The sequence below is a fragment of the Lemur catta genome, chromosome 19, assembly GCF_020740605.2.
Source record: "Lemur catta isolate mLemCat1 chromosome 19, mLemCat1.pri, whole genome shotgun sequence".
Classification (NCBI taxonomy): Eukaryota; Metazoa; Chordata; class Mammalia; order Primates; family Lemuridae; genus Lemur; species Lemur catta.
The window spans coordinates 12450743-12511690 of NC_059146.1; the positions used below are offsets into that span (position 1 = coordinate 12450743).

Sequence of the window (60948 nt, forward strand, 5' to 3'; positions counted from 1 at the left end):
TTTAAAATGAGCCCAGCCTTATCAGCAAAGGACACTATACTAGATTCTCTCTCAGTAAGTAGGCAGGGAATGGACAGGCCATCGGTCACCAGATGGCAGAAAAGCAGCTATATGTTAACCTTCCCTTGAAACACTAGGTAACGCTGACCACCTACTATCAACCAAAAGTAGAGGTGCTCTCTGAATACCAAGCTCTTTTCCATAAAGGCACTAATCCCATTCTTAGTGCTCCGCCCTCATAACCCAAAAGGCCCCACCCACCTCCTACCCCATCACATTGGTGATTAGGTTTCAAGATAGGAATTTCAGGAGGACATAAACATTCAAACAATAACAGAAAGAATCCCTCGCATACGTTATAACCAATTGTTCCCAAGATTTCTTCCCAGCACTGACCCCACTGACTTTAGAATTCTATATTAGTTTATAATTTTGAAGCCAAATGGGGAAAAAAGGAAATACCATCACTAAAAACATGGAAATGTAAAAACAGCACATACTTCCGTATTCAAAACATCTAAAAGCAGAACTGTGTAAGTCTGGGAACTAAGCATTACAGCAGACTTTTTTTTTCTTGTCATTATAGAATGTAGGAGTCATTCATTCATTTATCCATTTATTCCACAAATATTCCCACAGCGTCTGTTCTATTCCAGACACCGTGTGGCAGGCATTGACAATCGTCTCAACAGTTAACTTAGAAGTGCTTTATTTTTTATTTTGAGCTTCTCAGACCTCGGGTTCCTGAGATTCAGAGTTAACAGAAAGGAAAACATACCTGTCCCCAAGTACACGTGCACTCCTGATGGGCAAAGCCCATGAGTTCCTCTTGTGGTCTCTAAACAAGGCACAGATTTCATATTCTCCCTTATCAATATCCAACTAAAATTATACATAGTTATATCTCTAAGAATTCTGATGAAGGCAAGTAAGCATCTATACAAACAAAGACAAATGCGATTGAAAGACATAGACACCCAGCAGGTACTATGGAACTAAGGGCCCATTCATCCCCAGTGATTTAAGAGGGAAAAAATGCTGTGAAAATGACCAGTCTCTGTAAATAGCGCCTAGATCTAAGTCTGCTTTTACCCCTTGGGGACAGAGTGTTTTGATGGTGACGGCATCTTTCTCCCACCTCAAATGCAGGGAGATCTCTTGGTGAGATCTGCATCTTCATTACAGGAGCACACTTTGTAATGGAGTCATTATCTTGCTGAGGCCCAAGTGAGAGAAAGTGTTCCTCCTTTCCCGTATTAAAGTGCCTGCTCTTTGGCTCAGTTATTAAAATGAGGGCGCAAATAGCTCCTTGTTCTAACTTTCCTTATCAGCCTCCGCAAGGCCCATTTCGAGCTGTCTGGGAAGTGTTAGGATGCAATTGTGTGCCTGAATAAAAAGGAGACGCTGAATTAGAGCCTCTTAAGACCATTATATTGTCTTATTTAGCGGCACTGTTTGCCTCACCATTGCTAAGCAAGGAGCTAAGTGTTCTTCCTGAGTAATAATAATAATGCCCACATTTAACCAGCACTGTACACTTTTCAAAGCACTTGCACGCACGTTATCCTCCTGTGAAGCACGCAGCCAGGCTGGGGCGGATCAGATGGAGTCATGATCATCAGTTTGCAAAGGAGAGGACTGAACTGTAGGTAAGTTATAGCTTTACAACTTCAAAGTCAGGACGTGAAAGCCAATGAGCCTGGAATTAGAGCAAAGCTTGCCCTGGCTTTGGCCTTCCAGGGACCCCATCACGGACTCAACCGCGGGCCTTCCCTGCTGCCTCTGCCTAGAAGCCTCCACATCCTAACTTAAACGATTAGTCTTGGAGAGGACAGAATTGCAGCAAATCAGAAGAGCTTCCTATTAAGCAGGCATAAACATGAATATTTGTTATTAATTTTTATTACAAATTAACTACAAATAAATTTATTACAAATTAACTAATCTGTTATTAATCCATAAATTATGGAGGACAGGTCATTTTTAAAGGACTTAAACTTTTGAACAACTCTTTTAATGATGTGGATTCATGGGACTATTTTCATAATCTGTTTAGATATTCTGCCATATGGCAAGAAAATCCCCACTTTATAGAATATTACAATGGTGTCATCAATTATCTTTGTGAAAGACTCTGGCAAGTATATATGGGTTTGCTTCTTTCAGAAATAAATATAATCCTGGAAATATTTGTATAAACCGATTTTTGGACAAACTCAATGTTATGATCTCCATGACAGAGTTCAGGACACGCTATCCCAAAATATGGCACTTGGGCATACTGAATATTTTAAGCTGAAGGAATTTGAGACACAGCGTGTGCAGGAAAGACCTTCGGCCCTTCCCCTGAAGCAGGTTAGAAAACCCTATACCCAGGAAAGGGGCATCCTTACATTTGAAGATGAAGGGACACAGAGAGGCATCTCAATGAACCGGCCTTGCTCAGTTTCCCCCAGGTCACCACTCTTAGCTCATAGCTTTCTGTCCTGTCATGTCTCTCTGTGACTTTCCACGCTTCCTCAAACCTGGTGTAAAAACACTTAGGCTTCACCACTTCTTCTCGTCTTTATTTCTTTTTGAAGGTTTCCATGTCATGTAAAATTTGTATTAAATACATTTGTATGTTTTTATCTTGTTAATCCATCTTTTGTTACAGAGGCCCAATCAAGTAAACTAAGATGGGTAGAAGGAAAAGATAATTTTCTCCCCGACACCCACTTGACTAACTTCACTGATCAATTTGTATTTTGAATAAGTATAAGGCTTTCTTCAAGCGGAATGCACATGTATGACTTTTGCATATTTCAGTTGTCCAGTTTGTCAGTTATATTATTTATTGGAACCCTGCAGTTGGCCAGGACTCTGTTAGAGGTTGGGAGTTCAAAGGCAAAAATACAAACCCTTGTGTTCAGGTTGCTCATAATCCTAGGAGGGAAAGAAACTAACTAGGTGGGAAAGTGTTCTAATTCTCCATTTGATGGTAATGGAGTTCAGAAAATGCCACCCCCCCCCCCCCAAATACACTGTTCTGATATACAGGTGGAGTATTCCTTATCCAAAATGCTTGGGACCAGAAGTGTTTCAGATTTTGCATTTTCTCAAATTTTGGAATATTAGGACTATACTATGCTTAACATCTCAAATCCAAAAATCCCAAATCCAAAATGCTCCAACAAGCATTTCCTTTGAGCATCATGTTGGTGCTCAAAAAGTTTCAGATTTTGGAGCATTCTGCATTTCGGGTTTTCAGATTTGGGATGTTCAGTCTGTACTGATTACTTCAAGCTGACGGCACTTGGAGAACAGCAAATGCAGGGAGGGGCTTTCTCTGAACTCCCCTCATCTACTTAAAGACAGATCCTCCAAAAGGAGCTGCCTTGTCATCAATCTTCTTCTTGGACTTTCATCAACCTGGGAAGATTAACTTTTATCACAGCACCCTGCCTGCACACACTTCTTCTCCAGCTATCATCTATCCTTCTAAGGGCCCATTCATCTTTCTCCAAAATCATTTGCTCTTTCCTAACTTAGCTACATCCTCCCTCCCTCTCCTAGATGGAGAGGGTATATAAGCTTCAAGACCTCACTGGGTTTTCTTTCATGTGATATACCATGCATGTGATAAACATGTATACCTTTTCTCCTGGTAATCTGCCTGTTGCTGATAATTTTATAGACTCAGTTATTGAACATTCCGAGAGTAGAGAGAATGTCAACTCTCCCCTACAGTGGTCTGCAAATCCCAGAGGTTTATAAAAATATTTGTGTCATTACCCAAAATGAGTTGCATTGTTACCAAAAATAGCATTTTATCGTATCCTCTAGAGAGTGGAGCGTTGGCAAGAATCAAAATGGTACCACTCTGGTTAGGAGTTGAAATGCCAAGGCAGAGGACAGTGGGAAGGAAAGCGAGAGAAGATGTGATACGATACAAGTTCAAGCATGGAAGGAATACCTGACAAGCATGAGGCACCAATCAAGAGAGAGAAATAGAGAGAGAAAAGGAAAGGAGGGAAGGAAGGGCGGGAGGGACAGATGGGGAGGGAGGAAGAGAGGGAACCATGGCAGGACTTTGATCTTTGATCCCAATACAGTGTCTCTTCCATTTCTATGTTTTAGACTCAATACATAAAATAATTCCATAATATTTTCCCTGAACACACTAAGTGGAGATTACAGACAAGGTTGCTTTTTTTACATGGTCTTGAATCATGTTTCTCTCCTCCTGTAGAACACTTTCCAGTTTATAGTCATTGGTGTTATTTGATTAATAACCCTAGCTTCCACTAAATAGTAAGTTTTTCATAACAAAGATCACGTCTGATTTTTATCTCCATTGGATTCCCTGTAGCTGGCACTTAGCAGGAGCTCAGCAAATACTTGTTTAGTGGTTAAATGAATAGATGAGAGGAGCGTGCTCAAGACCCCGTCACTGAGTCATTAACACTCGGCTACATCTAGGATGGCTTCTCTGGTGGTGCTGAGTGAGACACAGATTAAAAATATTTTTATTCTTTGTCATTTTTTGGTCAACATGGTATATAAACATGAAATGGTTTTTTCTTGTCTATTCTTTAACATTTCTGCCCCTTCCTCTCTTTCTAGCTCCTGGTTTGTTTGGACAAGGAAAAGGATTAGAGAAAAAGGGCATCTTTTTTATTTGTAGATGCTGCTGTGTCTTTTTAAGACATTGATACCCTCTGACTCGGGGGGATGGGCGGGACATGGACAATGTATATGACCTGAACTTATGTATCCCTATGATGAGCTGAAATAAAAAAAAAAAAAAGACATTGATACCCTTTGGGTGGCAGGTGTCCAAATGCCGGCTCTCTTGTGGGTACGTGTGTGCATCCTCGGAGGGAGGGAAGTTCCTGCAGAGGCCCCTGTCTGCAGAGTTCTTTGATGTGGGAAATCTGCTCCCACTCACCTTCTCCCAACACGCCCTTAGCTCCCTTTTCTGGGGCCCACTTCTCAGGCTCTTGCCCCTGGGGTCCCCTCACCGGGCAAACCAGCCTTCTTAGGCAGGTGAGGGGAAAGTATTAGCAAGATGGCCCGAGCCAAGCTACTTTCCAGAGTATCCACTTGTCAAGGAGGATTTTCAGTTATGGCAAGTGTGAAGGGGTCAGTGGTTCCTCTTCTCAAAAAGAAAGAAAAGAAAAAGTCTAAAACTAGACAAAATTAGCCAAAACAACCATTTCAAGGCACCACACATCCTCACTCCAGGCTATCCATCTCTTGAACCCTCTCCACCGTCTGGTTTTCTGACCTTTGTCCTTTGCACTCAGATCACTGCCAGGTGATCAGATGACTAAGGCTAATTTCATTCCCGTGGTAGTCTTGCTAAGTATGAATGACATCATTGCTTAGCCCATCCAGATGAAATATCTGCAATTCACGGGGTCTTTCAAAGTCTTACCCATAAGGAAGAAGAAATAATGAACATTTTTTGCATTCCTGCAAATCAATGAGGGAGATATTTTAGATAAAAAAGGGAATGATCCTCTCAGTTCTTCTTAAGTCTGTCAGGTATCTAAGTTGCTGCCTCCTCTCCCTCCTTCCCTCAAAGCTTTGAAATCTATATTTATAGTTAAGTTAAAGAGAATTAAATAACTTTATAAGATTTTTGCAACACATTTTGAGATAATTGGAGACCTCCTGATGTGCCATAAAACCAGGGATTGAAATTTCCTGCTCTAAATGATTTAGTAGTTTGTGGAAAGCTCACACATTCAAGCTACTTCCGAAACAAGACCAAATACCCAAATCTTCCCTCCAGAGCTTTGGCTCTAATCCTTAAATTATTTTGATCCACTTTCACTAAAGCGTCTTGTGAAAATTGAGCTATAATTGCTAGAGGTACTATAAATTAGCTGGTATGTTGTGTCTTTTTCTTTCCTAAAGTTAAACCCTTAACATTAGCCAGAGAATGATTTTGAGTTGTTTAAAGAGATTGAAGGATTCAGAGCGCCACCTACTGGTGCAATGTGTGAACTCATGCAACTTCCCTGGATTGTACCTGATAATCTAGAGTCGGATTTCTAGTACCAAAAACAAAAACCAAAAAACTTTACTTTTTTAACAAAGGTAATTAACACATATGCAATATGTGTATTCCTTTCTTGAAATAATTTAAACACTTTTAAGGAAAAAAAATCACTGTCCTTGGTATTAGAAAATCTGGTGTGGGTCTGCCAGCTTCCAGCCATGTCTGACCATGAGCAAGTTCTTAACATCACTGAGCCTCAGTTTCCCAATCTGTAAAATTTGGATTAAAATAATAAAACCTTTCTTGAAGGAGTAAGATGCCATAATGTGCTGGGAAGGATGGAACAGTGCTGAAGGTGACGGAGTTAGGCAAAATATGACACCTTGGCATTTGAAAAAAATGGCAGAAGCAGAAAAGTCACCCTCACTGCCCCCTTGCTTCTTTTCCCCTGAAGCAGGTCATAAAACTTAGCTGACCTTCTAAAGTGGGTCACAAGGCCCTCATATGCCTTATATCCAGAGGAAGGGGATGTCACACAGGGACACAGATAAGAACCTGAACAAACAGGTCTTGCTAAATCTCCCCGGTTTCTTACCATTAGATTGTATCCTTTTGCTCCCCCAATCATATTTCTGCATGACTACCCACAAAAAAACACAGTTTTCCCTGCTTCTTTGGATCTTCATTTCTGGAGATTTCCATGTCACATAAAACTTACATCAAATAAATCCGTGTGCTATTCTCTTGATCTGTCTTTTGGTGTAGGGGCCTCAGCCACCAACCTCGTGATGGGAGAGAAATCCGTCTCCCCTACAAAGGCTGAGAAATGGATGCAGAGTGAGGAATTTACTTACATTAATGCAAGTCCCCCAGGATGAGTTTTGCAGTCTGATGGAAAAATAAGATAATAAGGTGCTGGTAAGAGAATAAGAGACATTGTATACGAACGTAGCCTGGCAAGAGAAAAGGTAAAACCTGGACATGCGGAGGGAAAGGAAAGGGAAAGAAACTAGAGATTACAATGAGGTGAGAGCTGGTAAACTGTAAATAAGGATAAGAGAGATCCAGAAGGACAGGAAATAGCAGTTAGAGATTCATCCCAGAGCTTACCAGCTGATAACGACGTCACCGGTGTGCCCAGAGGTGAATGTCACAGGGGTAAAGGTACCATGAGGCTGCGTGTCAGGTGAGTTGTCCGACAGACCTTGAATCGTCAATGCAGGAGAGAAAAGCCTTTAATAACTATGAGAAAGAGACCGATACATAAGAAGATCACGATAAGAAAGAGGAATAGAAGCCATCTTCTATTCTGTTGGGCAGATGGCATCAGTCCCAAAGCAGGTGGAAATTTTGCTTGAGAATATCAGTCTCCTCAATCATTCACTCAGCCTCTCAGTCCCTCTGTGTGTGTATGTCTGTCTCTCTCTCTCCTATAAATAGTGTCTTCTCAACGTTTTTATGTAGTTTTAAGCTTTAATAACTTCAAAAGTATAAATGCTACCAACAGACATATATGTTCACATATGTACATGCACATGCTGAGACCAATTCAAAAGCCTTGAACTTGGGAAAGCTTCCAAGTTTGTTCCTGGAGGTGCACAAAACAGCTGGTCAACTATTAAGATACACCACCATTTCCATTTCAGAAAATAAAATCACACTCCTGGGAAATGCTTGCTAAATGGCCCAGGTAATAGCTTAGATTTCCTGGCTTTTAACTTGTCCTTGCCCCCTTGTAAAAAGAAGTCAACTACATTAAAAACATATTTTAATAAAACCACAGTCAATGTTATGTTATACGACAAGGTTCAGGACACGCTATCCCAAAATATGGCACCTTGGCATACTGAAAACTTTAAGTTGAAGGAATTTGAGGAATGGAGAGTGTAGGAAAAACTCGCTGATCTTCCCTGTGCCCTCCCTAAACCTAGAGAGGAGCATCCTTAGTTCAGAAGATGGAGGGTCAGGTGAGAGGAATCAGAACAATCAGGCCCTTGCTAAATTTCCTCCCATTTACTGCTTTTAGCTCGTATCCTTTTTGTCCTTTCATATTTTTCCATGACTTTCCACCCATCATGAAACCTAGTATAAGAATGCTCAAGTGTAACCAGTTCTTTGAGTCTTCATTTCCTTAAGAGGATTCCATGTCACATAGAGCTTATATTAAATGAATCTATATGTTTTTCTCATTAGTCTCTTTTTTTTTTTGAGACAGAGTCTCCCTCTGTTGCCCAGGCTAGAGTGAGTGCCGTGGCGTCAGCCTAGCTCACAGCAACCTCAAAACTCCTGGGCTTAAGCGATCCTTCTGCCTCAGCCTCCCGAGTAGCTGGGACTACAGGCATGCACCACCATGCCCGGCTAATTTTTTCTATATATATTTTTAGTTGGCCAGATAATTTCTATTTTTAGTAGAGATGGGGTCTCGCTCTTGCTCAGGCTGGTCTCGAACTCCTGAGCTCCAGCGATCCACCCGCCTCGGCCTCCCAGAGTGCTAGGATTACAGGCGTGAGCCACGGCGCCCGGCCTCATTAGTCTCTTTTTAATTATTTTGGAGACCCAGTAGGGAACCTAGAAGGAAAAAGACGTTTCCTCCCCTACATATACATGGTAGTATATGTTATATATTATATCAGCATGTTGTTAATTATATGTTGTACTGCATAGGAGACATATTTTCTTATAAAAGTACAAACACTGAGGGTATGCTATTTCTAGCATGTGTTCAGGGATGGTGGAGTATAACAGCTAAAAGCAAGGAGTCTGGACTTTGACTACCTGGGTTGAAAATTTAATTCTACTAACTCGCTAGGTAATCTTTGGTTACTTAACCACTTTGAGGCTCAATTTTTTTCTACTACAAAGTGAGGGTTGTAGTAATACTACTTACCTCATAGCATCATGTGAAGTGTTTAAAGATACAACATATGGAACACCACAGTGATGCATCAGAAAGATCCTTTTAATTAGCTCAACCTTCTTTCCATCACCTCTCTCCTTTCCCTTTCTTCTTTCACATAGTATCCTGGCCTGCCTTGGCAATAATCTGAAATGGGAAGTTGAACCTAACTTGGTCCTGAATCTACTTTTTCCAATTCACTCTAGAAAAAAAGTGCTTCCTTTTCCCTAGTCTCTTCTCCCCATATAAGAATTTGGGACCAAAATGTAAGACAACTTCATTTGAATTCCGGGGCGATCTTAGCATATTTGAGCTCTGTGTCTACTGACTGTAATAGATTTTAAATGTTAGGTTATAGTCCTTAAACCAAAAAGAAATGTAGATTTATTCTTGGCAAGCCAAATTCTCATTTCTTGCTGTTCCCTGGATACGGATGAAATGGAGATTATTAAAAGGTTAAAATATTTTTGGAAACCGTAACTATTGTGCTTAGCTTTAACTAATTAACCCTTCCATTGAATTAATGACAGGGTTAATTAGCTCAAATGGGATACAGCTTTTAGTTTGGAAAAAATAAAGCCTTGGAGATTAGAGTCATTCTTTTGCCATCTTGTGGTTTTGCTGCCACACTGCAATGTGTTAAATAGATCTTGTCTATAAAAGCTGGATAGATACATTGTTTATGTAATTTTAGTATATCTTGGCATGCACTTAAAGCTGCCACTTAAAACTATCGTATGATTGCATTTTGGTTTTTTGTTTTTCCAAAATGCCAGATACTCGAATTTTCAGTCTTGATATCCCTCTAAAAAGAAAGAATGTTTTCATATACATTTGGGGATAAATGAGACAAAATGTTGAGAGGAACAGCTGAGTTTACAAAGGAAGGCTGACACTTGTATCGTTCTGTGGATTTCTTATAAGCTACATTCTCTGTCAGTGTATCATTCATAGTTTTTATCAGGACAACTAATGATACCCTTGGAAGACTCAACCCACACAATTGAGAGCACTTAACTTGAAGACAAAGTGTTATTATTCCGTTGTTGGCATTCTTTTTTTTTTTTTTTTTTTTTTTTACTTTTTCATTCATGTGTCTGGATGGCTGTTTCCTTCACCTCCCTCACTTCATTCAAACTCTCACAAAGAGGGGGCCCAAAAGCTACCCTCATCGGCAGAGCCTTCTGCATTGGCTGGGTAAACACTGACTCGGGGTATCAGGGCCAGGTCAAGAAGAACCTTAAATTTTCTCATTCCTCATCCACTTTTATTTCCATCACAGGCTTAAAACATAATCTTATTTATATAGCACATATAAAACAAAAGTTTTCCCATGTTTCTGTGATTCCAAAAAAGAACTACCAGAGATAACCTTTGAAGCCAAAATGAAAACCACAGTCAAAACAAGTCTATAATTTTCCAGCTAAAATTATAACTGAATGCTGGACGACAGACACGTCTCCATTCTTAAATAATGCCCTGCTTTGTCTCACACACATTATGAATGAATTCACTAGAAAATATTTCCTGTTCTGTACCGGTTAGCTATTGTAACACATAGTTAGCTGCGCATTCTCTACTAGGAAGCCACATAAGAAACTATCCCAAGACTTAGTGGCTTAAAACGGTAGTTCTGCAGGTCAACAATGTTGGCTGTGTGCAGATGGGTGATGCTTCTGGTCTTCACTGGGCTCCCCCCATATGCATCTGTGGTCATTTGCTAGGCTGGCCACAAGGTGGCTAGTCCAGGAAGGCCTCAGCTGCATAACTTGTCTCCACTATTCATGGTCTCTCATCCTCCAGCAGGTTAGCGAAGGCTTGTTCTCATAATATCTGGGCAGGTTTCCAAGTCTCATTAAGGCCTAAACTTGGAAGTGGCCTGAAAAGCATTCAAGGACTCTTGAGTCCTCGGCTCAGATTTGGCACACTGTCATTTCTGTTGCATTCCACGGGCCAGCAGGGTCACATTGCAAAGGGCATATGTATAGGGAGGAGGGAAAGATTGTGGCTATTTTTTGTAATCTGCCATATTATACCCAACATATATAATTATTTCACTTTTATTTGAATACTTTTATATTCATTGCCATTCAACTTAGGACAGTGATGTATTAACAATAGAGCAAACTCCCCACGTTACCAAGAAGCTAGTAATACTTCCATAGAAACTTATTCAGGTCATTTGTACCCATTTTCTACACAATCCCAATCCTGTTTTAACCTGACCATATTGCATATTAATTCCATAAATTGCAACTGGGAATTGATAAACAACCTCAATGCCATACACAAAAATAATGCATTCTTGTGAAAACAGTAGTGAACTAGTGATCAGATAAAACAGCTGCATTTTCATGCCACTACCGACACCCCATGATGGTGTCTTCATGATGAAACCATGTCGTTATCTGAATTCATAAGATCCACTCCGTCAAAACAAAAGGAACAAATGAAGAGAGGACAGACAGAGGTGTTACTTGAAAGGAAAAAGGAAAATTATTTTCCTGAAATATCCTTATTGGAAGGAAGCCTGGTAGACTAGAAAGAGCACCGGGTTGAGAAATAAAAACCTGGGTTCTATTTCCACCTCTACCACTTATTTATGGGTGACTTTGAGAAAGAGCTTCATAGGCCGGCATTTGCTTATTTCCATAAATTAAGGCAATGGATTAAAGTGATTTAAAAAAAATCACTGTCAGCTCTTAAAAAAAAAGTGTGGCGACTGTGGAGGTTCCTGAATCACTATGCCTAACTCCATCCTTGCTCATCCTCCACTTCCTCTATTTGCCACCCTGCTTTGGAAAAAAAAAAATCCAAAAATATGTAAGTTGAATGGCCTTAATCCAGTTGGGCTAAGAGTAGTTGCAATGTAAATGATAGAATTCAATATGCTAACATTTGTAGTGAGTGACAACTTGTTTGACAATCAGATTACATGACAGACGAGACAAGACGGGCTGCCAGCAGCATCCTGGATGTGTGGCCGGCGGTGGGGGTGTGAGGAATGACAGTGACAGGAAGGAAATAAAGGCTTTTTTCAGAAAACAGATTATTCAACAGAGTAAAAATGAAACTGTTCTGAAGGTGGATAAGACTTCCAGACAAATTGCTTAATACAGAGACTGGCAATTAGAAAAAGTTTGAAAGCCAAAGCTCAGAGTAAGAGTAGAGCTCAGGGGAGTTAGTGAAGGAATGTGCCAGGAAAGAGGAAATTCAGAGCAATTCCTAGGGTTGGAGCTTCAGGAGAGAACCAGCACTCAATTCAACTGAACACATTCAACAAATGTGGACTGAGAGCTTACTTTATGCCAAGCCCTGTTTTTGCAGTAAAATAAATTTTTATAAACCATACCCTTGTCCTCATGGAGCATTTTAGAAAGGAAAAACACAATAATTTCTATGGGAATAAATACAGCAGTGTAGAGTTCCTGGGTATGGTCAGGGAGGTTGCAACTGTACAAAGGTTAGTCAGGGAAGGCTTCAAGGAGAAGGTGGCATTTGAGCAAAGACTAGAAGGAGGTGAGCGCAAAGGCCCCCTACCGCTTGCATGAGCCTGGTGAGGCAGAACACACACAAAAGTCAGGCAAAGCGGATTTATTACTCACAGATAGGCAGCAAGAAGAAACAGAAGCCTAGAATCCACAGCAAGCTAGTGCCTCAAGGCTCAGGAAAGCTCCCCAGGGCAGATGGAGTTCTGTCTGCATGTGCCCCATGTCACACTACAGCTGAGGGACCCCAAAAGCACTCCACCCTGGGTTTTATACCATGGGTGTCACTGGGATCACTGAGTTCAAGCACTATAGGACATCCTGTTCTAGGAGGAACAAGGACCATTACTACGCTGATGAACCATATTGACGTTCAGATACTGATCAGATGTAAGTTTTATGAGGATTGGTAAGATCATTAATTTTAGGTGTCAATAAATGCAGAAAAAGCATTTGACAAAATTCAGCACCCTTTTATCATAAGAACGCCTAACAAAGTAGGCATTATCTCACAATGATAAAATCCATATATGACAAACCCACAGCCAACATCATACTGAACAGGGAAAACTGAAAGCATTCTCACTTAGAATTAGACGGTTGCTCACTACCACCACTTCTATTCAACATAGTGCTGGAAGTCCTAGCCAGGGCTATCAGACAAGAGAAGGAAATCCAGGGCATCCAAACGGGGACAGAAGAGGTCAAACTATCGCTCTTGCTGACGATATTATTTTTTATCTAGAAAACCCCAAAGATTCTGCCAAGACTCCTGGAATTGACAAATAAATTCAGCAAAGTCTCAGGTTACAAAATCAATGTACACAAATCAGCAGCATTCCTATATGCCAACAACAGCCAAGCTGAGAACCAAATCAAAGACAGAATGCCTTTCACGATAACAACAAAGAAAATAAAATACCTAAGAAGGTGAAAGACTTGTAACAGGGAGAACTATGAAGTACTGAGGAAGAAAATAGCAGAGGATGTAAACAGAGAGAAAAACATGCCATGCTCATTGATCGACAAAATCAATATTGTTAAAATATCTATACTACCCAAAGTGATTTACAGATTCAATGTAATCCCTATTAAAATACCAACATCATTTTTTGCATATCTACAGAAAATAATTCTGTGCTTTGTATGGAACCAGAGAAGACCCCAAAGCTACCTTAAGCAAAAAGAACAAATTGGGAGGCATTAATTTACCAGACTTCAGAAAGTGGGGAAAAGAATCCCTATTCAATAAATGGTACTGGGAAAATTATCCCCACTAATGATAATAGTGTTAAGAACATCACAAGATAGGTATCTGATCAAGGATTCAATAATTATTAGAAGAAATATTTTAAGCATTTTTATTTAAACTTAACTTTGACGAACCTTTATGATTTAAGAGAAATTGCAAAACAACTACACATAGATAAAATACACTAAAACTTTAGGTAAGTTAAAAGATTGAAATAAATTACTAAAATCAAAGCATACAACAAATGTTTAAGGTTTTCCCATTAAAGTAGTACTCCAAATTTTACTTGTAATATAGTAGTAATATTATTTCTCTTTATAGAGAACTAATAATAATGTTACTGGACTATTCAATAAAGAAAATGTCTAGCTGAAATTTGTTTTTCTATTAAAACTGTTTATATATATGTATTTATAATCAGACCATAAAATACATGAACAGAAATCGTATCAATTATATTTATTTCTATGGAACTCATTATTAACAACAAATTGGTCACAATGTAAAGAGAAATAATCCTTCATTTTCATGACAGTGGAAATTAAAAAAGCAAAGCACTGGAAAAAAACCTTATCATACCTCATTTCTCCTAAGCCCCACCTCCTAAAACTGTTTTGAATGTATGTATTTAAATGTCAAATAACAAACCTGAAAAAGGGGCTGGCCTAAAGACCATGAAACATCAAATTCTTCAGAGTTAATGATAATTATAAAATGTTATCTATATCAAAAAAACTTTGATTAGACTCTTTAGCTTATTTATTGATGCATTTCATTTTGATATTAAAAGGGGGAAGGGGAATACACAGAAAGCAGTAGCAAAGGACATTGCCTCCAGCAGAAAATATGAACAAAAACATGATAGAAAAAAGCTTCTAAGTAATAGTTAAATTAGATGTCATGTGAAGACAAAGACTACAGAGGTGAAAACACCATGTGACAATGGAGGTAGAGACTGAAGTGCTACAGCTGTAAGCCAAGCAATGCCAAACAAAGATTGCCGGCAAACCACCAGAAGTTAGGAAAAGGGAAGGAAGGATTCTCACCAATAGGTTTCAGAGACATCATAGACCTGACAGCACTTCAATTTCAGACTGCGAGTCTCCAGGACTAAGACAATAAATTTCTGTTGTTTTAAATCATTCAGTTTGTGGCACTTACTTACAACAACCCTAGGAAACTAAGACAAATTGATACCGTTCACCACAGTTCTCTACTATTGGATTATTTAATGATTAATGATTTAAAACTAACATTTAGAACAGTTTTTTTAAATGAATAGACATATTGGTCAGATCTCTTCTGACAAAGAGATGTACTATATTTTTTTGTATTCTTTTCATATTATTAAAGTAATATCATAAATATGAGTATCACTATAGGCCATGTGTATAGTCATGGAAAAATTATAAGATATAAGTGGGAGTTTGAAATGTTAATCAAATACAAATTTACACAAAACTAAATAAAATTTTTATTTTAAAACATCACAAGTAATTACAACAATAAATGTCCCAACTGTACAGTTATATATATATGTATATATATACACACGCGCATACATTTAAACTTGCTTCATCTTTCATCTTTTTATCTGAGTAAAAAGAAGAACACTTTCCTCATTCAGGAGATTTTTGATGTTGTAATAATTACCTAAAAGTAAAGTGATAAGAAAATAAAAGTTATTTCCACAGGAATCATTTCCTTTTGATTAAATATTTAGTCATCGCCTGGCAGTCATAGTATGTAACATAAAATAAAAACAATTTACCTAACCCAAAGTAACTCATTTAATTCCATGAACTGAAAGGCTTTAGAGTTAATCATCATATGTGACCACAAAAAGGCTTGAAAGAACAAAAATTTCCCATCATTACGGTAACGAAGGCAGAGATGAGTTAGACAAAGGTGCAGGAAGGGAAAAATCTCTTTCTGAAACCAATCTTTAATACGTCTCTAGAACTGCTACGGATTCCCCTAAACCAGACATAATGCATATACACAAGGTAAGAATAAAAGGTACAGCGTTAAGTAAAATAAAATCTCACAATTTAAAAAGGCAAATGAGGTAATAAATAATAGCAAAAGTGAACTATAGACGACAGCAAGCATCACACATGGCATGTCGATTAACATTGTGTACTATTACTGAGACTTTCTACATATTAGAAATTGATACATAGTAAGATTAACCAAGTTAATAAATATAAATAAAGTATTCAAAACAGTACTGGCTGGCACATACTAAGGACTATATAAACACAGCTATTATTATTGTCTCCTTCCATTAGAATACAAGCTCCACGAGCGTGGGGATTTTTGCCTGTTTTGTTCGCTTACGTATCCTAAACTTTTAGAATAGATTAAAATACCTATTTCTAATGACTTGTGCTCTTTGATAACTGGAAGCAGCACACTGTTATGTGTGTTTAAAATAACCCACTAAAAATTGTTTCAGCACATAATTTCTTAGAGATAACATGGCGGAAACAATTTTCCTTCTACCCTGAAATACAACATATCCTCTAAATAAATATTTTTATATTCAGCAATAAACAACTCTTGTTCAATTTTCATGTACCAAAACACTAATACACTTACCTAATGATAAGATTAAAGGACAATATATATCAAACTGCTTCGGCATCAGTCATATCACACTTCATTTTGATCACTGTGGCTTCAATTTTCATAGTGCCCATGAACAACTACATAGATATTGCCTATGTAAAATAAAATGTCTTTAATTATGCTTACCTGAAGGAATATAGAAAGAATCCCCAGTAGTTACTATATAAGATGTTTCATGTAAGGTACACAAAAGGTCACCAAAGTTAACATAAAAAATCTGTAAAATTAAAAATAAAAATCTTATTCCAAAGTGAACCATGACAACACCACTCCAAAGAACCTTAAAGAAAATGTGGTAGGTAGAGTAAGAATTCCCTACAAATGCCTATGCTCTAATCTACAGAACTTGTAAATATGTTACATGGCAAAAGGGAACCTGAGAGAAGGAAATTACCCTTGATGATGTAGGTGGGCCCAATCTAATTGTATGAGCCCTTAAAAATGGAGAACTTTTGACTGCTGGAAGCAGAGAAGCAATGAAGCAGGAGTCAGAGAAACTCAAAGCACAGAAAGGATTTGCACTGTTGCTGGCACTGAAGACATGGTGGCCATGAGCCAAGGAACGTGGACTATATTTCTAGAAGCTGAGAATGACACCCTGGCCAACAGCCCGTGAGGAAAAGGGAACCTCAGTCCCACAACCACATGAAAATGAATCTGCCAACAATCTGAGTAGGAGTGGAAGCTGAATGAAAGCAGATTCATCCTCATAACCTACAGAAAGGAATACAGACCTGTCAACATCTTGATTCCAGCTAATACCAGCCAAGCCTGCCAGACTTCTAACCTACATAACTGAGATAACAAAAGGGTATTGTTTCAAACCACTATATTTGTGGTATAGTCATGGGCCACACGATGTTTTGGTCAACAACGAATTACATAAAACAATAGCAGTTATAATAAATAAATAAATAGTTAAAATAAATAGTTAAAAGGTTATAATGGAAAGCTTTTGAAATACACAAAAATAGAATGATGAACTCCCAGAATACCTCGTATTAACAACCAGCCCAGTGAAGAGTCTACTCTCCTTGTTCCACATTATTTTGAAATGCCCATAATTCATTTGCAAATATTTCAGTGTGTACTGAAAGATCAAGTGTTTTAATAATGTAACTGCAATACTGTTATCACATCTAAAAATAAATATTTAATATCAAATATCCAGTCAATATTCACATTTCCAAATCATCTCTTAAACATAGTATCTTCAGGGATTTATTTAAATCAGCATCTAATTAAGAGCCACACACATTGCCTGCTTGATCTGTTCCTTAAATCTGTCAATCAATATTAGTGGCTCTCAATCAAAGGTGATTTCGCCCCTCAGGGGACCACTGGCAATTTCTGGAGACATATGTCACAACTAGAGTGGTGCTACTGGAATCTGATGGATAGAGGCATCTATAGCAAAACTTATAAATAGTAATCAAAAATAATGTTTTATATTTCCATAGTGTCCGTTGTGACCTTTCCTTTTTCATTTCTAACTGAGTTTAGTGGAGTCCTTTCCCTTTGAATTCTTGTCACCTGGCAAGACGGCTGTCAATTTTGTTTATCTTTTCGAAAAACCAGCTTTTGGTTTTGTTGATCTTCCGTATAATTTTCTTGTTCTCGATTTCATTTAGTTTTGCTTTGATCTTAGTAATTTCTTCTCTTCTACTAGGTTTGGAATTTGTTTGCTCTTCCTTTTCCAATTCCTTGAGACTATTTATTAGATGGTCGATTTTTGAGCTTTCTGTTTTTTGGATGTGAGCATTTATTGCTATTAGTTTTCCTCTCAAGTATGCTTTTGCTGTATCACACAGGTTTTGATAACTTATGTCTCTGTTATCATTTCGTTCGAAGAAACTATTGATTTTCTTCTGTATTTCCTCCTTGACCCAATAGTTATTCAACAATAGATTGTTTAATTTCCATGACTTTGTGAGGTGGTGAGTATTTCTGTTGGAATTGAACTCTAATTTTATACCACTATGATCAGAGAAGATACACAGTATAATTTCTATTTTTTGAATTTGTTGAGGTCTGATTTGTGGCCTAGTATATGATCGATTTTGGAGAAAGTTCCATGGACTGATGAGAAGAATGTATATTTGGCTTTATTTGGGTGGAATGTTCTGTAGAGATCTGTCGGACCCTTTTGTTCTAGAGCTCTGTTTAAGTCCATTATTTCTTTGCTTATTTTCTGTTTGGAAGATCTGTCCAGTTCATTCAGTGGGGTGTTCAAATCCCCTGCTACTATGGCATTACTGTTTATCATACTATTTAGATGAGACAAGGTTTACTTTATGTAACTGGGTGCTCCTGAGTTGGGTGCATAAATATTAAGAATTGTTAATTCTTATTGGATCTTCCCTTTCACCATTATATAGTGGCCATCTTTGTCCTTTTTTACTTTTGCTATTTTAAAGCTTATGTTATCGGAAAATAGTATAGCTACCCCTGCTTTCTTTTGACTTTCATCTTCTTGGATGATAGTTTTTCATCCCTTGACCTTGAGCCTGAAGGCATCTTTGTGGATTAGATGTGCTTCCTGTAGACAGCAGATAGTAGGCTTGTGGATTTTTATCCACTCTGCCAGTCTATATCTCTTCAGAAGACAGTTTAAGCCATTCACATTTATTGAGAGGATTAAAATTTGAGGTAGATTTCCTTTCATATTGTTGGGTGAAATCCTGTTGTTTTGGTTTACTCCTTGAGCCATCATGAAGTCCAAGTTCTAGCCTTTAACTCTTGAATGATTTTATTCTGAAGAGTGTCTACTGCACTGTTTGGTGTGTAATGCAGGTCTGAGTACTTCCTGTAGGGCTGGTCTGGTCTTTGCAAATTCCATCAGTGACTGCTTGTCTGGGAAGGACTTTATTTCTCCCTCATAGATGAAACTTAATTTTGCCAGATAAAGAATTCTAGGTTGGGCATTATTATGTTTTAGATGATTAAGGATAGGCACCCAATCCCTTCTTGCTTGTAAAGTTTCAGTTGAGAAATCTGCAGTTAGTCTGATAGGCTTTCGGCCGAGGCAAAGAATTTTTGAAGAAGACCCCCAAGGCAATCACCGCAGCAACAAAAATAAATAAATGGGATCTGATCAAATTAAAAAGCTTTTGCGCAGCCAAGGAAACTATCATTAGAGCGAACAGACAGCCTACAGAATGGAAGAAAATATTTGCTCTCTAAACATCCGATAAAGGGCTGATAACAACAATCTATCTAGAACTTAAAAAAATCAACAATAAAAAATCAAACCCCATCAATAAATGGGCAAAGGACATTAACAGAAACTTTTCAAAAGAAAACAGAATAATGGCCATTAAACATATAAAGAAATGCTCAACATCTCTAATATTAGAGAAATGCAAATCAAAACCACAATGAGATATCACCTAACCCTAGTGAGACTGACCTCTATCAAAAAAATCCCAAAACAACAAATGCTGGCAAAGATGTGGAAAGATGGGAACACTCTTACACTGCTGGTGGGACTGCAAATTAGTGCAACCTCTGTGGAAAAGAATCTGGAGATATTTCAAAGAGCTAAAAATAGAAATACCATTCGATCCAGCAATAGCACTATTAGGCATCTACCCAAAAGACCAAAAGACCTATAATAAAGACATCTGCACCTGAATGTTTATGGCAGCACAATTCACTATTGCAAGCATGTGGAAACAACCCAAGTGCCCGTCAATTCATGAGTGGATTATTAACATTTGGTTTATGTATACAAAGGAATATTACTCAATTGTAAGAAACGACAGTGATCTAGCACCTCTTATATTTTCCTGGATTGAGCTTGAGCCCATTATCCGCAGTGAGGTGTCCAAGATTGGAGGAATAGCCTCCATGTGTGCTCGCCATCAAAATGGCACTAACTGATCAACACTATGGTGCTCACATGGTAGTAATATTCTCCAGGGATTAGGGGGGTGGGGGGGTAAATTCACAACTAATGGACAGGGTGAGTATTGTAGAGGGGAAGGGCATGCCTCTAATCCTTGCTTGGGTGAGGCAAAGACATAAAATGCAACCAAAATGTTTGTACCCTCATAATATCCTGAAATTAAAAAAACAAACAAACTTATAAATATATGAAGAAATATACTCACCAATACATCCGGGCCAACATGCTGCTTTCCCTTTTCTTGATGTGGTCCTAATACCAATTTCCCAGTAGAAAATAAGGGTGTATCCAGTGTTTTATATACTTTCAACTCACCATGCATAACAGAAAATTGGTATGTATCTCGTGGCCTTACAAGATCTAGGTAAAAGCAGTAATACTAATATAAAGCAATGGCAATGACACTGGTCAATGATATAACTTACATACACATATATAGAACAAAGACTTATTTCTAGATATAAACCTGCTTTAAAGAGACAGAACTGATCACATCATTGACTCTGGAGCTAGAATGTCAGAGGTCAAATCCTACCTCTGCCTTATAAGTATCATGACCTTAGGCGAGTTAATTAAGCTCCTTTTCTCTGCCTCAATTTCCTTTTCTGTAAAATGGAATAATAAAAATTCATCTATGTTAATTAGTTACTGTGGATAACAAAGTTAATGTGTGTAAACTATTTAAAACGTTGGCACAAAGTGAACACTTTGTTAGTCTTAGTTTTTAATAATGGCAACATTATTATTTGTACTATAGCCAAGACAGAAAATAAGATTAGCTGAGATATAACAAAAAATTCATATTTTTAAAAAGTTTAAAATAAAGTCAAAACGTGTCCCTTCTCTGCACAAAACACTCTAATGACTTCCCATCTCACTCGCTGGAAAGGCCAACCTCCTTTCAATTGCATTTAAAGCCCTATATGATCTAAATTTCTATTTCTTCCCTCATCTCCTAATGTCTCCCCTTCTGTTACTGTATTCACACTGGCCTCCTGTCACAGGGGCTGTGAACTGCTGTTCCTTCCGCATGAGATGCTCTTTCCCTGGAGAGCCATGTATTTTGCTTTCTCATCTCCCTCTCATCTCCCCCAGTCACTTATCTAGAGCGGCAGCTCTCGTACCAACCTATATAAAACAGCAACCTCCTCCCTACACCCTCTACCCTGCTTTATTTTTATCTATAGCACTTATTACCATCTGATGACTCATATATTTGTTCGTCTGCTTATTTTCCGTTTTTAGCACACAAGAATATAAGCATATTGAGGTACAGGGACTTTTATTATGTTCGCTGCTGTATTTCCAGTGCCTAAAACAATCCCTGGCACATAGTAGTTACTTAATAAACATGATTTGAGTAAATGAGTAAGTAAATAAATGTTGAGTGAAGAAATGAATAAATGGATCAGGAGCTTGTCTCCAATTATACTGCCAAAAAAAAAAAAAAGTTTAAAATAGCCCACAAATGTATCATCACTCACTATACCAATAGATTTTTTTTCTGTTTGCTTGACTCATTTATTTATCTGGCAAAAGCTATGAGAAACCAGAGTTCTAACTGTTACTCAGAAATTACTATCTCACATTCAAAAATTTCCCTTTTACTCACAAACCTTTCCAGATCTAGAATCAACATTCTTCTCTCACCAGCTTCTGATTCTATTTTCCTGGATATTTTGGAATGTAAGTGAACCCACAGACTACATGATACAGAAAAATACACAGATATAAGAAATAGATAAAAAATGAACTGATAACACTCATAACTTTTCTAATTTGGTAGAGTACAGCAATGTTTTCAGTTAAGACACTAAAAAAAACTCTCTGTACTTCCACCTCTGTTTCCAAAAAACAATCTTAATATAGAAATAACTTGGCTAAGCTGTTAAGATGTCAAATGGAACTGATTTTGTAGTCAAAATTTTAAGTGGGAATATTATCACTTTTTGATAATCGTGATAATTAACTCTGACTTAATTATATTCTGACTTAGGACAAATAATCCTCAGTACTCAGTGATATAATCATAACAGTTGTTAAAACATTTAAATATTTCCTATATGTAAATATTGCCTGGTTGGTAAATAGCTGAGCATTCCCTAAACCTCTATCCCATTATAGTCCATCTCTTGGGACCTTCCATAGCTTTCCAGAGACTAAATACCTAATGTATATCTAATATACCTAGAGGTTTCAAGTACCTTGTTGTCAGCCTTAAGGTTAAAGCTGGCATTTGTACAGCTGATTGATGCCCTTGCTAGTCATCCTCACCAAGGTTTCATGTCCCAAGTACCATTATTGGCATCCACAGGCCCAGAAGGTTGTGTGTCCCCTGCTCACAATCCCTGCCTGGCCCCACAGAGTATACCCTTGGGTTTGTCAGCTAACTTGCTATAATTCCCCATAAGCAGCCCCTGTCCCCATATGTCTTCCTGGTCAAAGAAGGCCTAGACCTTTTTGGGAGAGACAACACTCCTGGCGATAGCACTTGTACCCTAGTGGACAAATGCATGGTACTATAGATCCCCTAAAGGTTGTCTGCCATCAATACTCCCCCACAACTGTCCTCACATAGACTGCTTAAAGAATTAGATCCTCTACTGGACTTTGGCACTGAAAGAGCTCAGGAGAGAAAGACAAAGTAGATAAGCTGATCATCAAGCAGGCAGTCTGTTCTTACTAGTAGTTTAATTAAGTATTTTCAATATCATCCCTGATCTTACCCATGAGAATAAAGTTTCTTGTTTCTGGGTCCTTTACCCTCGTTGGCTGCAAAGGATCTCCTAGAGATATATCCAGATTTACCATTAATCTATTCTCTGCAAAAGAAATACCATTGAAATACAAACCAGTTACTTAAAATTCTTCTTAATTCTAAAAAAGTTCAGTACAAAATACAGGTATAGAGAAATTATAAAAGAAATCTGCCAGAGGCATAACAGTCTCTTTCTGTTTATAAATGATCATTCTGATAAACAAAAATTCAAATTCAAAAACCCACATTTTTTTTTAATGAATGGGATCTTCCTGTACTGCCCATACTGGTATCAAACTCCTGGCCTCAAGCAGTTCTCCTGCCTTGGCCTCCCAAAGTGCTGGGATTAGAGGTGTGAGCCACCATGCCTGACCAAAAAACCTACAGTGATTTAATTGAGAAGCAAACACCTTAAACTTCCTCTTTCTTATAAGCCTATCAGAACATGTCAACTCTTGAACTCTTGCATCATCAAAGAGTTAAATGATGTTTTACAAATTCTCTAAGAGAGCTGGAAGTATGTAATACACTTTAGAAAGAATTCTTTAGGTTTCAGGAGCAAGATAATGGACTACAAGCAGCCCATGCACGCTGCTGTCAAGGAGAGGATGGAAAATTGCAGGTGGATGCTGACCTACAGTTAGGCCTTCTTGCAAAGACCATTGTGAATCACTAGCGAAATGACAGGGGGACATTCAGAGTGAACGACAAGGTGATAGAGAGATCCATTCTGCAAGATAGGAAGGTACCTGGGGGAGGCATCCACACATGGGGAAGAACACGAGGAAAGAGCCCTGGGGTTCCATGCTCCCCCAAAGTACTTCGGCCTGAGCTGTGAGGGGGCGCTGAAGACTACCACAGACCTCTGGACTGATGAGGGAGCTGCTTGGAGTCTGTGCAGAAACACTGCACCGGAGAGCAGGTGCAGTAGGGACCTGGTGGCTTTCGCTCCCAGGTTACTGCAACTGACACTATTCTGAGCTCTAAGGTCCAGGGTGCAAGGTCTACATGGGGCTCGGATTTGTTGCAGCCACTCTATCATAATTGGGAGCTAGCTGATGTGTACACACAGGTAAAAAGAACTGTAAAGGTCATTGGAAATCAAGAAGGGAGGAGGGGGAAAAGGGGAGGAATAAAAACCTATCTTCCAGATACAATGAACACTATTTGGGTGATGGGCATGCTCAAAGTCCCAACTTAACCATTAAAAGAGGTATCTATGCTAAAAGTCCCAACTTAACCATTATAAGAGGTATCTATGTAACAAAAACATTTGTACTGCCTTAATATTTTCAAATTTAAAAAAGTCTTTATCGATAAGATTTTATAAAAAACATGAGAAAATGAGCTGGGTACCAACATCTGCTGTTCCCTTATAGGAGACAAAGACTTTTGTGGCAAAGGCTAAAGCAGACATGTTGCCAACCAGTGCTCCCACACCTCATGATGGGGGGCTAGCGACAGAGGAACTGGCCCAGATTCTTTACAGAAGTGTGGAAGTAAAAGAGAAGACTAAGCTGGAAATTTAACTTGCAGTCCTAATCTCTGAGTTTGAGTTTGATTGATGAAAATTATAAAGAAAAGTTACAAGTGCCCCAGTGTGCCTAAGGAATTTCACAGCCACAGGTGGTGTCTGATCTGGTGTCTGATGGGGAAGAGTGGGAAAAGGGAAAGAAAGTTTTCTAGCAATAAATTTCCACAATGAACAGAAATCTACTACAAGAAGGGGCCATTCCTAGAACCTGTGAGTGTGAACTTATAAGGGGCTATTCCTAGAACCTGAGTATGACCTTATTTGGAAAAAGGGTCTTTACAAGATATACTGAAGCTTCTGAAATGAGATCATCCTGGATTATCTGGTTGGGCTCTAAATCCAATGAAATGTGTCCTTATAAGAGACACACAGGAGAAACACAAGAGGAGAGATCCACATGAAGATGGCAGTTATAAGCCAAGGAATACCTGGAGCACCAGAAGATGGATGGAGGTACAGCCATACCAATATCATGATCTCACAATACTGGCCTCTAAAACTGTGAGAATAAATTTCTTTTGTTTTCTGCCATGAAGGTTGTGGTAATTTGTTGCAGCAGCCCTAGGAAACTAATACACTGGATGAAACCTGAAAACATGCTAAGTGAAGAAAGCCAGTCACAAAAGATCACATATGTAATTCCATTTACATGAAATGTCCAGAATCGGCAAACCTATCAACACAGAAAGCAGATTAGCAGTTGCCTTAAGGCTAGGGTTTGGAAGGAAATGGGGAGTGAGGGCTAGTGGATAGGGGAGATCTTTTTGGGGTGAGGAAACGGTCTACAGTTGATTGTGGTGATAGTCACACAATTCTGTGAATATACTAAAACCATTGAATTGTACATTTCAAATGAGTGAAGTGTATTTATATTATATTTCAATAAAACTTTTTAAAAAATTAAAAAAGACTTCTTTAAAATGTCTTTTGTTGGCCGGGCGTGGTGGCTCACGCCTGTAATCCTAGCACTCTGGGAGGCCGAGACGGGTGGATCGCTCGAGGTCAGGAGTTCGAGACCAGCCTGAGCAAGAGTGAGACCCCGTCTCTACCAAAAAAAAAAAAAGAAATGATTTGGACAGCTAAAAATCTATATAGAAAAAATTAGCTGGGCATGGTGGCGCATGCCTGTAGTCCCAGCTACTTGGGAGGCTGAGGCAGTAGGATCGCTTAAGCCCAGGAGTTTGAGGTTGCTGTGAGCTAGGCTGATGCCATGGCACTCACTCTAGCCTGGGCAACAAAGCGAGACTCTGTCTCAAAAAAAATAAATGAATAAATAAATAAATAAAAATAAAATGTCTTTTGTAACCATAGTTTTGGCATGAAAAAGGTAAGCTTCATTTGGCAGAGCAATTTACTCATGAGAAAAGGTTTTACGCTACACTATTAATAAATTTTTAATGAATACAATTATCTTCCAAATTTGAAAAAAGTTGACATTAATAAATGAATTTTACCTATAGTATCATGTCTGAAGTTTTTAGGAGTAAATTTCAAATTTTGCAAAGAGCTTCTTCCCAAAGCACTCTTATTTAAAATAAAATCTAAAAGTTACTTTCAAAAATAAATTCATACTTCTTTCATCGTTATCAAGACAGATCCTTTTCTGCTTAGCTATTTTGTTGACTTTTTCCACGTTTCCTTTTGCCTTCCTTTTAGGCAACATTGTGTCTGGGGATAGTACTCCACCAATCAGAAATCCTCCTGAAATATAATAACAAGAAATGCAAAATATCATAAACAGTAACAAGTAAATCTTGAAGCAAAACTCTTTACATTAATATAGCACATTGGCTTTCAAAATACCAAAGAACATATTATAGCTAACAGTTCAAATAACACAAATACCCACCAATTTCACTTATGTCTCTACCACACTAAATCTAGAAACACTGATCAAACAGGATTGGATGATCTCTGTTGCTTACTTGAAATCAGTCATCAGTAAATGTTAAACAAAAACAACAAAAAAGGCTAGCAATGAACTATTTATTGAAATTCACATGTAAGTTTAGTCCTTTGACATACGTGATTTCCATCAAAGAAAGGAAATAACTTTAAGATAACGCTATTCTTTGTTGCTTACTGTAAACCATTTTGTAGAAAAATATGAGAAAATGGTTGATAAGCATAATAATGGGAACTACTTTCCCAATCTAATGCTTTATGAAATTAGAAACCTTCTCAGATAATATAGAATAACAACACTTATAAAGCCACACAGTCAAATAGCTACCAAAGAGAAAAAAAATACCAGTATCTCTAATCAGACAAATCTGGATTTGAATCCTATTCTTATCATATTTGGGGGGGGTCATGATAATTAAATGACACAATGTATGTAAATGTGTAACACAGTGCCTGGAACATAGTACACATAAATTTGTTAGAGATAGACATTATAGCATAAAGTAAGTTTTACCTGATGGCGTTCCCTGATAATCTATTCGCTCGCCTCGCCAGTATTCCAAAGGTTTCAAACGTATTCTCTTGGTCCTGCGAACATTTGGTGTGTTGGAGGGCAATACTGTAAAAAGATGTCAGACAAAAATGTACATATGTAAATGCTCACTTGATAATACTTAGCAGTACAAAGATTCATATTACCTTTTAGAACATAAACGCTTTTTTTAGAACATGAATGTTTTCCTAGACAAGACTAAAAAAAAGATATATTTGTTCTAATAATTGAAGAAATGTCAATGAAAAAACTGGCTGCCAGACTGGCAAAGATTTAAAAATTTGATAATGCCCAGGGCTGATGTTAAAAGTACACTCATCTTATGTGAACTATGCAAAGTTCTGTAGGTCATTAAGTATGGAATGCCCAATTTCCTTAAGTACTAAGGTTGACAGCTGATATCTCTGACATTTCACTTTGACACTTCTTTTTTTTTTTTATTGTGAAGGTACATCCTCATTCTTTCAAACACATATTTTTGGCTTGTGATTATCTTTCAAATTTTTTTAGAGCAATTTTTACAAAACCATGAATAACTCAAAAATATGTGTTATTTTTGAATACGAGTTCCATTGTGGAACCAATGCAGCACAGACAGCTTGATATATCAACAAGAGTTTGGGAAGGATGTGGCTAATGAACACACAGTACGTCGACGGTTTGAGAAGTTCCGTTCTCGTAATTTTAATCTTGAAAGTAAGCCATGTGGGTGACCTAAGACCACGATGGATAATGATGAGGTGAATGCTGTAGTGGAAGCGAATCCATCTCAACCTACGTGTGAATTAGCAGTAACGTTTGACATTACTATTCTAACAACATTGGACCATTTGAAACAAATCAACAAGGTAAACAAACTGGATAGATGGGTTCCGCATGAAGGAAATGAGCGTCAGAAGAGAAATCATCTTGAAGCTTGCCTTTCTTTGGTGGTGTGACATAAAGGCAAACCATTTCTAAACCATATTGTTACATGTGATGAAAAATGGATACTTTTTTACAACTGCAAGTGTTCAGCACAATGGTTGGATAAAGATGAAGTGCCGAAACACAGTCCAAAACTGAATATTCATCAAAAAAAAAGCTAATGGTGTGTGTTTGGTGGTCCAGCACTGGTATTGTCCACTACAGCTTCATGAAACCTGGTCAATCGATTACAGTGGATGTCTACTGCAACCAATTGGAAGAAATGATGAGGATGTTTGTGATTAAGCAGCCAAGATTGGTCAACAAAGATAGGCCAATCCTCTTGCAAGACCACGTCTTAAAAAACAACGCTGCTCAAACTACAGAGGCTGGACTTTGGATGATCATCCACTGTATTCACCAGATCTTGCACCAACTGACTACCACATCTTCCAAGCTTTGGACCACTTCTTGCAAAGAAAAATATTTAATTCTCAACAAGCTGTGGAAAACACCTCTCACGATTTCTTTGCCAGTCACTCTTTAGGCTTCTTGCTGCCGGCATAAGCAAGCTACCATTAAGATGGCAAAACTGTGTCAACAGTTTAGGCACATACTCTGCTTCTTGTTTGAGATACAGTAAACTATTGATTTTAAATTGGACATTTCATATTTAATGGCCTAATATATACTTGACTGAATTTGTTGGCTATATTATCAAATTCTTATATTCTTACCTATTTTTTGTTTGTAAGAGCTGTCCAGAAGCTGTGCAAAAGGCAACGAGAAGTTGTCTACTACTCTTAGGCATAATGCTTGATTTTCCTCTCTGGGAATACTGGAAGTCCTGCTCAGGGACATTTTATTTCCCTTTATCTACTCCTGACTCCACTCATCATCTCACTCCAGGACGAGCATTAAGTATTGAGAGGTATAGCAGTCTTTATTCATATGGGCCCACGAAATGCTAACGGACAAAATGTAAATTCTTGGATGAAACAATGAGAAAGCTTCATTACTGGTTCTCTTTAGGTACAAGTGCAAGAGCAGTCACTGCCTCAAGTGTAGGGAAGAACAGAGATAGCCTCTCCGGCATCACACAAAGGTGGGAGCTCCTATGAATTGTGACTGGCAAATATCTCTTTGGGAACCATGGATTTTTAATCCTCACATGGGCCTCTCCACAGGTTCTACAGCTCCCAGCTTTGCTTAGTTACCATTCTAGCTACTGCTTTATTTAGGAGTTAACTGGATATAAGTGGAAGGAGAAGTTATCAGGGATGCCATCTACCTAGCAGTTATATTTTCTTTAACAAAATTTTGCACCCTAGTTTCTTAGATTCAGTGGGATCATATTCCCCACTATGGGGCAAAAGGGTGAGAGGGCTACAGGATTTATAAATGGACAAAAGACTAACTCAGTGGCTTATGATGATTTGCTATGAAATTCATGAAAACTAAGTGCATAATTTTAATTTAGCCACTAATTCAAATAATAGTATGTCCCCCACTTAAAAAAATTAAGTTATATTTAGAAATAGAGATTTAATTATAGCATTATCCTCACTGGAAATGTTAAAAGAGAAAAATAATATTACCTAATTTGTGATGTATTTTGTTGTCTGGTATCACTTTAGATCTTTTTATTCTTGAATCACCTACAAAATGCATAAGATAATATCATGAGAAACGGCTGCTAACTCCATGTTGACTTAAAGTATGTAACTTGGTCAACTCTATTATACGTATTTTAAACAAAATTTGACCTGACAATACATTTTAATACTCTCTTTGCTTTTCATTGCTGAGGAATAAAAACTAAGGAAAAGAGTTTTCAAGATGGCTGACTATAGGCACCTGGTGTTAGTCTCTTCTTTGGAGAACAATCATCAACTATCCATATTTCGAATACATCACTGGAGAAAAAAACACTTGAAGGTAACAAAGAAGTGACAGGGAGACACCAAGGGTGAAAAGGGGAAGCCAGATTTCCAGCATGGGGCCACTGACAGCATAGATGCTGGCAGGGCAGATATGGTAAAAAGAGAACATTTATACACTGTTGGTGAGAATGCAAATCAGTACAATCCCTGTGAAAATAGCATGGAGATTTCTCAAAGCATTAAAAGTAGACCTACCATTCAATCCAGCAATCCCACTACTGGGTATCTACCCAAAGGAAAAGAAGTCATTATATCAAAAAGTCACATGCACTTATATGTTTACCCCAATACGATTCACAATTACAAAGATATGGAATCAACCTAAGTGCCCATGAACCCAGATAAGACAAATAAAATGTGACATATATATATATATGTATGTGTGTATATATACATATATACATATATATATATATATATATATATATATATCTCACCCATGTATTTATACCATGGACTACTACTCAGCCACTCAAAGAAAAGAATGAAATAATGTGTTTTGCTTCATCCAAGTTATTCATCCAAGTAACTTGGATGAAACTGCAAGCCATTATCCTGTGTGAAGTATCTCAGGAATGTAAAAACAAATACACCATGTTTTTACTTATAAGTGGGAGCTAAATGCTGGATATACGTGGTCATACAAAGGACACTGGACTAGAGATTCAGAGGGGAGAGAGGAGGTGAAGGATGAAAATTCACCTATTGGGTACAGTGTACAATATTTGGGTGTCAGGCACACTAAAAGCCCTGATTTAACCACTATATAATTCATCCATATAACAAAAAAACCACATGTACCCCTCTAAATCTAATGAAATTTAAAAAAATTAGAAACCTAAAAAATGGAAGTTTAAAATTAGGCAAATCATATGAGCCAGGTGGAGAATAAATATTATCGATAAGCAGAAAAAGAACAGGAAAAATAGTGTGCCATTTCCATAGACTTTGTTACTATTGATTATATCTGAAGAGCATAACAGTTGCAGAGTGCTGGTGCCTCACATCTATAATTTCAGCACTTTGGGAGGCTTAGGTAGAGAAACGCTAGTGGTCAGGAGTTTGAGACCAGCCTAGGCAACATAGCAAGATGCCACGTCTACAAAATAATTAATAAATTAGCCAGGCGTGGTGGGCATCTGTGTTACAAACTTGTAGTCCCAGCTACTCAGGAGGCTGAGGTGGGAGGATCGCTTGGGCCCACGAGTTCAAGGTTGCAGTGAGCTGTGATCATGCTACTGCACTCCAGCCTGGGTGACAGAGCAAGACTCTGTCTCTAAAATAAATAAATAAACAAATGCAGTCCATGATCCATGACTGGATCCTGAGCCAGAGGGGAAAAAGGAACTACTGGTGAAATTTGAATGGAGTCTCTAAATGAATAGCAGTGTTGTATTAACGTTTTCCTTATTTGGATGGCAGGGGGCGATTATGTTCTTGTCTTGCTGAAATACATGATAGGGTATTTTAAGGGAAATAATATATCATGTCTACAACTCCCTCTCAAATAGTTCAAAAAAAGATGAATGATAATAAATGTGTAAATATTTATGTAGAAGAAGCAGGGAGGGAGACGGAACAACGTTGTAAAATGTGGACAACTGTGAAATCTGAATGAAGAGGATGTGCAATTTCTGTATAAATGTGAAATTATTTCAAAATAAATTATTTTTTTAAAGTGGGTAATATAGAGATATCTCCTGAATTTCAAAGATTAAAAAGCCCTAATAAGCATAGGGATAGAAGAAAACAGGTTATCCACAAAGAAAAAAAGAAATAAGCTGCCTTCAAATTTCTATTCATAAGCATTAGCTCTCATGACGCAAAAGAGCAGTAGCCAGATAGTTTAAAAGAAAAAAGATCATGACTCAAGATTATTTTTCCTATCTGACTGGTGATTCATTGTGTTTAAAAAAAAAATCTTGAGTCTTTGCTAGTATATGTGAGAATGTAGAATGTCTACCAACTTTACAAAAAAGTAACAAGCATATCTGTTGATAATAAGTATAAATGTGTTAAACACATTTTTTTCAAGGGAAAAATGCTGACACAAGTCAAAAATAATTCAATTATGTGCTGTTTTCTAAGCCACTTTTAGTTCTGTAAGAACGGTTAAATAAAAGGATGAATGAAGATAAAAGAAACAACAATTAACCAAAAGAAAGCGGAGGTCCCATTATTAATATTAGACAAAACAGAATGCAAAGTAAAAAGCATTTAACAGAATCAAGAACATAAATTTGACAAAAGCAGGTACATTCCATATGAAGGCTTACAAGTTCAGTAACAGCACTGAAATGTACATAACAAAGACTGCAGGAAATACAAGGAGAAACTGACAAACCGTTGTGGTAGAACACTTTACTTCAACTCTAGCAGTCTTTGATAGATCTCAAACCAAAATTAAGGATACAAATGATCAGAATAATATCAAACTTAACATGTCCAAATCTAATATCTGGTTCTTTTCCCCCAAATCCACTCTTTCCTAATAGTTCCCAAATAAGGTGATAATAATGCCATTCCTTCAGGTGCTCGGGCCAAAAATCTTGATGTTATCCCTGACACCTTTCTTTATCTTATGCCCCATATCCCATCCATCAGGAAATGCTGTTGACTCTGCCTTCAGAACTACTTAAAAATCTTACTACTGCTCTCCATTTTCTATTACTACCACCATGGTCCAAGCCACCATCTCTCACCAGAATTATTTTAATATCTCACCAACTAGTCTTCCTGCTTCCAATCTTCCCCTGTCCCCTCAACTCCACCAATCTACTCCTTACACATCAGCCACAGTGATTCTGTCAGGTCATGTCTCTCCTCTGCTCAAAACCCTCCAATGGCTTCCCATCTCTCCCAGTAAAAGCCAAAAGTCCTTACAATAGCCTTTAACATCCTATGTGATCTTTCATTCTGTTAACTCTGTGACATCATCTCCTAACTCCTTCTCTTCCTCTGCTCTATCCCCCTGGCCTCTTTGATGTTCCTTAATCAAGACAGACCCTTTACCAGATCAGAAGCTTTGCCTTGATCTTTCCTCTGCCCAGGACACTATTTACTGAGACAGCTGCATGGTTGGCTATCTCAAATGATCACTTCCTCAGTAATGCCTTCTTTACTCATCTACCTAAAAATTTATCTTCCATTTCCCACCCTAAAACCCCTGCTTTTTCGTCCCTTAACATCCAACAAATCACACATTTTTGCTCTCCTTTTATATTGTCTACCATCTGTCCCTCCAGAAAGTAAGCTCCAGGAGGGCAGGAATTTTTGCCAGCTTTGTTCATTGCCAAATCCCTAAGCCCCTAAAAGAATACACAGTAAGTATTCCATAATATTCTATAAATAATTAAAAATTACATAAATATTCAAAGTATATTCAAAAAACATATCTACTTGTTAATCAACAAAATAATGACTGGATATATATTTTTAAATCCATATCTGCACACAAAATATTCTCTTTTTCAAGCATCCATGGAAAAATTATAAAAACTAAACATATACTAGAACACAAAGAAAATCTTAATAAATTCAAACAATAAATAATACTGGCCAATTTCTCCAGGAATGGTGAAATGAGACATTAACAAACAAGAACAAAAAAACCAAAACACAACTTCTTAGAATAACAGCAACAATAGGGTATTTAACATACACTAGATATTAAACTAAGTAAGGAACATATAATCATCCTTATACCAACTTATGGGATTTGAATTGATATTACCATTTTACAGACAGGAAAACTGAAGTTAAAAACACTGAAATTTCTTACTCAAGATAACATAACTAGTAAGTAATAGAGCTGGATTCAATTCCAGGTCCCTAAATCTGGAGACCAAGCTCTTGACTAATGTACTCTTTTAAGTAACTGCTGGATCAAAGAAAAATCACTATCATTTAGAGTACACTACAATGACACCACACAGCAAAACCTATAAAATGAAGCTAAAACTATACTCAGGAAAAACCATTACTTTTTCTTTATCAAATAAAAAGGAGAAAAATATACAAAGTATTCGAGTTAAAAGAGAAAAATAAAATAAATCTAAAGATGGGGAAAAAAGAATTTAAAAGGACAAAGAATTAGTGAATTAGGAAATAAAAAACAGCATAACAGATTATATCCAAGCTCACACTTTATAGGATTATAAAATTCTCTATTAAGAGGCATTTTAAAAACTTTAGTATAGAAAGTTTCAAACATACTGAAAATAGTATAACGAATCCAATACACCCATTGCTCCACGTCGGTAATCACCAACAGGTGGCTAACCTTGCTTCATGTATATACCTTTATCAGCTTACCAATTTTAAATACTGGAGTAGATACTTAAGTACCAATATTTCATTGTGTCCTGCTTAAAAAAAACAAACTGTCATTCATTATCTCTCTCTCACCTCAGTACAGGGTCTTACAAATCTCTAACTATCTAGCATGGGTACAATGCCATCAGTGATGATTTAAATAAAACATAATACACCTTATTCCATATACATAACGTCATAAAAATAAAGGCAGTTGAAAAATAAACAGTAACTTACCTGAACTTTTCTGAACCTTCTCATCATTCACATCAAAATTATTTTTTCCAGACATTAAATAATTCTTGATCCTGGAAGGTCCACTTAAGAGGGAAAAAATAAATAAAATAAATAAATAAATAAATTTATGTTTTTATAATACACACATCTAATGTATCTACCTTAATGATCATTTTTCTCCTAAAACTGCCAGATGTTTCTTTCTTGTAAAACCAATAATGATGTTACAGATCACCAAAAATATACAGTTATACCTCAGTATCTGCAGGGAATTGGTTCTAGGATCCCTCACAAATACCAAAATTCGAGGACATTCAAAAGTCCCTTATATACAACGATGCAGTATTTGCAAATAGCCTTCATACATCCTCCAGTATACTTTAAATAACCTCTAGATTACTTATAATACCTAAAACAATGTAAATTCTATGTACATAGTTCTTATACTGGTTTTTTCATTTGTATTATTTATTGTAGTATTGTTACTTTTTATTGTTTTTTGGATTTTTTCTGAATATTTTGATCCATGGTTGGTTGAATCAGCAGAACCCGCCAAGGTAGAACCTGCAGATAGGGAGGGTTGACTGTACTTAACTACACACAAAAAAGACTACAATTTAATCTAATAATTAATAGCCAAACATGGTAAATATTACATTTTTTATAATATTTTAAACAAACTCATTGATCAGTTATGAATTTAGTCAACTCAAACGATAATATTCTTTGATATAAATCAAATTATAAGAAAGAAATTAGAAATAAATCAGTGTATCTTAATCTTTTAAAAAACTATAGTCAAAAACAAATGGAACTTAAAATGGAGTACAGAAATAGAGATGATTCATGTTATCCCACTCCTAGATTCCTTTCCTCCTATTATATACTCAGGATAGGCCTACTTATAATCCCACACATAGAAAAGGGATCTTAGCTATCCCTTAAAAGTCTGAGAATTTCCTATAATTTACCATTTATTTTTTAAAAGGTTATAGAACTTCAGATATAATAAGAGTAGATTAATTAAATTTGCTCACTAAGTGTAGTTTCCCACAAAGTCTTCAATACTTCTCCTTTAAAGAGGTGGAGCCTAATTCCATCTCTCCCTGAATGCAGTCTGGACTCAATAATTCGTTTCCAATGAACAGAATTAAAGTAGAAGTGACAGTGTACAACGTCAAAGACTAAACCCTTAAAAGGCACTGGGATTTCCATCATAGTCACAATTTCTCTTCCATCACTTCCTTTGTGGGAAGCCAGGCACCATACTGAATAGCCAAGAGGGCCACAGGGCAAGAAACTAAGGTCTACTGACAACAGCCAGCAAGGAACTAGGACCTCCAGCCAACAGTCATGTGAGTGAGACATCTTATAAATGGAGCCTCCAGTTCCAGTCAAGCCTTTAAAGGACTATAAACCAGAAAGACATCTTGACTGCAACCTCCTCAGAATCTATGAGCCCAAACTAGCTCTCCCAGATTTCCAGCCCACAGAAACTATGAAAATAAACATATCCAAGCCAATAACAAAATTAAAATTAAGTTTTGGAGTAATCTGTTATACACAACAGGTCACTAATATAGAGAGTAAAGCCTATTATCCTTAGAAAACATGCATACCTTTCCTCCAAAACTGAAGTTTCAGGTTCTCTAGAATCCAAGTGAGAATCTGTTGGTGTCTTGCATGTATAGCTACTGATCTTAGACTTTAGATGAACACTGTGTGCAATCTTTATATCATCTTGATCCTTTGAATTTCCTGTAGATCTATGAAAATAAAAAATATAACTGTATACATTTCTTTAAAAAATATTTCTTCCAGAAACAATACACAGGTGGAGACAATATAATATTGGCTATAACAAATATCAGATTGCCCTGTTTAGATTCTAAGACTTAACAACTAGCTCAGGAAGGAAAATTGGTTATTGGCCCTATCGAGAATTCCAATTTGAAAAATTCTAATGAGAGAAATGGTACAGACACAATCTAACTAAGATGGAAGTGATGACAGAAGAACACTGGGAGACCTTAGCTACAAGCAGCTTATGACATACACTACAGAGTTAATCTACCATGGCTTACTGGAGAATCGATAAACAACTAAAATTGTTTTCTTTGATACCCCCAATCAGCCTACTAAGGGACAATATGGTCCTCAGAGGGACCAAGCTCATCTCTTCAGTAGCTACCAGCTAATTAGTTTACCCCAAACTTATACAAACAAGATACACTATTCCTAGTGACTATTTATTTCTGTAGGATCTACTATCCTCCTGGATCCTCCCATTAGTCAAAAAGAAATAAAATGAATTGTAAGAGACCATTATGAACAGCTTAATGCCAACAATCAGATAATCTAGATGAAATGGACAAATTCCTAGAAACACAAATTACCAAAACTGATTCAAGAACAAACAAACAATCTCAAAAGACCTATGAAATAAAATAAAATTAAAAATTAAAAATTAAAAAAAAAAAAACCTACCCAAAAAGAAAAGCTCAGGAGCAAATGGCTTCACCACTGAATTCTACCAAGCATTCAAAGAAAAATTAGTAAAAATTCTTTACCAACTCTTTCAAAAAATAGAATACTTCCTAACTCATTTTATGAAGCCAGTATTATTACCTTTATACCAAAACTAGACAAAGACATCATAAGAAAAGCAAACTAAAGACCAGAACACTTCAACAAATTACTAGCAAACCAAATCCAGTAACATGTACAAAAAAGAGAGAGCAAATATGAGAATGTCTGAAAAAATTAAACACAATGCATATGGGATTTCTTTATGACAAAATGATAGACCCCAATATATTTTAGGGCATTCTATCATTTATTTCAGTACCTCCCTAAGTACCTTGCTGTTTCTAACACACAGGACATATTATTTGTTGAATGCATGCTAAAGCAAAAAGCAAGAATGGATAAAAACAATACTTAACTCAATAGGTTGCTAGGACTAATGAGAATTCATTCCAAGCACCTAGCAAATACTTGGCACACAGTAAACACTCAAAAAAATGTTAACTATTATCATTTAAGAAGAAAAATATTGAGATATATTTCTAATTATTGAAATCACATTAATCTCACTTAAAAGGAAAACAATTTGAACTATACACTTAAAAATGATTAAGATGGTAAATTTTATGTTATATGTTTACCAAAATTTTTTTAAAGAAGAATCAACTCTCGGGCAAGAATAATATTTTATTAAATTTAACAGTTACAATCCCATGTGCTGTACATTACTCCCCACTTTAATATGCAAAAAAATTCAGGGTACTACTTTGTCTGGGTGTTACCCAGCTAATGGTAGAGCCTGGATTTAATACCAAACAGGTCTGTCACAACTGCAGAGCCCTTTATGCTAATACTGCTTCTTTGTCAATCATTAAATATCAGAAAAGCTATCAAATGCTGAAAAACAAAAATTACTATATTGTACACATTACAGACATTACCTAGAATGATTATCAAGATTTTTCTTCTCAGCCAGGTCTGCCTCGTCACTTTCCAATGGCTCAATCTGGGAACAACTGGAAATTTCATCATGGTCAATAATACCTTCAGAACCCTTAGCATTTAAAAACTTCTGTACTCTTGAGCTGCCTTGAGTTGCTGTCTTCTGCCTTTTAAATGGAATAGTTTTTTTCTCAGTATTCCTAGATGACTGATTTTTCTTCTCAGCAGGTTTCCGCCTACTGTTGTGTGGCACTGATAATTCATTTCTTATTGGAGAATTGCTATGAACAGGACCTGAAAGATTCAATGATAACCTACAGTTAGTACAGTGTTTGTCCAGATGATCTGGATCACTGAAATACCCACACCATTTATACTTACACGCAAACACATACACACACACCAATCTCATACACTAAATTTGTTTCCAAATTAAATTCCTTAAACAATGCAGCTCTTCAATTTATAGATACATGCACCAGACCCTTTAAATTTGTCACAAGCTTCTAAAACCACTCTCTGGCTCTGCCCACTACTCTTCTGGCAATCCTTAAGATCCTGGTATTCCCCAAGGTTTCACCTTTAGCTTTTTACTCTATATACTTTACCTACCTACCCACAGCTTTTATTATAATCTATATGCTGATACCTATAATATCCACCTACCACTTTCCCCCTAAATCTGTCTCTTATGCTTTATTCCCTATCCTAATGAAAAACATAGCTAGCTATCCAGATACCTAAATCAAAAATCTGAGTCATCCAAGACTCCTGCTCCTACCCACAATCAATCCCTAAATCCTATCAGTTCTCCTTTCTTAATGCTTCTCAAATCTACTTCTTTCAAGCTCTCCCACCTGTCATTAGAGGCCCTCATCATTTATCTGGATTGAAGAACAAGGCTACAGAAGGGGAGATTAGTTAAGAGGCTCCCTTCTTTGGCCTTGTTCTTCAATCCATTTTTCATAGTGCTACAAGAATCATCTTTGAAAAACAAAAATTAAATCATTACAACCCTACTTAAAATGTTTTAGTGATGATTATTTATACCTTCAGAATTGAGTCCAAATACTTTACCATCTATTTATTTCTACATCTAGAGTTTGTTTACTTCATTAATCACAACTCTCAACAGCACCCTCCAAACCAACCAAAAAAGGCGAGCAGTACTGAACTATTTGCAGTTTCTCTAAAGCATTTGTTCCCAAGAGGCAATCCCTAGAGGCCTGCAAGATCAGCATCACCTGGGAATTTGTTTGAAATGTAAATTCTCAGGCCTCACCTCAGACCTACTGAATCAGAAACTCTCACAGAGCCAGGCCCATTAATCTGTGTTTTAACAAGCCCTCCAGATAATTCTGAAGTACACTAAAGAAAAAAATAAAGAGAAGATCAAGTTCTCAGTTCCAGATCTCTGCACATGCTACTTTTGCTTGAAATAGTCCATCTTGCTTCCTCACCCCACCCAATTGCTTTAACTCCCGGTTCACATACTTGAGGAAGCTTTCACTAATTCCCAAGTCTTAGGGTAGCGCTCTCTCAATCCTTTGATAGTGTTCATCACACATCTGACTGCTTACTTGTCTCTATCCCTCACCTCCAAAAGACTGACAATTCCTTCAGACAACCAAGGAATTGATTGGTATTTTACCAATCTTTAAATTCCCAATGCCTAACAACAAGGTTAAGGCTGTGGTGAAGTATGACAGTACCCTTAGGTGGAAAGTTCAAGAAGGTACTCACCCTCAGGGTCATGCAAATAGAGCCTTAACTCATAAACCTTGAGACCAAATGCCTTTAAATTTCCACTCCAGTGCCTCACTTGCCTCACCCTAGTCCTGGTCCTACCTTATACCATTCCTGCTTCACAACAAGCACTCAATAAACGTTTCTTCATATATACAAAAGGGCACTGGTGCCACATGTGTACTACAAGCAGGCTGGGGGCAAGTCATGTAGTTTTTCTGCACTATAGACTTCAGTTTCTTCTTCCATCAGATGAAGGAATCTGGACTATTTGATCTACAAGCATTCCTCCACTTTTGCTTCTCCCAGCTTTATCAGAAACCCAACATCTACTTCAAGACTGTTACATAAGTCTTTTTTGATAAGTTTCACGGTTCTAGCACATTTATCCAAGCTCTGTTAGGCTTTTATTTACCCATATATTTACACATTCATCTACCATAGTACTGCAGTATTTCAGGCAACCTGGGGCAGAAAAGTGAGTTCCCTAAAGCAGTAACATTAGCACTTAATATTTCAACACTAACGATATGCCACCTACTATGCCAATCACATTTAAACCGTATAGAAACTCAATGAGGTATCGGTAATCATGCTAAAATGAGAAACTTTACAAAGTAATCTATCCAAAGTGGAGGAATCATAATTTGAATTCAGATCCAACTCCAAAATCTAAAAAGGGCTGCAGTACAATAAACAGTACTTGCTGCCATCAATCAAGGATCCCAATGATTCGATAATTCATAGCAACAAAGACTCACAGATGTGCTGTATTTGTACTAGTCTCTCACTTACTGATCTAAATGCCCCACAGTCAATAGTACTTACATATGTAAATACTATACTATGATCTACCAATTTTTCAGGATCACTTTATTAAAAAAAAAAAAGACAATTTTTCCAAAATGAGCAATGTTTCATATTGTGCAAAAAAGAGTTAGCATAGCAGGTACAAGAATACTATTCCTAGAAAGGCCTTGCAAAGTCACCCCGGGTAACTTGAATCTCAGGAGGGTTCCCACCACTTCCTAACTCACAAGCATGGTTCAGTGTGATTTAAACTGCTCATATAAAAAATATGGTTTATGCTGAATATTTGCTTCCCTTCAGGGAATCTGGAATGTTAGTACTTGCCAGGCAGAGGGTACCTATGTGACCACCCTCAATAAAAATCTTGGGCACGGAAGTCTTTAATGAGCATCCCCAGTAGCAAACATTTCATATATCTGTGACAATTCATTGCTGGAGGAATTAAGCATCTCCTCTGTGAACCCACTGCGAGAGGACTCTGGAAAGCTTGTGCTGATTTTATGTGGACTTTAACCCATGTACGTTTTTGCTACTGAATTTGCTTTTTATCCTTTTGCTGTACTAAATCATAACTGTAAGTACAACTATATGCCATGTTCACCTAGCAAATCACCAAGGCTGCAGGTGGTTTTCGGGACCTCCAACACAAATTATTTACCTTTTTATGTGTAATAAACTAAACTATAATCTGTTAGATTATAAACTCCTTGGTGGCAAGAACCTCATTTTAGGAATTCTTGTATCCCTCACAGCCAAGACCTTCAAACAGCAAGATTAACACTCCTTGACCACATCCCACTGATTTTCACATAGAAGTTGAAAAAATTTGCAGGATTTAAGCAAAGCCCATAGTGATAAAAATGTTCTTAGTAGATTGCCTTTTCTTCAACAGCACCCACTGTAAAACTTAAGATCAATTTTCGCTCTATTTCCAAAATCTATTTCAACTAATCCATTATTGGACCTCTAGTACTCTTTGATCCCGAGATTACCAATCCAATAACTCTATCATCTTTTCAATAAAAACCACTCCTTCAGTTCTATCAGATCTTTTCCCTTTAGACTCATTTTTATCATGCTATTCCTTCAATGTACCCACTTTGATATCTAACAGAAACCTCAGCATATCAAAACTTGAAATCTTGACATCCTTCCCAAATCTGTTTCTCTCATACCTTTCCTCATCTCAGTAAAACAGTAGCTCCATTCTTCTACTAGCTCAGGCATTAAAAAAACCTGTGAGTCAGTCTAGACTCCTGCCTTTCTCTCACTCTAACTAATCTATCAGTACTTCAAAAAATATCCTGGATCCAACCATTCTCATCTCTTCCCTCTACCAGCTTCCTAAAACTAATCACCATGCTTCCATTTTTGCCCAGGCATAGGTTCCTCTCCACGCAACTGTAAGAAAGATCCTTTTGAAAGATAAGTCAATCGTGTCACTTCATTGCTTCATCCAAACTCTTTATCATGCGCTGTCTTGCTGACTTCATTTCCCCTGGCTCCCTCTGCTCCAGCCACATTGGGCTTCTTGACATTCCTCACACATGCCAAGCATACTCCATCAGGGCCTTTACAAATATTGTTCCCTTGGCCTGAAACGCTCCACTCCAAATTATGTGTATGGCTCCCACCCTTTATTCATGTATGTCCACTAAAAGACTGTAACAGCCTCTCATTCTACCTATTTCATAAATAGTATTCCACTCTATGCTCCTAACCACACCATCCCTGCCATCTATCTCCCATCTCTTACCCTTTATCTGCTTTATTTTTCCTTATCTATCACTAATTGTCTTTCCCCACTAGAAGGTAAGCCCCATAGGAGTAAGGACTTTCAATTTTTGACTTTGTTTTTCCACAGCTGTAGTCCTCTTCCTAGAATACTGTATATATTAAAGAGGCAAGGAATTTCTTTATAATTGATTTAATATTTATTTTGATGACCCAATTTAACTTGGTTCTCATGAGATTCTCTCTGGATAATGAAATATAAATCAAACATAAAGCCCCTTACAGAGTGATTTTTTGGGAGAATGAACACAATTTAATAAAATTACTTACTCTGTTCTGGTTTTACCACCCACCAATCAGATGGACGCCTGGAAATTCTTCGATTTCTTGTGACAGTTAAAGTTACTTCTTCAGGTACAACTTTGCTGGTCTTGGACTCATTGGCAAAACGCTTCTTTTTAGAGTCTTCCTTAACTTTTCTGGTGCTACTTTTCTTACTTTCTAAGATAATGAAAACCATAAAAACAATTCACAATCTACCAAACCAGAGTTTTTAGGAAAACACAAGATTTAAAAAAAAAAAAACTTCTCAATTATAGGAAATTCTTAAATTTATCCTGTGGCCTTCTTTTCATCTCTATTTTTTTAAAAGTCACATTTTCTCAATAATATCTCTAACTCTCTTTCCAATTATATGTGCTGCTGAAGCGAGCAGTAACTTTCTGTCAATTAAATGCAAACTTTTCACACTACTTGATAACTCTCATAAACCTCAGGCCAAAAAAATAAGTATGATTTAAAATGATCTAAAAAAAAAAATGGTACATTCCTACTACTTACCAATGTTCAAAGTAAAAAAAGGTAATTACTGCTTTTCTCTTTTAATCAATGACTTTTTCAACCTAATTTCTAGAAGACGAGATTGAAAATATCATTAAGTTATAAACCTTAAAATGGAAAGATTATCCTGAATTGTCCAATTTGACCCAATCTAACTACAAGTGTCCTGGAAGAAGAGTCAAGAGAAATTCAAAATGTGAAAAGGCTAGCATTGCTGGTTTTCAAGACAGAGGAGGAGGGCCAAGAGTCAAGGAATACAGGTAGCTTCAAGACACTGGAAAAGGCAAAGAAACAGATTCTCTACTAGAGCCACCAGAAAGGAATAAAGCCCCAGTGAGATTTCAGCCCGGTGAGACTTCTGACCAACAGAACTATAAGATAATAAATGTGTGTTGTTTTAATACACTAAGTATGTGGTGATTTGTTATGACAGCAATAGAAAATTAATACAACTGGCATGGTATTACATTTAATGAGATTATTTCACTAACCAATCTAGATAAAGAATATATATAAAAATTTGTGTGTAGAATATAGCAGTTATCTCAGTTTATGTTTAATATTTACAATTATAAAGAACATCCTTCAAGTATACTTCTTTCATATAATGTCTTTTCCTAAGAAATTACGGATAAATCAGAATTTTGTACCTTCAAATTTTGTGACTTCTTATTCTGCTTAAGGACTAGTAGGAAAAAACTTTCTTATAACTATCACCTTCAGTTTAGTCAGATTCTTTATGTTGTGCCTTTCTTAAATGGCCAACAACTAATAAGGAATTGAAGGAAGCAAAACAATAAAGAACAAATTCAATAAAAAGAATATGGGACAAGGTAAACATTTACAAAAGAGGTCCTCAAAATAGAAAAGGTGGTTTCTTTCTTTATTTTAAGCACAATTTTTCAAATACCCACACAAACAAAACCAAAGTCTGTCAACTACTATTCCAAGCATTTTAAAGTCTATATTAAAATAACTGAGTAATTCAGTGATAACTATATTAAAGTGAATTTTTTAAAATAAAAACTAGCTTAAATACGTTGCTTTAATATGCTCTTTCTCTATATATATTAGCAATATAGTACAGTCATCTAGAACTTCCACACACGTACACAGTTCTGGTCAAGAGTTTTCTCAAAAGCTAATAGTTTTTCCTTGTGAGCATCAAACACATTTTTACTTATTTCAAAACTTCTTGGTAGAGATGAAAGAATATGGGCTCTAAAGCAAGACAGATCCTGGACCAGTTTTGTTTTTTTAATCTTCCTGAGTGTTAACTCCTGTCTTATAAAAATTGTCAAAAAAAATTAAATTATATTACATACATAAAGTGCCTAATATTTGATAAGTGTTTTCTATTCCATGAATTATTCTAAAGATAATTCTGTAAGAATAACTACATTTTCTGTTATCTAAAAAGTGATACATAAATTGTCCTTTTCTTCATGACTCAGTGTCATCATTACAACCCCGAACCACTGTACAATGGTGATGTTAAGGAGAGTGGCCACACTCAGGTTTGCCTGAGACAATCCCAGTTTACGCTTACTGTCCTGACACTCATTCTCAAAAGGGTCCTGATTTGGATGATAAATTGTAATATATGGCCACCCACGATACAAAGGTACATACTGAGGTATAGGTTAAATAATTGTTCCCTGTGATTTTATTTTCATCCTGTGAATGTATGTATATTTATCTGTTGGTTTACAGACCCCAGGAAAATGATCTTAACATGGAAATTGTGTCTTAAGTAATTTTTGTGATTTTAGTGCCTAACACGGTATCTAGCATTTAACAACTATTATTTAAGTACATGATAAAAAAGAATGGGTTTTTATCTCTGTAAGAAATAACCCCATACTATCTGGGATTTTTAAAAATAATTTATACTTTAATAACCCTAAAGAATTCATGATTCTGTCTTTTTTTTTTTTTTTTTTAAGACAGAGTCTTGCTTTGTTGCCCAGGCTAGAGTGAGTGCCGTGGTGTCAGCCTAGTTCACAGCAACCTCAGACTCCTCGGCTTAAGCGATCCTACTGCCTCAGCCTCCCGAAGAGCTGGGACTACAGGCATGCGCCACCATGCCTGGCTAATTTTTTCTATATATATTTTTAGTTGTCCAGATAATTTTTATTTCTATTTTTAGTAGAGACGGGGTCTCGCTCTTGCTCAGGCTGGTCTCGAACTCCTGACCTTGAGCGATCCACCCGCCTCGGCCTCCCAGAGTGCTAGGATTACAGGCTGAGCCACCACGCCCGGCCATGATTCTGTCTTATTTGTGTTCTGATAACTAACTTGTTCAGGAGCCTTCCCCTTTCACCATCTCCCTCCTACATATGCTGCCATTTGAGAAGCTAAAAAAAAAAACCGAGTGAGTTAGAATTGAATTATACATAAAATAAAAAGTCTAGAAAAGAGCCTGTAGGCTTTTGAGGCTCCTTGTTGATTTAGGTTTACTTTGCCTACTTTCCAAAGCTAGGCAGGGATATTAAAAAACATAAAATGGTGGAATAATGTTCATAGTTATATTTAATATAAACTTACCTGCAGGTGGCACCTGTTTTTTGGAAATATGATCATTTCTCCTCTCTTCACACTCTTTCATATTTTTATCTGAATTTCTCTGAAACTTGTTTTGGGCAATATGTGATATACTTAAATTTTCAACATTAGATTGTCCCATATCAAGCTGTTCTTCAACTACATTGGCTTTGAAGTTTCTTGTCTGTTTTTGTTTTATAGCCTTTTTGCTTTCAGATGATTTTTCTGCATTCTGAGAATATATTGCACATTTTGTAGATCTGTTATTATTTTCCGCTTCATCTGTCAAAGGACAACTTGTACCCAGTTTTTGTTGACCAGAGGGCTGAGAATTCTCTGTTGGGTGAGCTTTATGGGAACCTTTGTCACTTGTCAAAGTCTTAGGTGAGACATTGTGATGTTTTTCTCTTGACTCTTTACCCTTAAGGAGTGCAGTGTTCTCAGCAGGCGATACTGTGCGTTGTTTCACAGGCGCAGTTTTTCTTGGTATTGTAATCCAAGATCGATTGGCAAAACTTCTATCTGATTCATCAATTACAAATTCATCCTCTATCAACGTCTTATCATTTGGAGGAGGCAAATGAGGTGCAGCAGTTGCTAAATGCCTAATAATGCGACTGAAACAGGATGTTACTTTAACAGCTCAAAAAAGTGAAGCTTTTATCTTTGTTTCATGAAGAAAATAAAATTATCTATCTAGGAAATAAAATCTATACATCTTTTAAATAGCAGTTTACAAGTCTCCTCAATTTTCCCTTAATCTTATAAGTCTTTCCCTCCTTTTACATTTCTGTAATACCTGATCACTCTGATTTATAATATTAATGCAATCACAAAAATTTAGAGCTAGAAGAAAACCCAGACATCAACTAATTTGATCCCTCCACTCACCTATTTTATATACTAAAAAATCAAAACCCAGAGATATATGATTATAACCCAGATACACTGACTCACAGTTGGAAATGAAGGGCCCTATTACATATAATATTAAATTATATGTTTGTATAAGTGTCTTTGGGGTCTGAATTTCTTCACATCCAAAACAAGAGTAGACAAGAGTATTTCTAAGAAACCTCCAAGTCTAATATTCTAAGGGAACATTACTAAATTCTAAGAGATTAGGGATGATTTCTTCTAATAGTTTTTTTTATATACCATAGGACTTCATACGTAGCAACACCAAATACACAGATGTTGAATGCAAGGAATATAAAAATGATTCATATCACTAAACTATATCATATAAAAATTCATTCCAAGTTTAAATATTTTACATACATTTTCATATATATTTTAAGATTATAGTCATAATACTGAAATAACTGATGTATATCTAGAAAGGTAGCATAAGCACAAAAGAAATCTGTGCCACAGAAACAGAAAAAAATAAGACAACTCTTACTACAAAATACACAATGCTACAAAATCCATTATAACTAGGTCAAATAATGCTTCCCAACTCTTTCTCCACACTCCTAGCCCAAAATTTATTTACTAAGAGAAAGTCTAGGTCATGAATGTTACCATCATTTCCCACATATAGTAGTATAAAAAGATAAAGAACAAAATAATTAGAAAATTTCATTCTTATGGGTTATAATTTAACATTAACACTAATTCCTAAATATTTAAGAGCACGTACATATTAAGTACATACAAAGCAATCCATGCATTTAGCAAGGTGGTAAATAAATCACGAGCAGTACATTGGAATTAAATTAAACAGTACTTTTTCCAAGTGGTTGGGAAAGTTTTCTAAAGAAGGAAAGAATTATTCAAAGGATGGTAATCTGATGCACTGACTCATTTTTGCATTTCCCTGCTTTTTATGATAACAGCCTCAAGCAAACCACATATTGCAGTGATATGCAAAATCAAAAACTTAAGGTAAACATCCAAAGTCCAAAGCTAACATATTCACTCCTATTTCTGCCTTTTTCACTTGGGTAAGGAGGCTTCGCTATTTTTATCCATAATAGAAATAAAGCTAGAATAGAAGAATTATTCTTATCTGTTTTTCTCTTTTTATTAGGATATACAAAAGGATTCTAAAAGAAAAATGCTTTCTCTGCTCCTTCAATCTTAAACTGCTGATAAATCTTATAATGCAAAATAGTAATTATGCTAAGAAATACACTGTTTTCTAATAGGTAGTTTCACAAATTTATACAATTAGAAAACTCTATAAAAACTAATAAATAAAAGAATGTAGAATAAAAAAATAGAAGACATGAATGAATGTTTAACAAAATACTATTTTTCAACATTTAAAGAAATAGCCAAACTGTTACAAATAAGTCTAATTTGCCTTATTGTATATTATTTATAATACCTATTAGTTCTCTCTATATAAAGTAATGCTAAGAATTTACAAGTGAAGCCTTCCCAAACTAGCCAACAAGAACTCTCCTAATCTGCTCCTCTTCTACTTCAACCAGTTATTCACACCAAAGACATCCTTCGAAAACAACCTTAACACTATTAAATCTTAGAATAGAAAAGATGACTTCTAGCTAGGTGGAAAAATCAAGAAAGACTTTGTGGCATTTGAGCTGGATCTTAAAGGACTGGTAAGATTTGGTCATGAGGAAACAGAAGATAATCAGAAGGAAGAGCATAAACAAAAGCAATGATGCTAGAAAGCACTGGGAATAGTGAGTAGTTAAATCTGGTGACAGCAATTAAATACAAAATTAACTTTACTCACTAGTTTACCAAAATCATTTAAAAAATACTTCATTACTTTTTTGGAAGTGATATAGTTAGCCCATAAGTGTAACACATTTGTTTCAGATGGTATGGACAACATCCATGCAGGAGGTAAAATATATATATATTAAAAAAATGTATATATACATATAAAATATTGAGAAATCAACTATGGGAATAGGGACTGAACAAAAGGGGAAATTCATTCATTCATTCAACAAGTTTTTATAACAACTTCCTGATATGTTCACTAGCACTCTAATAGGTAACACAGAAAATACAAAAGAAAACTCTAAACTCCTGGAAAGGAGGGCTTATGTTTTAATTTACTAAGAAAGACAAACATAAAATATTAATGCTACAATACGAGGTAAGAAACTACTTAAAAAATAGTAAAGTGGAACTTGGAAAACTCTAGAAGCCTAGCATGTACCTTAAAAGAACATGGAGATAGGCAGATCACAAGGCAAAACGGTATGACAAAGCAGACAACCGCAAGTATGTGACCAAGTGCGTAGAAACAGCAGACTACAGCGAGTGATGCCCTTAAATATCAGCTGACAAATCTGAGGTTTATTCTATAGACCAATGGTTCTCAACCCTGACTGCCATTAATTCCAGGTAATTGCAATGTATAGTCAGGGCTGCAAATCATAATATGGACATTGTAGAACCAATGGAAGTTTTTAGGTAAGAAAGAACACATTAACATTTATTTTAGGACTACTCTTTTATTGCCACAATCAGAAGAAATGGAAAAAAGATTTAAAACCTATGATAGTGACATACAGGCAACCTGACGAATTTCCATTTCTAAATACTGTACTGTCTTCATTCTTTGATATCATACGAACTAGAAAGTGTTGATGAGCAGAAGCAATGAGAACTGAATAAATTCATTTTCTTTCACCTCTAATTTAATATCTACTACAGGATGGCTTTGGCAGTGACTTACTGGTAAGAAACTACTTCTTATAGATCAGGCAAAATTTCAATTAAAATTTGTGTCAATGAAAAGACTTATTTCTAAGTTAAATAACATTAAAAATCCTTAGATATGGTTCATGGAATACAAAAGAAAAAATGTCTCAAAGGACATTTTTAATAACTCACCTGGATTCATTTTTTCTTTTTATGGTTTCTAAAAACAATGATGAAAAACTCTTCTTAGACTGTGCTTGAATTTCATATTCTGAATCTTGTATTCTTTTCTGAGATATTCTTGGTGGTTTCTTTTCTTGTCTTTCTGATATTTCATACTCTTCTGATTCTTTATTCTCTACTTCTACTTTCTTCAAAATATCTTCAAAGTTTAACCTGAAAGGTTAAAAGGAGGGCAAGGGGAATGATCCCTAAAGGTTTGTTGAGTTATGAGTCTTCCTGAACCCCTTTAGAGAGACAACACAGACCACTTATAAAATTTTGCACTGAGCCTTCATTTAAAATTTGTAAATGCTGATGTGTAAATTCTAAATATACAAAGGTAAATTGCTCAGGAAAATTGTGTATTTGTCAATAGAAAAAATAAAAGAGAAAAGAACGGTTAAATTATACACCAAGGAAACGTATAGCTGAGCACTGGTTTTCAGAGCTCTCTTATAACACTGTGGCAGACCAAATTTTGAATAGCAAAGTTTTAGACTATACTTAACTCCTTATCTCCTGGAATGACACAAGACCGCAGACAGAAATTACACTCACTACAAAGGTCTCCAATAGCAAAGAACCTTAACAATCTACTGCGCTTCTTGAAAGCCTAAGGTAAAGCCCCAAGAAATGGAACTGGGTTTACCACAATGGATTATCAATAATTATGCTTTGCTACTCTAGAATTAACTTGATACACACCTAACTTGCAATTACAAATAATATAGACGTAAAACAAATTGTTTCTCTCAGGAAAAAGAAAGAAAACACATTTTTCCATAGACTATTTATTGAAAAGTTAACCTCCAAACTTCTCTGAAGTACACTTTAAGGCCTTCCTGATTAATTAAAACTGAACATATACTAAATGTATTATTGTTTTTCTCATAACATGTTAATAATCCTTAGTCTTTACTAGAAAACTACATAAAAAGACTGAATTACCCCTTTTCAATATAAAATGTAAAATTTTTTAAGTAGAATTAACACTATTTAAAAGATTACCTTTTTTTGGTTTTAAGAGAAATCTCTGTACTTGAAGACAGCGTATTTACTGAATTTTCCAAAGTGTAAGTCTCTCTCTTTTGGGCAATAAATGGAATAGCATTTTGCGATACAGATGTTTTTGCCTCCAAAGGAACAGAAGGCGAGCCAACAGATAAGTAAAATTCTTCATCATCTTCACTGTGATGATCATTTAGTTTTCCACTTGACGTTTTTTTAGAGCCAGGTATATTTTTAGAACCAACATCAGTTGCCAGATTTTTCTGACAAACTTCATGGGCTTGAACTAAAAGAAAATTACATAAAGATATTTGTCAATTAAAAGAATAACATTAGAATCAAACGTGCCTTAGAAAAATAAAGCAATAATTTAATTAGAAATAGTTTTCAGAAGACTTGCAGGTCATTAAGTTTAGAAATCAAAGATCTATAATTAAAATACACGAGCACTGTAAGCCAAGGCAGCTAGATGATCACATATTTATACATATACATAGATATCACAGACATATGACACATATGCATGTGTGTACATACATACTATATGCATGTATATGTGTATATCTCTCTATGTATATTTAAGGAGGAAAAATATATATATGTTCTTAACCCTCAATCTTCAAACATCAAAGAAAAAGAATGGCTGGGTAGTATTCATACTGATTCATAAACTTAAAAAAACTCAAAGTAAAAATTCAAACTATAACAACAAAGCAATTCTAATTCTGGAATGAGATGGCATTTCCTTGCTTCTTCCTCTAAATACAACTAAATTCTCTGGAAACTATCCATCAATCAAAATTATAGGACTCTGAAAGCTAGAAGGAAGAAGGCGGACTAGCTAGAAACCTCAAACTTATTGGCAATCATGGAAATGGACACTAAAATAACAATGAGATCACTTAGTATCAATGTACTGGCAGAAAAGTAGAACAGTAATTATCTATATCAGGTAAAAGTACTCTCCTGCATTGTTGGTAAGAAAGGAAATTGTAACAGCCTCTTCTGAAAGCACACAGACACCAACACACACCCACACACACACTTACATATTTTTTCATTTATGAGCACCAGTGAAAGCATGGAAGGATTCAAAGGTTACCTCAGCAGAATCATGGGAGTAATGATTAAATTTTTCTTTTAGATGTTTGATTCTATTACCTCAAATGGAATAGTACTCTTCTAAAATGAAAAGAAATGTTACTGATTGAAGGAAATGAAGTAAAAGAAGAGAGGAAAAGAACACTGGCCATGGAACTGAGAGTGAATTAAAAACAAACTCATCCATTTCACAGTTCTGCCTAGGCTGACCCTGACCTTGTCACTCACACATGTGCTACCTCTGGCATTTCTAACTTTTTAAATATATCCAGGCAAATAACACCCATGGGGATGCCACCAACCTGATCTGCTGGCAGCTTCACTCGGTTCTACAGTGCATTGCAGAGAGGCTTCTTTCTTCCTTGAAGAAACTGGAATTGACTTTTGATGGGATTTCTGGCACTGAGCATAGCAGAAATACAACTTTATTAAATTACCAATTCTGATTAAACATTATTTTTTAAATGTAGAAAAAAACCCAAGGATTTTAAAACAACAAATCAGGTGATAGTTGTATACTGAAGTAATTACTTTAGAAAACAATTTGACATTATCTGGTAAAGTTGAGATTTCATATAACCTACCACAGAAACAATGCTGCTCTGAACAGCAAAAAACTACACTAATAAGAGACTGAATAAATTATATTTATATATTACATATACAACAGTGAAACAAATAAACTATAACATGAATAAATGATTATTTTAACCAACAGAAGTTGCAGAAGTACATATTAATATGTAAAGTTCAAAATATAATGATACAAGGACATGTAAACAATACAGTATTTACAGATTCACTCTATGTAGAAAAGGAGTTAACACAGGACGCCTGATTATTTAAAAGGCTAACTTACAGGGACAGCCTTTGGTTGACATCTAGAGGGCTTGGCTTTTAGAATGTTCCCTCCATTACCAACTGATAAGGTTGTGCCTCCTGTACAAGCCTGCCTAGATTGTATAAACAATGTGATTTATGGTGAACACCTGGCTTTCTTTCCTTCTGGAAGTGCAGAATTTTGGTGGGCAGAGAGTGCCTATGGAATGACCCCCAATAAAAATGGGCCGAGTTTCAAAAGGCTTCCCTGGGAAGAAAGACTGTCCACATGTTACTGCATTTCACTGCTTGAAGCAATGAGTACACTCTATAGACTCCCTCTGGAGAATACAGGAAGCCAGCACATGAATTCCTCCAGACTCTGCCTTTTCCCCCCTATTTCTCCTAGCTGTGTATCCTGATTGTATGGCTACAATTAATCTCAGTCATGAGTACAAGTATATGCCAAGTCTCACGAGCCCTTCCAATAAAGCAACAAACACGGATGGTCGTGGGACCTCTATCACAAGTGGTAGCAGAAGTGCTTACACAAATTGATATGCTAAGGAAAGAGAATGAAGAACATGAAATTCAAGACAGTGGTTACCTCTGTATAGAAAACAGAGGAAGAAGAATAGGATTGGAAAAGGGCACATCAATGCTTCAAAGGTATTCATATTTCTTACACTAAGTAATGGGTACATGATTGTTCATTTATATTATTTTTAATACCTTACTTGTGCATTATACATTTTTGTCAATTTGAACTCTTTCAAGCCATCAATTTAATATTTAATAATTCATTTCAAACATTCAATTTCTAGAGAAATTCAGTTTGTAACATGTACACAAGGAGACACGAACAAAGATGTTCACTGCATCAGTGTGATAACGAATAGATGGGAACAACCTAAAAATCTACCAATAGGGGAATAAATAAAGAACAAAGCCACTGCACTGCTGTTGAGTGGGTAACTATGGAATTCATTCCCAGAAAAAAACAAAGGCAGCTTTCAATTAATTTCTGCTCCCTCTTAAAACTTCAAGGACTTTTAAAAACATATAAACCCAGAAGGAGGAAGAGAAAGAAAAGGGAGTAGATGAGATATGTTAACTTTCTGAAGTTGGAAAGATTAGTAGCAACTAATCAGACAGAGAGAATGGAAACATTCTAGCAGTGGAGAAAACTCAAAGGCAGGCAGATTAATGTTTATGGAAAAACACATAAAGATCAGTAACTAGAGACACAAGACACTTTTAAAAGAAGGGGTACTCTTGGGACCTGCAAACAGAGGGTTGTTAAAAGTATATAGAGAAAGTAGTGAAACCAAAGGGCTCCTCCCAACCCTATCAGAAGATCTGATGTTTACTCTCTCGAGTTTCTGAATCAGAGAGACTGGGAACTAAATGGCATGAGACATAGTTGAAGGTAAGGGTAATACACTAAAATCAGATATTAAGTAGGAGCATTCAGACTGCACCATCCTTTTGCTCCACCTGGCTGAGAACACTCAGTTAGAAACTAACCCCCAAGCAGGAAAGATACCTTCACTGGAAAAATTTACCAGGCCAAGAGAAAAAAAATCTACATATATTAATACCTGGACATCCATACAGATTCGATCCACACCTTGGACAATGAAATGGCCCAACAGTGAAATCCACCAAACTACAAATTTTACTATGCATACAGTTTCCAATCCATTTTAGTTTCTCACTCTTAAATAGGAGGAGATGCTTAGGATCACCGGACGTCTGATAAAAGGCTCTAAAATAAAAGGCAATGAACAAAGCAAAAGAAGTACTCGCAGGAAACAGAAACTATAAGAAGAAATCTTAATGAACGGGGTTAGAGGAACCTAACATCAAGGAATATAATGAAATTTCAGATCACTGGGCTCAAGCGATCTTCCTGCCTCACCCTCCCAAGCAGCTGGGACTATACATGTGCGCCACCATGCTCAGCTAATTTTTTTATTTTTTTGTAAAGATGGAGTTTAGCAATGTTACTCAGGCTGGTCTTGAAATTCTGGCCTCAAGTAATCCTCGGCCTTCCAAATTGCTAGGATTATAGGTGTGAGCTACCACACCTGGCTCTTATTTCTTAATATACATTAAAGTTATGAATTTCTTCTAACACTATTTTACCTAAATCTCAAAAGTTCTATTTTTTTTAATATGGTACTTTGAGAGTATCATAAATCTCAAAAATTTTGATAAGTCACATTTTTATCATTCAGTTGATAATATTTTCTATTCCTATTGTGCTTTCTTCTTTGGCCCAAAGTTATTTAGAAGTCACTGCAACAGACCTCTGCTTTAGAACAAGATGTAATATAGTAACAGCAACCAGACGTACCCTCTCGCCTGAAACAATTTAAAAAACAGACAAAATATGCAAGTTTCTCAAGAAATCTGACATCAAACAATCAAACAAGAGGAGAGGGCTCCTTGAGAAGCGGGGAACAAATAAAGTGAACCCTCTGATTGCCCTAGCTTATATCCTGGAGAGTTTCCACATTACGGTACAAGGAGGGTGAACTCCCAGTTGAGGAGCCAAGGCTAGGGATAAGGCAGTCAAAGTGGTTAGAATTTGCAGGGTAAAGTACTGGACAGGAGATAGCTACACAGAGAAAGAACTTCAGAGATGTACAAAAGATCTCCCTCAAGCATTCAATTAAATATTGATCAGAGCATGCGTTGTGAGAAAATATGAGAAAGGCCAGGGAAAGAACCACCTGAAGCCTGAGGAGGAATATTCTCTCAGTCACACATGACTGAGCCTACCAGCTAGAATGGAAAACCTCCATAAGTTAGCGGACAACGAGTAGAGCACACAAAGGTATTTTGCCTCAGAAGGGAAGAAAATTAGTTATACACTATTTGGTCCTAGTCTTTATTGTCTCTACAGCTCCCCACATCTCTAAAAATATAATCTGTTTTGCATTTTATTTTTTTTAATTAGCTGTTTTAGCAAACGTGTTAGCCTACTATGATTTATTACATCCTATCTAGAAGAGGAATCTCTAGTATAACCTTGACAACAAAGATATAAAAGAACGCCTTGAGAGAAAATATTATTCATGAACAAAGAGGTAAACATCTTCAATATTAACCAAATAAAAAAGTTAATACTCTACGATCAAGTCAAGGTTATCCCATAAAACTTAAGTTGATTTAACTTCCAAAAATCAATGTAACTTATCACATTACAGAAAGAAATTCCTTAGAACCAGAAGGTTATATATAATACATGTGTTTAATATGCTGATTGCCTGTTTATAATTTTCTAATGAATGTTATTTCTAGACTACATGATTTTTCTAATTAGTATTGTGCTTTTGAACAATTTGCCTTAGATCATTAGCTTCACAAACTCTATTTGAAAGTCTATTTATTATATTGAAGTCAACAATGGGGTGCCTTCAGCCTTCAGAAAATAACCAAACTTGTCAACGTGATCAGCAAATTCAATAGCTGCCCACTTTTTAAAAAACCTAATTTAAGTATTATTTTAGGAGAAATCAAAAGTGATTATTATAATTTGGCAATTGTAATTCCCAGACCCTCAATTTCAAACATAGAAAATATCAAATCAAAAATTTCACAAAATATCTCCAAATTTTATAGAAAGTCAATGGGAATATAGGATCTTCTTTCAAGAATAAGACTTAACAAAGAACGAAAATGTACATAAGTATATTGTGTATAACTTCATTAATTAACATATTAAACCTGTACTACTTCTCCTTTATGACTTACCTCTTTGCTTGGTGACTGCATACAAATGTCTTTTATTTTGGGTGTTGAATAAAGCACTGATTTTGTAGAATTTGTGCTGAAATCATTGGCAAGACCTAAAAAAAGTATGAAATTTTGGAAAACAAAATACAGTATACTATCTATGGGTTAAAATTAAAGTAGTTCTATTTGAAGTATGAAGAATTATCTATTGATTCTTTAAACACAAGTAACTTAAGTCAAGTACAGACATCAATTCAATATTCAAGTATTACTGAAAAGCATCAGGAACTGAGAAAGACAAGGCTCCTAAGGAAGGTGTCAGCTCTTCTTTCCGAGCATGTACAGAAGAGATACTCTTCTACCGTCTACCCTCATTTGTTTGGCTGGCCCATTCTCTTACTACCTTTTGATGCTGACCGGCACTTAGAAAAATTTTTGCCATAATTCAACACTTCCTTAGAAAGGGATGTGAATCACTGAAGATTATCTCAAACTCTCTAGTGATGCCAAGAATTCTGCACATCTATTTCTATTACATGAAAACTTTCTCTTGTGTATGGTAATTATGTATGGACTTCCACATTACAGGAATCTAGTGTGAACTAAAGGAGATGACAAATTATTGTCAATAATTTTTGCCAGTATTATCCTAAGTACAACAGAAGGTACATGAAGAATTGCATATAAGCTCAAAATTCTGGGGAAAAATTCTGCAGATATTTAAATGCTAGAACATATTTGCCCCATTTGATATTAATGTGACGGATTTATATTTTCATCCATCCCAACCCTCAAAGTCTACCCAGAAATGAAACCTTACTTTTTTCTTCAAAACAGTCTTTTAAGATTTCCAGTATGTTCTGGCCTTGCTCTGTGTTAATGTCAGGTCCCCTAATAAGAAAAAAATAATATGTAAACAAACGGGTATGCTCCAATAAAATTGAAACAAAACCTGTTACAAAACAACTAGCCAGCCTATGGGCTGTAGGAGTTTACTGACCCCTGATCTATAACATTCCTATTTTTCTTGAGAGTTTGAAAAGTACTATATATGAAGTAACTCAAGATTGTGGGCCACAATGCATTATCGGATCATCCATCATAGCATTTTACAACTGAAAGATCTCAGAAACCACCTAGCCCAATAATTACCATCCAAATATGTACATAAAATTACCTTTGCAGAAATATACATAAGTGGTCATATCCCCCAGACCAAATGAATCAGATTTTCATGTAAATTCTGATGCATAAATCTGGTTAAAAACCACTAACTGAATCCCATGTCCTCATTTTGCAGATAGAGAAACTGAAACTCCAATTTGGTCAAATGACCTGCCCAAGTCTGTAAACCTAATTAGTATTAATGGCAGAGTTTATACCAGAATATAGGCCACTATTATAAATTCTGGCCTTGACATCACCCAAGAATACTACATACATGTACATATATTGCAGAAGTATAAATATACTCCTGCTATCATCTATTTCACAGATGAGACTCAGACAGATCAAATGATGTGCCAAAGGTGATAATATAGAGTCACTATTAGAACACAGGTAACCAATATATACTCTAGTTGTCAAACAGAAAGTCTAACTGATATAGTATGGGTATAATCTTCTGGCAGTTACCAAATGATTCTATTTTATAGAATAGACTTTATTCAGTCATTTGGTGAAAGAAATCACTTTTTTTTTAAATTCAATCATTTGGGAAAAAAATCACTTACAGTCACCAAGTCCTACAGCTTTTTCAATATTTTCTCCAATTTACCTTTTCTTCCTCCTTCTCATTACTACCTTAGCATAAAAACACCTCAACTATGTCTAGATTATTGCAACCCCTACATTGAGCTGTCCTACAAACATCATGCTACTCTTCTTTGCTTTTTTAAAATGTGGTGTATGTGTGTGTTCACATTTGGTAAGCCTTATTCCAAAGAGGATTTAAGACAGTTTATGCAAACCCGTAACAGATGCCTAAAGACTAAGATATCCATTTTCTGGCTCTACCCAATTCATATGGTCTTGTTTTCTACTTTTACCCAACCTAATCACCATCTTAAATCAGGTCTGCCTGTTGCTGACAAACCACAATATATGTATTCCCAGTGTGGGTCTTTTGTTTATGCTACTTCTTAGGTCTGGAATCTACTTGACCTTAGTCTTTAAATCTTTATTCAAGGTCCCCCTAAGTTACACCATAACTTTAAACCTTTCCTTTAATATCAACAACACACAAATCCCTTCCTAACTTCTTACATGATTGTCTATACTACAAGTTAATGCTTAATTACATACAGGCCTGCTCTTTATGACACACAAAGTATTACTTCATTATCATATTATTAGAAGTATTATTTTTGTTCATTATTTCACAAATGTACATATTCATCTTCCCAAAAAGAAAGAAAGCTTCTTGTGGGCAAAAGAACATATTTCTATGCCCTACTGGGCCTAGTAAAATCGAAGCTCAATAAACAAGATGTTACTGACAATAACATCTTCACTTTAAAAAGCATGTTTTTCATCCTATTACTACTCAATATTTAACTAGAAAATTTAACTTTACAGGTTTTACAACTAAAAGGACCAAAGCAACCCAAATAATCACCCAACAAATAAATTTATGACAACATGCATTATTTTTCTTTTTGCCCCACTGAATAAGCAATGTCCTTCTAGTTTTACCATTCAATCCACTCTACAAAGTGCTTTTCCGATGGCTTTCACTTAGAACTGAGACTTCCTCTTCCTGGTCCTACCATTTTACCAGGGGAATTTCTTTTCTCACTGCCTACTTGCATTAATATTGCACTACTTGCATTAATATTTGTCTGTTAGTATAAGATGACTACACTTAATCACTGGATATAGAAATCATTATTTTAGTCACAGGTGATGGTTTTTCTTTTCTTCATTTAAAAATCCACTTTGTAAAGATACGAATAAAAAATCTTAAAAGCTTAAGTATATAAATCACCTGGAAGGTCGGCAAAATCTTCTTCTATAGTTATTTTTGAGATGACCCTGAAAGAAAAGCAAATCATCAATTTGGTTTCTTTGTTTAAAATATATTCAAATACAATTTACCTTCACGGTAATTTCACCCAAGTATGGGCATGCCACACACCAAATATCTCCTATGGGACAAAAAAAGAGCCCCCAGTTAAGAACCACTAAAGTACAGGAATGACTGAGGATAATCTCCCAACTCCTCTTCCCTTGTCTTTTAAACGGATTTTGATACAAAGTCAGATATTAGAACTAGAAGACTCAAAACAGGTTATGATAGGCATTTGAAAAACGAATTATAGGCATTTAGTAAGTTTTATTCCCCTTCTTTTCCCCCAGTGAGAATGGCTTTCCTTTTTTTAATTATATGTAATATGTAAACAATATATGTGCTCACAGTAAAAAGTACACACTATGCTGGCCTTTCATACATTTCTTTATGCATACATGTGTCATTTTACATAACGGGAGCTCATCGATATAGAAGATTTTCTTAGAAGGGGAGATAAACAAGAAAAGAGATGATACGGGTCTTATAACATATAGTAACTATAAACAAAGTTTGAAATACAGAGTGGTGAATACCGAGGAAGTCCAGAAACATGAAAACAAAAAATGAGTTCCCGACCCCATTAGTCACTCACACCTTGCAACCTTTTAACTAGTAGTTGCCTTTCAGGAGACTTTATCAGTAACAGATGCCCAAGAAAAGCCTCAACATTTTGACCAAAAAAAAAAAAAAAAGGCGCAACATTTTGACGAAAGAAATGAGAAAGTCAAATTATTTCGAGACAAAGTTGTCACATAATCAACGTTTCTCCAGACCAGACAGCATGACGCAAAAGTACACTTTTAAGGCGTCGAAATACTTCTACTGTGGGCAGAGAAGTATTTGGAGAACTAGAACCGCAGCTAGACTAAAAAGTAGAAATCACAAGACTCTGAATAGAAAGCCCCAGTCACAGACGAAATTACGACATGAAACCTTCAGGGGAAAGTACAGTAAATTAACTCCGGTTATCTGCACAGGATCACACTTGATTTCAAAAATCCGTGCGTCTTCCCCACTGACAGCCCTGGGAGGCCCCGGCTCCAGCCTAACGTTCCCTCCTTCCCCGCCCCGGGCGGCAATCGCCGCGGCTGGTCTCTCTCTCAGGAGAAGCCGAGCCCCGCACGTACCAGACCAGACGCCGCCATATTCCGAGGGGGAAGCCCGCACCGGACACGGCTCGAGAAGGCGGAGCAAGGACAAAAATCGCCGAACTAGCTGCGAAGCGACGAGCCAGTAACAACTTTAACGCGAAACGCGGCGGCCGCCACAGTTGCGATCCTTAGGCCGCGCGCTTCCGGCCTGCCCGGACCATTGACTCCACCCACAACAACAAGAGCGCCCGGCGCGCGTCCAGAGTTTGAAACGGGTGGCGCATGCGCAAAACGGACCGCGGGTCCAATAGTAAGCAAGCCGTTATTAGGCCCGCCCCCTCGCTTCTCTAGGGCGCTGCCCCGCCCTCCTGCAGCCCCGCCCTCCTGCAGCCCCGCCCTCCTGCAGCCCCGCCCTCCTGCAGCCCCGCCCCTTCAGCCCCGCTCTCCTGCAGCCCCGCCCTCCTGCAGCCCCGCCCTCCCTTCCTCCTGCAGCCCCGCCCTCCTCCTGCAGCCCCGCCCTGCCTTCCTCCTGCAGCCCAGTTCCCACCTCCCACCCCGAAGCGCACGCCAGTGATGTGCACGAGGCTGTGCTTTTACTGGAAGGCACGATCTTGGAAACCGCCTTTGCCACTTGAGCACAGTTCTATTATAAAACTTGTCACAGTTCTATTATGGAATAATTAGCACTACTTGTAAGGATAAGAGGTAGAATTGGCAGAAAAGAGAAAGCTTGAAGAGAAAGATTTCCCTGTGCGGATTCGTCAGCCACACCCAGCCCATCTATACATCATCTCTGAAAATAATA

General features: G+C 36.6%; 1 protein-coding gene across 2 annotated transcripts; it reads right to left on the reverse strand.

Annotated features, from left to right (window-relative positions):
• Positions 1-15075: 15075 nt before the first annotated feature.
• Positions 15076-60361, reverse strand: CENPC (centromere protein C). Of its 2 annotated transcripts, none has more exons than XM_045531890.1 (19): positions 60180-60358; positions 58969-59015; positions 56803-56873; positions 56001-56095; positions 51722-51821; positions 50319-50604; positions 49281-49484; positions 45459-46072; positions 42402-42572; positions 37781-38075; positions 35933-36079; positions 34314-34396; positions 29418-29477; positions 26875-26979; positions 26028-26156; positions 22890-22985; positions 20369-20523; positions 16383-16473; positions 15076-15278 (listed from the first exon to the last, which is right to left on the reverse strand). In XM_045531890.1, the coding sequence occupies exons 1-19, from the start codon at positions 60195-60197 to the stop codon at positions 15208-15210; spliced, it is 2838 nt and encodes a 945-aa protein (XP_045387846.1). In that variant the 5' UTR covers positions 60198-60358; the 3' UTR covers positions 15076-15207. The 2 variants fall into 2 exon arrangements, 1 of the variants encoding a protein (XP_045387846.1); XR_006730096.1 differs by lacking the exon at positions 16383-16473 and adding an exon at positions 16227-16348 and having other exon boundaries at positions 15195-15278; positions 60180-60361.
• Positions 60362-60948: the final 587 nt, after the last annotated feature.

Excerpts from the sequence above, each read along its gene's own strand:
- CENPC (XM_045531890.1), bottom strand. Across the intron at positions 56,874-58,968 it reads AGATTTTGCCGACCTTCCAG|GGGACCTGACATTAACACAG; the intron begins GTGATTTATATA and ends TTTTCTTATTAG. Across the intron at positions 38,076-42,401 it reads GGTGGTAAAACCAGAACAGA|GTCCTGTTCATAGCAATTCT; the intron begins GTAAGTAATTTT and ends TGAATCTTTCAG.